The 72,089-nt window shown below is 41.9% G+C and overlaps 2 protein-coding genes across 2 annotated transcripts; one reads left to right on the top strand and one right to left on the bottom strand.

Annotated features, from left to right (window-relative positions):
• Positions 1-16,062: 16,062 nt before the first annotated feature.
• On the bottom strand, positions 16,063-44,331 carry LOC146389920 (uncharacterized). Its single transcript, XM_084913462.1, has 12 exons — positions 44,266-44,331; positions 41,085-41,120; positions 40,914-40,958; positions 21,994-22,029; positions 21,822-21,869; positions 19,679-19,726; positions 19,324-19,371; positions 18,444-18,491; positions 18,160-18,337; positions 17,972-18,070; positions 17,809-17,886; positions 16,063-17,633 (listed from the first exon to the last, which is right to left on the bottom strand). The coding sequence occupies exons 1-12, from the start codon at positions 44,310-44,312 to the stop codon at positions 17,445-17,447; spliced, it is 900 nt and encodes a 299-aa protein (XP_084769588.1). The 5' UTR covers positions 44,313-44,331; the 3' UTR covers positions 16,063-17,444.
• A 120-nt stretch (positions 44,332-44,451) lies between these two features.
• On the top strand, positions 44,452-55,778 carry LOC146389919 (heat shock 70 kDa protein 12A-like). The gene is made up of 4 exons (XM_084912675.1): positions 44,452-44,733; positions 52,319-52,543; positions 52,622-52,793; positions 53,415-55,778. Exons 1-4 carry the CDS (start codon positions 44,452-44,454, stop codon positions 54,470-54,472), a joined length of 1,737 nt encoding a protein of 578 aa, XP_084768801.1. The 3' UTR covers positions 54,473-55,778.
• Positions 55,779-72,089: the final 16,311 nt, after the last annotated feature.

Below are 72,089 nucleotides of genomic sequence, written 5' to 3'. Positions count from 1 at the left end.
GCATTAAAGTCTTCCAGTAGGACAACACAGTCCCCAGGCGGAGCACCCTCCACTACCCCACCCAGGGACTCCAAGAAGGCTGGGTACTCTGACCCGCAAAGACGACAGTCAGGACCCGTTCCCCGACCAGAAGGTGCACGAAAAAAACCCTCTTATCCACTGGGAGAAACCCCAACATACAGACAGCAAGCCGAGGGGATACCAAGATACTCACCCAGGCCCACCAGCTTTCACCAGGGGCAACTTCAGACTGAGACAGAGTCCAGCCCCTCTCCAGGAGATTGGTTCCAGAGCGCTGAGGTGAGCCCGACTATATCCTCTCAACCTCACGCACTAACTTAGGCTGCTTCCCAACCAGAGAAGTGACATTCAATGTCCCAATCGCAGGTCTTGGTACCTGGGGATCGGCCCACCAGGACCTCTGCTCCTGGTAGCCGCCCGACTCACAATATGCCCGACCTCTACTGTGCCTCCTGTGGGTGGTGGGCCTGCAGGAAGATGGGCCCATGTCCCTTTTTTGGGTTGTGCCCGGCTGGGCTCCATGGACCAAGTCTTGGCCACCAGACGCTCACCCTCGGGAACCCTCACCAGGCCTGGCTCTAGGGCGGGGCAACGGTAACCCTATCCCGGGCAGGGTGAACTGTTCCCTTGATGGTTTTTTCAGTTCAATTCAATTTTATTTATATAGCGCCAAATCACAACAAAAGACGCTTCAAGGCGCATCATAGATACAGAGAAAAACCCAACAATCATATGACCCCCAAGCACATTGGCGACAGTCGGAAGGAAAAACTCCCTTTTAACAGAAAGAAACCTCCGGCAGAACCAGGCTCAGGGAGGGGCGGCCATCTGCTTCGACCGGTTGGGGTGAGAGAAGGAAGACAGGATAAAGAAATGCTGTGAAAGAGAGATGAAAAACTCAATGCATCATTTGAATCCCCTGCAGCATAACTAAGGGAGGATTCAGGGTCACCTGGTCCAGCCCTAACTATATGCTTTAGCAAAAAGGAAAGTTTTAAGCCTAAACTTGAAAGTAGAGATAGTGTCTGTCTCCCGATTCCAAACTGGAAGCTGGTTCCACAGAAGAGGGGCCTGAAAACTGAAGGCTCTCCCTCCCATTCTACTTTTAAATACTCTAGGAACAGCAAGTAGGCCTGCAGTGCGAGAGCGAAGTTCTCTAATAAGGTGATATGGTACTACAAGGTCAATAAGATAAGATGGGACCTGATTATTTAAGACCTTGTATGTGAGGAGCAGGATTTTGAATTCAATTCTGGATTTAACAGGAAGCCAATGAAGGGAAGCCAAAACAGGAGAAATATGCTCTCTCTTTCTAGTCCCTGTCAGTACTCTTGCTGCAGCATTTTGGATCAGCTGAAGGCTTTTCAGCAAGTTTTTTGGACATCCTGATAATAATGAATTGCAGTAGTCCAGCCTTGAAGTAATAAATGCATGAACTAGTTTTCAGGGTCACTCTGGGACAGGATATTTCTAACTTTAGAGATGTTACGCAAATGGAAGAAAGCAGTCTTACATATTTGTTTAATATGTGCATTGAAGGTCATATCCTGGTCAAAAATGACTCCAAGGTTCCTCACAGTGTTACTGGAGGCCAAGGTAATGCCATCCAGAGTAAGAGTCTGGTTAGATACCATATTTCTAAGATTTTCAGGGCCGAGTACAATAACCTCAGTTTTATCTGAATTAAGAAGCAGAAAGTTAGCAGCCATCCAGGTCTTTATGTCTTTAAGACATTTCTGCAGTTTAACTAATTGGTGTGTGTTATCTGGCTTCATAGATAGATAGAGCTGGGTGTCATCTGCATAGCAGTGAAAATTTATGCAATGTCTTCTAATGATGCTGCCTAAGTGACATGTATAATGTAAACAGAATTGGTCCTAGCACTGAACCCTGTGGAACTCCATAATTAACCTCAGTGTGTCAAGAGGACTCTCCAACTAAGCTGTAGTGCCTCTTCACCTCACTGTGCAATTACCTTTTGTGCAATACTTTTTGTTAATAGTCAACGGTGCAATAGACTCCATACTTGAAATGTGCAATCCACTTGTATTTTTATTTTATTCCTATTTATTCTATTTATCCCCTTTGTATATTTTTATCTATATATGTCTTTGTATTTATATATGTGTGTGTATATATATATATATAATATTCTGTAACTCTATAACTTCTGTCGGTGCTGTGCTTATTTGGAACCGAATTTCCCAGAGGAACCCACCCGAGGGATTAATAAAGTTTTATCTTATCTTATCTTATCTTATTTACATGTACAAATTGGAGTCTATTAGATAGATATGATACAAACCACTGCAGCACAGTACCTGTAATACCTACAGCATGTTCTAATCGCTCTAATAGGATACTCTGATCAACAGTATTGAACGCTGCACTAAGGTCTAGCAGGACAAGCACAGAGATGAGTCCACTGTCAGAGGCCATAAGAAGATCATTTGTAACCTTCACTAAAGCTGCTTCTGTGCTGTGATGAGCTCTGAGACCTGACTGAAACTCTTCAAATAAACCATTCCTCTGCAGATGAGCTGTTAGCTGTTTGACAACTCCTCTTTCAAGATTTTTGATATGAAAGGAGGGTTGGAGATTGGCCTATAATTAGCTAAGACTGCTGGGTCTAGAGATGGCTTTTTGAGTAAAGGTTTAACTACAGCCACCTTGAAGGCCTGTGGTACATAGCCTATTATTAGAGATAGGTTGATCATATTTAAGATCGAAGAATTAATTAATGGCAGGACTTCTTTGAGCAGTTTTGTAGGAATGGGGTCTAAAAGACACGTTGATGGTTTGGAGGAAGTAATTATTTAAGTTAATTCAGAAAGATCAATTGGAGAAAAAGAGTCTAACTTAACATCAATGGTACTAAGAGTAGCTGTAGATAATATTACATCTGTGGGATGATTATTGGTAATTTTTTCTCTAATGATTGAAATTTTATTTGTGAAAAAGTTCATGAAGTCATTACTAGTTAACGTTAAAGGGATGGTTGGCTCAATAGAGCTCTGACTTTTTGTCAGCCTGGCTACAGTGCTGAAGAGAAACCTGGGGTTGTTCTCCAATTCAGAGTCTCCAACGCAGACATACTTGTGTGTGATAAGATCTACAGAGAGAGCCAAGAACATGCACAACATATATCTGTGAGCATTAAGAAAAAAATAACATAATAAAATGTTAAAATTAATACTCTGATTTTCCTCATAAGAAGAGCTCTTACCATGACACCAGCCAAAATCTGGATTCTACCGATTTTGGGACTCACACAATGGGATCATATACGTTTTTATATTTTATCATTTATTTTTTGCATTTATTTAGACACTTAGAAGGTTTACTCATTAAAATCTTTATTCAGATCCATTTAAATTTACTCAATATGTTGGAGTAACAATGTCAATATAAAATTGTACTTATTAGTCAGTATAAGCTTTTAATGATATAAGTTTGCATATGATAGAATACTGCATGATGACTTTTTTATGACGTAGACTGTTGTCCACTACAAGACTGTTTTATAAATTCTTTCTCACAGCGATAATAACTGAACAAGCTGTTATTATTTCACTCCTGCCAGGAAGAGGAGAGCTGGACACTTATCTGCGCTTCCTAACAAGAGGAGGGGCCGCGTCCTTCTGAATCTCATAACACGCACACATACACCTGAACCACTCTTATCTTCACTCCCTACACACTAACATTCCTCTGCCTATGAATAGACGTATTCACTGTTGTATTACTTTTGTATATAAATTAAGACAAGTGCAAGAACAGAGCGCACATCACAGGGCCCCCACTCTGGTGTGAACGTTCTGTGATCATGCCCTTGCAAGTAAATGCTGCAGCGTCTGTGTGTTTCTACCTTTAGATTCTTAGCTGAAGAAGTGTCTTTAGAATAAATCTCTTGACAAACAACTAAACATAACTGAAGACATTTTAAAGTGAAGTTGAACAGCTGCTTTGTGTAAGAGTGACACAGAAGCAGTTGCTTCTTCCTTTAGTGACATCATTTTTTACATATTTGTACAGCTTTAGAGACAGCAGTGTGCTTAAGTGATTACTCTGTGTGCCTTCATCTTCAGTTGTGTGTGAGAAACAAACTCACCCATAAGCCGTTGAACTTCATGCCAGTGAAATAAAGACATTATCACAGCCTGTCAGAGAGAAGAATGTTTCTGTGTTCATCTTTACATTTCATTTAAATACACACCCCCAGACTGACATTCCTCACATGTTTTCTTCTGTTAATCCATCTGAGAGACACACAGTGGAATTTGTCACTGGAAGTGTCATGATCCTGGGTCTTTATTTTGATGTTTGATTTGTGTCAGCTGTTTCCCCATGTGTTTCCACTTCTCCTAATCACCCTTGTGTGTATTTAGTCTGTATATTTCCTGCCGGTGCCCAGTGTACAGGTTTCCATACTAGTGGTGGCGGTAATGCACCAATCAGTTGTTTGCCAACCGCCAATAACATTTAAGAAGAAGAAGAAGAAGAAGTGTACAGGTTGAATCTTCTCAGCTCTGCTGTGATGCTGCTCTCCTTTGCCAGCTACTGGAATAAAAGTTGGCTTGTTCAGTCTCTCGCCTGTCTCTGTGTCCATGTCGCCGCAGCAGCAGACAACTCCTGCATTTTTCTCGTCGCAACCTGTGGCTGCTTTCAGCCCCACATTCACCTCAGCCATAGCGGCGCTAGCCTCCACAACCACGGCTTCCAGGAGGAGGCGCTGTCCGAGTCGTCACCGTGGCTCACGGCAGCATGAGGTGGGTGATTATATTCTGAATCCATGTGTTTTTGCTAAGGAGAATATTGAAACAGACACTGCCTTACCGGTTCATGGGCCTGTTTATGAAATGACTAAGACTGACAAATTATCAGCCAATTCTTCCACGGACCATCTTATACCTTTGCACAATTATCTAGCATCTCTATATATTGATCATGCCACAAACTATGCTTCTAAGAAGTCAAGTTATAAGACTGTTTGCACTGAAGATGCTAGCTGTGAGGCTCAGCTAAAGCCCCCGTGGGACTGAGACCCAGGCCAGGTTGGATCCAGAGGCTAGTTGGAGGACTCCGTTTGCTCTGAACCCCCCAAAGAGCCTGTTGCAGTATCCACATGAGTCAATGGGCAGAGTTGCAGCCTCTTCCAGTGTCTGCTGGGGGTTCAGATAACAACTCTGGCACTCCGCGGCTCCCATTCCACCATCAGTTTCCACTGAGTGCTCTGGAGAGCACGTTAAAAATGTTGATAAGCTTGTTTTTATTCATCCATTTATTTATTCACATATTTACTTTTTATTGATTGATTGACTGATGAATTTAATAAGTCACACTGGATTATAAGATGCATTAAGCAACACAAAACAGTAAAGTCAAACTTTACTCAGCTCATTCTTCTTGCTTCCTCCACTTCCATTACCATTGATTCATTAATGTTGAATTCTCTCGCAGCTGCTCTATTCCCATGTTGTTGCAGTATATTAATGACTAACCTCGTATTGTGGATGGATTATCTCAGTTGTTCTCCTGGCTGAAGTTTGGTCTGTTTACGGCATCCTGCCATTGGATTACATTTGTCCCTAACCTTCAGGACCTTTGTGATTGGCCAATGGTAACTAGTCCACACAAAGGTTTAAATAAACTTGGCCCCACTGGGCTGCACCTGGGACCCTCTCCGCTGCCAGAAGGTGGTGAACCACCCATCTATAACCCATAAAGTAAACAAACTTTGCCCACCTGAGAGCGCACCTGGGGGACTTTTTGCCCATCTCCGGTTGCCAAAACTGTGGAAAAACCCTTCTTTAATGGGTATAGCAGCCCCTGGCAACGAACCCGTTAAAGTTATCGGGAAGATTAATTGTTTTCTCTTTTCGTATGTTTGAGATTTGTAGTTTTCCGGACTCTTGGCCATAAAACTGTCAAAAAGAACCCAATTAAAACGATTGATATTGGGAACAGCGCTCGGAGAGTTATGGAGTAGTGGCAGAAAGTTATGTAACACAAGTGTCAAAGATTTAAGAAGTACAACTTGACAACTAATTGGGGAAAAAGCAGAATCTCTAGGCAGCAACATTAGAAGACATAGTGTTAGGATGCCTGGGTCATTGAACCAGGGTTTTGAGTCTATTATATTATTTATCATTTCTAGTCTTTGGTTTCTTTTTTAGAGTTCTATCTTATGGTTTATGTCTCTGTGTCTGCCCTGGTCCCACGTCTCTGTTCCCTCTGTTGCAGTGCCTGCCTGTGAGTCTGTGTCTTTAAGTTCAGTCTGTGTTATGTTTCCTGTTTTACTTTTGAGGTGCATGTCTTGTTAATGTATGTAGTTTCGTTAGGCCTGATTTGCCCCAGCTGTGTTTCCCTCCTTTCGCCCATTCCCTGATTGCTCCCTCTATGTATTTAAGCCCTGTGTTTCAGTTTGTCAGTGTTGTGATCTACCCTTATCTAACTGTGTGTTCTGTCTGTGTAAGTGTATTTTGTATTCCTGGTTTTATTACACTTTTGAGTTCAGCATTAAAGCTGTTTTGAGTTCACATCTGTCTCCGGAGTCTGCACTATGGGTCCTTTTCCTGCCTGCACACAGCTGTTCCATAACACATAGCATACATTTTCACTGCTATGCAGATGACACGCAGCTCTGTCTATCCATGAAGCCAGGTAACACACACCAATTAGTTAAACTGCAGGAATGTCTTGAAGACATAAAGACCTGGATGGCCGCTAACTTTCTGCTTCTTAATTCAGATAAAACTGAGGTTATATTACTCGGCCCTGAAAATCTTAGAAATATGGTATCTAACCAGACTCTTACTCTGGATGGCATTACCTTGGCCTCCAGTAACACTGTGAGGAACCTGAGAGAAAAGAATTTTTTTTTTTTTTCATTATCTCTTTTATTGGGACAGCAGTTGAACAAAACAATAGTATGCCTTTTTACACTTTCTTTGCTGTTACATTTTTAACGTATAATTAAAAAATAAAAAAGGGGGAAAAAAGAGAGAAAACAAAAGGGACTATGGTTGGTGGCAGCAGGGCAGGCAGGTTTACATAATACTCGGGGTTGTAACATCTTATACAAAATCACACCTCATATGCTTAACATAGTCTGTCCATTTAGACCATGAAGTTTAAGAGTAAATGACACTTTTTCCATCGTATAGATCGCTTGTACAGAATGTATCCAGTCTTCCATCGTTGGTGGTTCAGGCTTAAGCCATCTTCTCGCAAGAGGCTTTTTACTTGCAGCCAGTAGGATATACAGGAGTCTTCTGTCGTTGGAATTCAGTTTATCCACTGGTACATTGCACAACAATATGGTCTCAAAAGTCGAAGGAAAAACAAATGAAAAAACGTTTTGTAAATGATCATGGATTAGAGACCAATACTGACGAATAACTTTACAGTCCCAAAAGATGTGGAAATGGTTAGCTCCGTGTCCCCCACATCTCCAACATTTATCCCCAATTCCTCTATCTTTGTTGAGCAGGGGTAATGAAAAATCTCATAATGCTTTTCCAGCAAAATTCACGCCAAACATTAGACCCAGTGGTAGCCCATTGTATCTTGCATGCGTGAGCCCAACACTTCTCTGTAATTGACAAATTACCCTCCTTTTCCCACTTCGCTTTCTTCTTCATCCTGGCGTTGTTCCCGCTGGTGCAGCGTCCGCTCTTCGGCAAAGGTTTCTCCATTTGGTTCTGTCCAAGGCGTCCTCAGGTGATGCGTTGATGGTCTTAATGTCCTCCTTTATTTTAACCAGGCTGCATTTATTCGTGCTCGGAAATTGGAGGTTATATTTCCATCGTAGCTGATGACTGAGCCCAAGTAGTGGAAGTCATTGTCTTCTTCAAATCTTCGTTGTCAATTATGATGGTGCCATCAGTTTGGGGGGCCTCCTTCCAGGTATTCGGTCTTTTTCGTATTGAGCCGCATGCCATATTATTCGAGCCGGGTCTTCCAGAGTTGTGTCGTCGTTTGGGTCTCTTCTCTGTCTTTGCTGGCGAGGAATACGTCATTGGCAAAGAGGAGAGACCATGGATGAGGTAACTGGAGGTCGGCCGTGATGGTATCCATACATAGAATGAAGAGGAGGGGTGACAGAGCTGACCCTTGGTGGACCCCAACACTAACTGGGAAGGGAGGTGATAGTCCAGCGGCGCATCGGACTGAACTGGTGGCGTTGTCGTAGAGGAGCTGTATCCATTAATGTACGCCTCAGGGACACCATGCGATCTTAGGGAGTGCCATATGAGGTGATGGGTTACCCTGTCGAAAGCCTTTTCCAGGTCTAGGAAGGCCATATGTACCGTCTTGTTCTTTTCCCTGTGCTTCTCCAGCAGGAGTCGGGCGGCGTGTATGGCGTCAGTTGTTCCATATCCCTTTACGAAACCGCATTGGTTGGGGGTGACGTCGACAATTTCCCGAAGACGTGCATCGATGACTCTTTCGAATATTTTCGTCGTGTGACATAGTAGGTGGATAGGACGATAATTTGAGCATTTGGCTACATCCCCTTTGTTCTTCCATATGGGTATGGTAATGCTGGTCGTCCAGACCTTCGGGACTTCCCCTGTGCTGACAATGTTGTTAAACAGTTCTGTCAGGATGGCCGTTCCCGGTCGCCCGAGAAGCTTCCAGACTTCGGATGGGATATCGTCTGGTCTAGTTGTTTTTCCATTTTTCATCTTCTTGACGGCCGTTTCCACTTCAGCGGGTGTAATAGGCGGGACTGGTCCGGGTACTGGGTCAGCGCTTATAATTGGAGGGTGGGGGAATTCGTTGTTACTGATCTCTGAGAAGTAGTTGCTCCAATGCCTTAGTATGGTTGGCGGATCTCGGAGGACGTGGTGGTTATTGTCCTTGATGCATTTGACTTTACCAATATCTTGTGCTGAGCGGTGGCGCACCTTCGCGAGGTGGTAGATCTTGTTCACTCCTTCTGGTGTATTCAGGTCGGCGTATCGTTGGTCGTAGTGGGCTGATCTCGCTTTTGCTACTGCTCTCTTTGCTGCCGATTTGCTAGTTTTGTACTGCTGGTAATCAGTCTGCCAGTGTTTGACGCCATTTCTTAAAAGCGGCCTTCTTTTGCTTGACAATTTTCTGCACTTCTTCATCCCACCACCAGGTCTGTTTCTCAAAGCGTTTCCCTGGTTTGGTCTCTCCCAGCACGTCATTGGCAGTCCTTCGGATCTGTTCGGTGACACTATCCCATAGTGCACTTGCTGATTGGCCAGGGTCGGTGGTCAGCTGGTTGAGTCCCATCTTGAATTGGTCTTTGTTCTTAGGCAACTTCCACCATTTGTTTTTTTTTTTTTTTTTTTTTGTCCCGTTTGGATCTTTAGCCATCAGAATTGTTGTCTTAAGGCCAAGAAAGATGCCAAGCGGATTTATTTTACTAAGTGGATCATCATGGCCTTGCCATATTGGTCCATTTGATTGACCTTTATTATAATTATGTATTTATTTTATTTTATTTTCGGTTGCTACAAACGGGACAGACATGAATGGGGAACAGGACAGGGAGAAAGAATGAAAGAAAGAGAGGGAGAGAAAGAAAAACAGAGGGGAGAAGAGACGGTGAGAAAGGGGGGAAGAAAGAAAGAAAAACAAACAAAACACCTGTATGGAGAGAGAAAAAAAAGAAGAGAAAACAAACAAACAAAGAGCAACATAATAAATACAGCACCATCACAATAAACTAGCTAGCAGTAGATAACAGTAGATACTAAATATTAAACGCTATTGTGCAGCAGCAAGATAGACAGCGCACAATGTGCTTTGAGGCAGCAGCCACAAAGGTGTAGTCCACGTCTGTTAACACCCGTGTGTACACCTGTGTGGATCAGCATGCTTGTATTCCAAAGGTTTCTCCATGTAACGATCTGCTAGGGAGTGTGGGGAGCCATAGTCCCGTCCCCCAGGGCATGAAGCAGGTATGGAGGAGATCCAGGCCCCAGACATCCAGAGGCCCCAGAGTACGAGGACCCGGGGAGGACCACCAAAGGGGGGGAACCGTGCCACCCTCCTGGGAAGAGCTGAGTAGAGCCCCAAACGAGAGGTCACCCAGCAGCTACGGAGCAGAGGCCAGAGGGGGTTGCAGTGGCGTGCCCGCGGGCTCTGCCGGCAGCCAGCTGTGCCAGAGAGGACCGCGCTTCAGGCTCAGAGGCCTGAGGGCACCCCGCCCCCCTGAAGGGCCCAGCCGGGCCACGGGCGCCAGGCCCCGCCAATCGGCCACCAGGAGTGAGCCGGTACATACATGAGCGCCCAGCCCTAGTCGACAACAACCACCAACACACCAACGTCTGAGGGCATCAGCCACCGGCAGGGAGTGTGGTGAGGGGAGATAGGCCTCCGTACTTTGGAGGGCCTGAGATGTACCCAGAGAGGTTGAGTCTAAGACCCCACCTGACATATAGACACAGACGAACAGGCGCACGCGGACACAAACGTGCATTCCCACCCCCATATACACAACCAAATACTCGGCACTCACCCAACGTGTAGACAGACACAAGTAGACACTGCACAGACAGTCGCACTCCCCAAATATACTCTATATCCCAGGTCCAGGTACCCCCGCCCCCAGAGGGGCAAGCCGCACCTAGACCCAGGAGATGTAACCCTTCTCTCTGGGGTAGAGGCAAGCGGACCACCCCCTTATCTGCAGTAGCAGGGAGGCTCCGCATCCCAGACCCCAATCTGACGGCCAGCACCTCCTCCCAGCCCCCCAGCCCTGACGGCTAACAGAACCGGGGTGAGTGAAGACCCAGCTTCCACCATTTGATGCGGGCTGGTCCAGTTGTTGGAGGGCGCCAATGCTGTCCAATATCTAGGTGCATATCTAGCACTAGCAGCCGGTGTTGTGGGGCAACATTGTCAGATGGAATGACCTTTGCGTTTGAGATAAGGTTTATACTGCTTCGGCGAGTGAGCCAGTAATCAATCTGTGTGAACAGTCCTCCACTGGCGTAGGTTATCAGGTGAGACGGGCGCTTTTTGAAGTAAGTGTTCACTACAATGAGGTTGTGGGCTTCGGCAAAATCCAGGATTCTGCAGCCTTCTTCATTTCGCGTACTGTATCCTTGTCCACCATGGTGTTGTTCATAGCCATCTCTTCTGGCCCCCACATGACCATTCAGGTCGCCGCCTATGACCAAGCATCCTTCTGGCCGGACTGAGCGTAGATGGTCTTCAAGTTGTACCCAAAATTCATCTTTGGACTCATCTGAGCACCCCACTTGTGGGGCGTAGCAGCAGACAACGGGGAAAAAACCCAAAATGGTGTGGGTGTCGCGATCGCTGCAAAACTCAAAGACAGCATCGTGACCGTCAACCGATTGTGTGATCGTCTCATGTCAATTGAAATAGACTCCGGAAAGACAGTTCTGCGAGTTGTAGTAAAGCTTGTACCCTTCGCCAATTTCCTTGGCTTTTGCTCCGCTCCATTTTGTCTCTTGGACACAGGCGATGTCGATGCGGTGGGTTTTCAGGGCAGCAGCCAGTTCACGACTTCTTCCAGTCATGGTTCCGATATTGATTGTTCGAAAACTAAGATGGACTTGTCTCTTTATCCCACTCCGTCCAAGAGTGGGTAGCCCTCGCTGATTTCCCATGTCGTTCGGGCAGGAACGGCACGCGTCGCCTGTGGGGGACGCCCTAGTTTTCACGGTTTGTTCCATTGCCATTTGATGCGACGGTTTGAAGCTTCGATTGACTTGTTGCACTGCCTGACATCGAAGACCATTACCGTTAGTTGGTTATCCAGGAGGTGGTGATTGGATTTTGCCTCCCAAAATCACTTTAATATATTAATATGCTGTCGTTTTTACACCGTAGGATGCTGTTATATAATTTGGAAATAATTTTACTTTGCGCTCCAGATTTGGTTAGTAATAAGAATGTTTCTACAAATTGTAATTCGTTTAGGTTCACTTTTAAGTTTTGATTAAAATAATTTCTGATCTGTAGATATCTAAAAAAAATCATCTGGCCCCAAGTCATGTTTACTCCTTAAAGATTCAAAGCTTTGAAATGCTCCCTTATGGACAAATGAATAATAATTAGTTATACCCTTTGAAATCCAGTTTTTGAATCTAATGTCATATTGATTTGGAGTAAAATCTGAATCATATGCACACCATCTTAAAACTTTAGAGGCATTTTCCAAACAACCAATTTTTATTACTTCTTTCCAAGCAGATATCATTATTTGTAGTATAGGTTTATCTGCCATATATATTTTATTCTGCAACTTTATGTCCGATATTAACGCTGAAACTGGTATTCCTTTTACTATTGTTCCTTCAACATCTTTCCATCCGGCGGTGTAGTCTGGACAACAGAGACAAATCAGTGGTCTTAGCTGAGCTGCACAATAATATTCTCGTAGACAGGGAAGCCCACGACTTCCCTTTTCTTTCTTCAATTGGAGTGTTTTATATTTAACTCTAGCTTTTTTCCCATTCCAGATATATTTTGACAATATTCTATCCCATGCCTCAAACTGTTTTTGTGGTATGGCAATCGGTAAAGACTGAAACAAATATAGCAGTCGGGGGAGAATATTTAATCTGATTGATTCAATCCTGGAGTGTAGGTCCAGAATTGGAATAGTGTTCCTATCTTTGTATATCTGATTTTATAGATTAATTTAGAGGGGCATAGTTGGCATTGAACATTTTGGTGAAGTCACGATGTATTTCCACCCCTAAATACCTGATGCTATCTGCATTCCATTTCAATTTATAACAATTCTTAATTTCGACTGGTGTTAATACCTGCGTTTTATTTACATTGACCTTATATCCCGATAAAGAACCATACTGTGATAGTGCTTCCATGATTTGGGGGAGTACCTGTGAGGGATAGGTTAATGTTAAGAGTAACTCGTCAGCAAATAATACTAATTTCTGTTCCCCTCCTGGTGTTCTTACTCCTGTTATATCCTGTCTCTGCCTGATCCACTGACTTAATGGTTCTATAAATAAAGCAAAAAGCAGCGGTGAAATGCAGCAACCCTGTCTTGTCCCTCGCTCAAATATAAATGATTCGGTGAGGTCCCCATTGATTTTGGCTGTTGGTTTGTCATATAGCCCTGAAATAATATCAATTATAGATTTATTACAATTAAACTTCTCAAGCACTTTGTATAAAAAAGACCATCTCACTGAGTCGAACGCCTTCTTGGCGTCTAAACTTAACACTAAGGTCTCTAATTTTTGTTTATCAACTTGCCTCAATATGTGCAAAACGTTTCTGATGTTGTCCTGGGGCTGTCTCTGTTTAATGAAACCTGTTTGGTCATTATGTATTAACCTAGGTAAAGAACTTTTTCATACCAAAAATATTCAAGGCTCGCAAAATTTCTAAATCCCTGGTCGCCCTTTGGGCCGGCACTCTTCAGTTTTTGGTAGCCCAAAATAAATTTAAGTAGCCCGAATAAAAAAGAGAGCAATTTTTTTTTTATGTTTTGTTTCCGTTACAATTGGCTACAATCAGCTACATTTTCGAAAGAATGCAAAAGCACTGACATATATTTTCCTATGATAGCCCGACGGGCAGGGCTGAGACAGATTTTGGTAGCCCGACTGGAAAAATCGCTAGCCCCGGGATGTCGGGCTAGCGATTGTTCGAGCCCTGATATTGTTTAGAGTTAAGACCAAAATCATCGATTACGACTAGCAGATGCAGCGAACTGAGTGCGGAAATACAGAAGACCAGGACCTTGGAGACCAGGACTTGTCCTTCAACGCACATATTAAACAAAAATGTAAGACCGCTTTCTTCCATTTGCGCAACATCTCTAAAATGAGAAATATCCTGTCTCTTAGTGATGCTGAAAAACTAGTTCATGCATTCATTACTTCCAGGCTGGACTACTGTAATTCATTATTATCAGGATGTCCTAAAAACTCGCTGAAAAGACTTCAGCTGATCCAAAATGCTGCAGCAAGAGTACTGACAGGGATTAGAAAGAGAGAGCATATTTCTCCTGTTTTGGCTTCCCTTCATTGGCTTCCTGTTAAATCAGGAATTGAATTCAAAATCCTGCTCCTCACATACAAGGTCTGAAATAATCAGTCCCCATCTTATCTTAATGACGTTGTAGTACCATATTACCCTATTAGAGCACTGCAGGCCTACTTGTTGTTCCTAAATTATTTAAACGTAGAATGGGAGGGAGAGCCTTCAGTTTTCACCCCCTCTTCTGTGGAACCAGCTTCCAGTTTGGATTCGGGAGACAGACACTATCTCTACTTTCAAGATTAGGCTTAAAACTTTCCTTTTTGCTAAAACATATAGTTAGGGCTGGACCAGGTGACCCTGAATCCTCCCTTAGTTATGCTGCAATAGACATAGGCTGCCGGGGATTCCCATGATGCATTGAGTTTTTCCTTTCCAGTCACCTTTCCCACTCAGTATGTGTTAATAGACATCTCTGCATTGAATCATGTCTGTTATTAACCTCTCTCTCTCTTCCACAGCATGTCTTTCATCCTGTTTTCCTTCTCTCACCCCAACTGGTCGCAGCAGGTGGTTTTTTCTCTGTACCTATGAAGCGCCTTGAGGCGACTTTTGTTGTGATTTGGCGCTATATAAATAAAATTGAATTGAATAGTATTGACAAACAAACTACATCGATGATTGGGGCTAATGTTGACATTTGTAGAACTGGGAAAATACTTATTGTTTAAATCTAATGCAGTTCAGGGAAAAAGCAAGGAATGGAAAAATACCCAACAGCAGGAATCACTGACCCCATATAAAGAGTAGGGTCGACATGCGCCAGCATGCTGCTGCTGCTTTATTTCCTGTCTTTCATTTTGTGTGTCTGAGCTGTTTGCGCTTAAAGGCTCTTCACCCCGGGGGATCGCTTTGCTGCTATTATTTTTCTGTAAAATGTACGGTTTTGTTGTTCATATGACTTTGTGTATTAAACTCTGTACCAAGAATTCTACTCTTTTTCAGAGGATCTTTTTTGAGTGATTTGACTCTAATTGGATCTGAAAAGCTGGACCTCCACAACACTGGTGTAAGAAGGTTGTCATATTAGCTTCAAAATTTGCTACTACAACTCTCAAGGATATATTAAAAACAAATGGCTCACTTTACTTCACAAACTAAGTTAACTTCTCTTACTTCTACAAAGATCTTTCCTGAGATGCTTAGCCTAGTTCAAGTCTGGGCCCTGGATGGGCCAAGGACATTTAAGGACATCTACTGAGTGGTTCTGAGGCCCTTAAAGCCACTTCTTAGTTATTTTGACTGACCAGACCATGGACCATCGCTGCAGAGAGTTCAATTCAACTTTATTTATTAAATAGATAGTGATAGAATAGAGTGTTAATATTATATCACAGACATATCCTCTAGTTTAGTTACTTTGTTAATACTTTACTGTCATGTCAGAAACCTTTACTTGTCCAAAACCTTTAGACTGGAAATCACCTGAGTTTTACACTTTATGGACTCTGACACTTAATGGTTCTGCTACTTCTTGCATAATCACAATTTATAAATTAGAAGGCTTTTTGTCAGTTTTCCATCAATAAATGAATTTGAAGACTTCAGTAGAAGGAAGTAGTGATGTGTCGTTCGTGAACGAAACGGCTGTTAAAGCCGACTCTTTGAAGTGAACGACGTGAGCTGGCTCCTTATTGGGAGCTCTGTTTTTTTTTTTTTTTTTTTTCTTTCTCTCACCCTCTCTCTCGCCCTTTTTTCCGCTTCACTCCGCACCGGGCTTTGTGCTTTGTGCTGGGAAGAGGGGCGGTAGTTACACTCGCAGTAGCACAGGAACAGAGCCAGAGGGAAAGAGAGAGAAAGAGAGCCAGGGACAACAATGTCACATTAGAAAGGTATAGTAATAATCCACAACTATTATCAGTTGCGGATGATAAAGGATTCAGAAAGCTTATTTATGCAGGCCTATATGACAGAGAATATGCATGTTCTTTTTGTTTTCATATTTTAATTTATATTTAATTGTGTTGTGGTTTGCAGTGTTTTCTGTTGTTTCACTTTAAATTTGTTTAAAAGGAAAAAGCTGAAAATGTAAATAGTTAGTTTTTGTATTATATGATTTATTTATAACATTTTATGTGGAGTGAATAAATAAAGTATATTTATGATGGCCCCTAGAGACAAAGCACTGAAAACTCAAAACTCATACGCACGTACAAACCCCGAAGCACGTACAAACTCCAAAACACATAAAAACCCAGAAGCATATACAAACTCAGAAGCACCTACAAACTCCAAAACACGTAAAAACCCAGAAGCATGTACATACTCTGAAGCACATACAAAACACAACAGAAGTGCTCCAGAATGCTAGACGCACTGTGGAGCTTTTGTTACCTAGTGGCTACACAAGCCAGGAAGTATCAACGACCGGATTTGGTGTGTGGTAATAACAGGTAAATGAACTTTTTTTTTTTTTTAATTATTTGAACTCCAAACAACACACATATGGTTTCAATTGTGTAATTTAAGTGATCTAGGTAGCTCTGTTTTGGAAGTTCAGTTAACGCTAGAAATGTGTTTTGGAGTTTGTATATGCTTTGTCTCTAGGGGCCACAGCATATATTTATATATAAACATATATAAATAAAACCACTTTTTTTACATTAGTAATTCCTTTTGTGCATAATTTTATATTATTGTTAACAACAAATGAATTAAAGCAACAAAACAACCCGAAGAGCCGGTTCGGAGCCGAAAGAGCCGGATCTCTAAAAAGAGCCGGAAATCCCATCACTAGAAGGAAGCCACATTTTAATGGATTAATATATCAAGTCCCAACTCCCGGTATCCTATATAAAATCAAGGCTTTCTATTCTATGCTATTTCATTCTGCTGCCAAGGTGACACGTGACTCATTAGCCCAACCCTATCAGGTTTACAGGAATTAATTTTCCACAAAGGGCAGGTAGGTTTGCATAACTGTTTCCACTGCACAACTGCATTTTGTATTTACTCTAGTTATGTCTGTCCAATATTAAAATAGATATTCAAAAGAAAAAAAAAGCCCTCTTTTGCCCTTCCTATTCTTGATAAAATCTTGCTTAGGTTAGTTTTATCTGGCTTTGTTGTACTACATTAAATCTATAAAATCTAGTCTACCTTTATGTATGTACTTAATTTGATTTGATTTAAAAACAGAAATCAGAATCACCTTAAACATTTGCAGTTTTTATTTCAAACTGAAAAAAAGAAAGTATTACTTTGATTTGCGTCAGTAACCAAGCATAAAAACATTCCCAGCAACACCACTTATACACAAATCAGTAAAAATGAAATACAAATATTCCAAAGTGTTGTTATAAAGGAGTTTGTGATTTTACATTTAAGCATCTCTAGCATTTTCTACAGAAATTAAATGTTCTTTTTCTTTTCTATTACTGCTGAATTTGTTTTCTCTACATGGCAGAAAACGCTCTGATGTCTTGCGGGAAGAGGTTCCAAGTATCATGGCCTGGATTATGATTTATCCAGTCAGGCTGAAGAGGGGGATCGTTCAAAGCCAATAAGCCGCTCAGCCAGTTGCATTTCATGAGGAGATTGTTAAAGTCATAATCAAGAGCTTCACGTTCCTTTCCATGGAACCCCTGCCATTGAGAAATTATTTAAGTTTACATGACTACAAACAACATTCAATCCAAAAAAACAGCTGTTGTGTTTAAACACACAGTTTAACATCTTGTGATTGGTTGTCTGTCCTACAAATGTACAGTGTAGTGTATTTACAATGTGTGTAATGTTGTGTCTGTAATTCCAACAAACCTGAGCAGCAGTGTCTTTGAAACTGTAGTAAAAGGCAAGCTGCAAGTTCTGAATGGTTAACTTTGTGTATTCACGAACCTGAAAGAAATAATGAAATCTGTCATTGATCTTTACCACAGAAGCTTCAGTGATCATGTTTAACACATCCAAAACACATCAGTACCTTCTGAGATGCTCGAGTGTTGTCCGCATTTAGTTTAAATACTAACTCTATCTGTTTCTTCCTCTTCTCCATTTCCCCTGCCCCATGTTGAAAGCTGTCCTATAATCATCAGAGGGAATAATATTTTTTTTATAAGCATAAAGTTCATACTACACTCTAATCTCGCCTCTTTAGACTGTATACTGTACCTTAATGAAAGCTTTGATTTTCTCTAGGTCATTGTTATTTTTCTGCACAAAAGGTTTGATTTTGGCCCAGTGCCTTATCAGATCTTTATACATCTCTTTCAGTCTGGTTTCATTCACTGGGTTGTTCATGTTTTCAGAGTTGCCCGTCTTTAGTGAAAGATCAATCTCTCCTGCCACTCTGGAAACCAAAGATAATATTTCAATGAAGTGTAAAAAAAAACAAACATGGCAATGTCTGGAGCAACATACCACAGCAGTGTTCAATCAATGTTTCTGTACATTACCGGTCTTTGAATGATTTCAATTCTTCTTCAGTTTCTTTATGTGCAGATCTGTGGAACAGTATTTGGTACAAATATGTGATTAGTTTCTGTGCTCCACATTTCATGTGATTATAGATTAGTTATTTTTGGTTTCCTGGGAGGTTCTGATTTCCTTTTCATCTGAAAAATTATGACTTAATAATTTGTTATTATGAAACTAAAAAATGGAATAAATCCACCAAACTAACTGTTTGAAATATCAGAGTTCACAAGCATACAACCACACCAACAGAGGAGTTCCTTAAAGATGAAAACTGGGGAAAATCAAATTTAAAGGCAGCAAACAGTCATATATGTGAGAGATTTTAATAACAAGTTATGAATTACCTTGATATAAATATAATCGCTATGTCTGACATGTTGTTGTGGTCAGACGTTAAGGTATAAAATACTTCTATTATTTCTGCAAAATGTAAACAGATAGTACCTAAAGAAAGTCTGTAATTTGCACTTTAACACATGTGCATTGTTTAATTATATATATATATATATATATATATATATATATATATATATATTTTTTTTTTTTTTTTTTTAATCTTGAGTACGAGTTAGAAAAAGGGAAAAAAAATTGTCTCTTTCCCAAATATTATGAAGATGTGATTGAGAAAACACATGCTTCTATTAATAAAACCCAAACATGGCATCTTGTACTTTAGAAAAATAAACAAGAGCATCGTTGGTGGATCAATTAGGTTACATCATATAACCTGTGAAAATTCATCTGAGAAAACCTCAGATTGTTACAACCACACCAACAGGTGTCAGGAAGGTAACTGTTAAAAAGTCTGGATGTGGATTCAAAACATTTTAGGTCTTTTATGTATTTAAATGTGTTTACCTTTCCTGTTGGAGTTTCTCTTTATAAAACTCTTCCATCCCAGCCAAACTGTTAAAACAAAATGTTAAAAAAAAGTTATTCCTGTACAGGTCCAATTTCAATTTTCATCCCCTTTTTTATTTTATTTTTTTAAAGCAGATATATTAGTAAAATAGCAGGGTGTGAAAATGACTTGTGCCTTTTTGGAACAAATTCAACAATTCATTCAACAAAGTTTATGGATAATAATTCAAGTGTAAAATAAACTAATATTAGGAACTCAATCGTGAAAATAATCATGGATGTGTATGTTGAGCGACAGTGGATATAAATACTATTTCATGGGTGTTTATAAATGTTGCAGAAATATATTTACCCTGCTTTTTGGAGGCTCACTTTGCAAAATGCTTCCATCTCACCCAAACTATTTAAAAACATCAACAGATTAATGTATTAAAACACAAGAGAATGAAAACTCATTAAATAAATCATTAAACACAGATTTTATGTAAAATATCAGATCAATATTTTAAACATAATACCAAAAATATAGGAACCAACACTGTTTAAATTCTACGTTTGTCTTTTTTACCAAGATACATTTGTTTTGTTTGATTTTGTAGACCACTGTTATTAAGCAATATTGTGAAGTAAGTGATCAATCATACCACTCTGCAAAAGACTGAAAAATGTCACTGTTTAAAATAATACTAACATCGATCCATCCATCCATTTTCTTCCGCTTTGGGCTGGGTCGCGGGGGCAGCGACGGTCTCTTCCGCCACTTGGCTACGCCTAGACATTCTGTACATAAAAATTATGAACAGAATCGGTGACAAAGGGCAGCCCTGGCAGAGCCCATCACCCACCAGGAACAAGCCTGAGAAGTCTATGCGAACCAAGCTCTTACAACAGTTGTATAAGGACTGAATGGCCTGGAGCAAAGGGCCATATTCCCAGAGCAACCCCCACAGGACCCCCCGAGGGACATGGTCAAATATCTTCTCCAAGTCCACAAAACACATGTAGACTGGTTGGGCAAACTCCCATGCACCCTCAAGTATCCTTGAGATGATGAAGAGCTGATCCAATGTTCCATGACCAGGACAAAAACCGCATTGTTCCTCCTGTATCTGAGGTTCGACTAATGGACTCTCCTCTCCAGCACCCTGGCATAGACTTTTCTAGGGAGGCTGAGGAGTGTAATTCCCCTGTAGTTGGAACACACCCTCCGGTCCCCTTTCTTAAAGATAGGAACCACTACCCCGGTCTGCCAATCCAGGGGTACTGCCTAGGATCTCCATGCAACATTGTAGAGGTGTGTCAACCAAGACAGCCATACAATATCCAGAACCTTCAGGAACTCGGGGCGGAGCTCATCCACCCCAGGGGCTCCACCACCAAGGAGTTGTTTAACTGCCTTAGAGATTGGCGGGTCATCCCCTTCATCCCCAGACTCTGCTTCCTCCACAGAAGATGTGCCAGTGGGATTAAGGGGGTCGTCTAAGTATTACTTCCGCTGCATGGAAATTTTCTCAGTCGATGTCAGGAGCACTCCACCCGCACTATACACAGTGCAGGTAGAACACCGCTTTCCCCTCATGAGTCGCCTGACGGTTTGCCAGAATCTCTTTGAGGCAGTCCAAAAGTCTTTTTCCATGGCCTCTCCGAACTCCTCCCACACCTGAGTTTTTGCTTCAGCCACTGCCACATTCAATTCAATTCTATATAAATAAAATTGAATTGAATTGAATTGCCACTGCGTTCCGCTTGGCCTGTTGGTACTTATCAGTTGCCTCCCGAGTCCCACAGGCTAACCAAGCCTGATAGGACTCCTTCAGTTAGTGGCTCCCCTCACCTGTGGTGTCCACCATTTGGTTCAGGGACTACCACCACGACAGGCACCAACTACCTTGCGGCCACAGCTCAGTGCAGCGGCTTAGGCAATGGAGATGCTGAATATGGTCCATTTGGACTCAATCTCCCCAGTCTCCATTGGAATGCTGTTGAAGCTCTGCCAGAGGTGTGAGTTGAAGATCTCGTGGACAGGGGCCTCTGATAGGTGTTCCCTCATTGTACGTTTAGGCGCCCCAGGTCTGCCCAGCATCCTCCCCCGCCACCTGCTCCAACTCACCACCAGGTGGTGATCAGCTGACAACTCAGCCCCTCTCTTTACCTGAGTGTCCAAAACATATGTCCTTAGATCTGGTGATACGATTACAAAATCGATCATCGACCTGCGGCCTAGAGTGTCCTGGTGCTACGTGCACTTATGGACACTCTTATGTTTGAACATGGTGTTCGTTATGGCTAAACTGTGGTTTCCACAGAAGTCCAATAACAAAACGCCGCTATGGTTCAGATCCGGGAGGCAGTTCCTCCCAATCATGCCCCTCCAGGTCTCGTCGTCATTGCCCACGTGAGCAAGTCTCCCAGTAGGACCACAGATACTTCACTAATGTAATAATGTGATTCTGGACAGCAGAATTTGATGTTTCAACGGATTACCCCAACAATACCTCTCTTTGACTGGATTCAGTTCCTCCTCTAGATGTTTCACCACAGTCCTGTGAGAGAAATATACAGCATGTCAAACAAAAGTCTCATACTATCAGTGAACAGATTAAAAAAGAATCAAATACAAAGAAGAAATCGGAGGCACTTATGAAAGATGAGAAAAAAAATGATTACTTTGCCTCATGAAGTTTTGTTGCAATGTTAGCCAAACTGTTTAAAGAGAGATAGAGAGAGATTATTCACAATACACACTAATTCAGACAACTCATTGACCAGGACAAAAGATGTGGAAGAGTGCCAGAGATAATAACGACTAATATTTCAAGGGGACTATTAACATATTGTGAGCGAGAAAGGTGACTGAAGAAAAATTAAGGGTGGATTCAGGGTCACCTTATCCAGCCCTAACTATATGCTTTAGCAAAAAACAGAGTTTTAAGCCTATTCATAAAAGTAGGCTTAATGGTTCGAATGTGCAGTGCGAGAGCGAAGTGCACTAATAGGGTGATATGGTACTACAAGGTCATTAAGATAAGATGGTGCCTGATTATTTCAGACCTTGCATGTAAGTAGCAGGATTTTGAGTTCATTTCTGGATTTAACAGGGAGACAATGAAGGGAAGCCGATATAGGAGACATATGCTCTCTCTTTCTACTACCTGTCAGTACTCTTGCTGCAGCATTTTGGATTAACTGAAGGCTTTTCAGGGAGTTTTTAGGACATCCTGATAATAATGAATTACAGTAGTCCAGTCTAGAAGTAATAAATACATGAACTAGGTTTTCAGTGTCACTCTGAGACAGGATATTTCTAATGTTAGAATTATTGTGCAAAGGGAAAGAAGTAGTGATGGGATTTCTGGCTCACTATAAAGAGCCGGCTCTTCCGGCGCCCAACCGGCTCTTCAGGTTGTTTTGTTGCTTTAATTAATTTATTATTTACAACAATATGAAATTATGCACAAAAGGATTTACTAATGTAAAAAAAATGTGTTTATATATAAATATATACGGTGGCCCCTAGAGACAAAGAAAGTATAAACTCCAAAACACATTTCTAGCGTTAACTGAACTTCCAAAACAGCTACCTAGTGATGTGCGATACCACTGATTTCCTTTCCGATCCAATACCAAGTAAAATTCAGGGTGGTATCAGCGATACTGATCCGATACCGATACTTTGTACAAAAAGATTTTTCTTACCGTATCTTATATTGTATCTCAAATTATAGCTTCATAATGATTACTTGTTCTGATCACTTAATAATGCAGAATTATCATATAGAAATAAAAAACTGAAGTTGTGTGCCATTTGAGCATGTTCAGCACTAAAGGACTCTGCGACAGACATCTGTCTCGCCCTAGCAGCACCTGTCCCTCTCCTCCTCTTCAGTTCGCCTCAACATAAGCTCGTCATATTCTGTGATATGATTTATTCTGAGGTGTTTGACGAGGTCAGTGGAGCTGCCACAAAACCTCACTGTCTTGCCACATCGCAAACCGCGTCTTGGCTGTTTGTGGAGGTAAAATACGTCCACACATGACTCCATTTACGCTCAGCCATTATTGTGAGTGTGCACGCCAGGGGCTTGAAGTGAGCTACAGGCTTCAGTGGACACGTTGCTTTGCATTTTGTAACAACCAATCAGGAGCTGCAGATTCAGCGGAAACTCCAAGAAGCGGTTTCAAGAAGCGTGAGTCCTCAGGCTATATTGCGCAGTTATTATGCCTCCTGTGTTGATGGATAGAACATGAGCTACAAATTTGCTATAAAGGACAAGAAATTAATAGTGTTCAAATTTCAGACTGTGTAAAAACAAACAAACAAACAAACAAAAAGGACAATCTTTTGACAATCTGTTACCTATTGTTTGCAAGCTTTAAGAAGGCTGAAACTGAAGTTTTATTTGCTGTCATACGTAAGAATCTAAGCTAAGGTGCCTTTGTGTTAATTTTAATAATTCTCCACTTATTACAGCCATTCCATTCTTGTAATTACCTTAGATATCTTATCCTCTTCATAAGATACCCCCTTTAAAGTCTGAAAATGTCTAAAGATGGTCATAGTCACCCCTATATTATGTCAGAAGTACAAGATGCAGGGGATTTGGAAGAGGAAAAAAGTGTAGTGTCTGAGAAATCTGAGACGAAAACAAGAAAATCCTCTCGTGAAAGGCGATTAATGCCAAAAATGCAGGAACTGAAAGATCAAGAGTTAACTCAAAAGGAGAAGAGGTTAAAGCAACATATGAGAAATGGAAAAGCAACGTAAGAGACATTCGCACAAGGTTAAAGCAAGCATGCTCTGAAAGTGACATGTATAATATGATGGATGAGGCTGAGAAGCTAGAGACTGAATTAAAGGAACAGTATGACAGAATTCGATTCCAAACCTCACCAAGTCAAGAAATTCAAAGAAAGATTGATGCATGCTTATGCTGGGCTTACACTGTGCGATTTTTGGCCCATTTTGAGCCGATTTTTGAGTCGTGCGACCGTTTTGGTGCTCGGCCCGATTTTGGCCTTCATCGTGCGTCGTCCATCGTGTAGTATACGTGGGGTAACGAGAAGCGATTAACACCTCACGACCAGCTCCCGATCATCAATCGCTTGGTCGTGAGGATTTCAAACCTGTTTGAAATCCTCGCGACCGTCGTGAGGGTGTCACCGCAGTTTCTCACACTGCGCACGCGCAAACACAAATGTCAGCGAAAAAGACGGCGCAGCATGGCAGTGCAGCGTGTGATCTGGACACAAGTGATGGAGGCACTTGTAGAACTTTGGAAAGCTCATCCGAGCCTTTTCGATGTGGCCTCACAAAATTATCACGACCACAACAACCATGAAAATAGTTGGATAGACATTGCTGCTCAATCACAGCTGCCTGATCAATGTTTTTCATTAGCAATTTAGCAATGTTGATGGTGGTGGTGTGCGTGTCTGTGTGAGTGAAAGACAGAGGGAGAGCGAGTGACAGAATTTCTGTTATAACCTTCATTTTATGGACGCACAGTGTGAGCACTCGGGTCGCATCAGAGCATCGGGTCGTATAGTGTGAGACCCTGCATCGTGACCTACGAACTTCTAACCCCTGCGAGTCAATCGTACAGTTTGAGCAGGAGCTGAATCGTGCGACTGAAAAAATCGCACAGTGTAAGCCCGGCATTAGCCATGATGGCCGACTTGCTGCAGCTGATGAGAGTACGTCTGACTGAAGATGAAGGTGAGTTTGACACGATGGCAGAAAGATCAAGGTTACGCATATTACTTGATAATGAATATGCTAGGTCCATATATGTATCCACAGCCTCCAGAGACACTGCACCCATGTGTCACAATTCTAACCGTCTCTCAGAGTCACCTAGCATTTCAGCTATGAGGGCGGAAGCGGCTGCTCAGCTGGCTGCAAAGAGAGCCGAAATTGATATGGAAGCTGCCATCGAAGCTCAACGTCAGCAGTTGAGAAAACTTGAAAACCAGAGAGACATTGATGTAATTCAGGCAAAGCTAAATGTCTACAATGAAGAAGAGGGAAGGGATGGGACACGCAGTCCTCCATTCAGCAAAGTGAGTGATGCACACCCCTTCGCTCACCACATCCCAGATCAAGAACGGCAGGTTGTGCAAAACGAGACATCATTGGTCCAATCGCTACAAGAGTCATTAGCTCTCACTCGCTTGCCAACTCCAGAACCTTCTGTATTCTCAGGTGATCCTCTGAAGTTTACAGAATGGAGCATAAGCTTCAAAGCCCTCATAGAGAGACAATGCTCTGACCCTGCAGACAGGCTATTCTACCTGCAAAAGTACATAGCAGGTGAGGCAAAATCTTCTCTTGAAGGAGGCTTCTACAGAAAAGATGAAGAAGCCTATTAACAAGCATGGAATAGGTTAAATATTAGATATGGCCATTCCTTTGTAGTGCAGCAGGCTTTCAGAGAGAAGCTAAATGGGTGGCCAAAGATTGGTGGAAAGGAATATCTCAAGTTAAGAGAGTTCAGTGATTTCCTCCAAACATGTAGTAATGCCATGCCTCACGTAAAGGGCTTACAGGTTCTTAACGACTGTGAGGAGAATCAGAAAATACTAGTCAAGCTTCCTGATTAGGTGACATCCAGATGGAACCGCTATGTCACAGAGCAGCTAGATCGGGGCAACGACTATCCAAGGTTTCATGAGTTTGCTTCCTTTATCTCTAAGGAGTCACGCATAGCATGCAATCCAGTGTCATCCTTACATGCCTTAAGACAATCTGCAGAGGCACCACCAAGAGAGATGAAGCGTTCAAAAGCAAACACGTTTGCCACAAATGTGAAACCCTCAATTCCATCAAGCTCCACCGCCAAATCTGACCCTGGTCAAATCAAGTTGGGAGATGCAGAGAAACCAAAGAAATGGACCACACCAACACAAAATTCCAATAATGGCCAGTGTATTTGCTGTAGTTAAAACCATTCCATACATAAATGCAAGAGGCTTACGGACATGTCTGTAGAGGATAAGTGTCAGGGGTCGTGTGCAGAGGCGAGGAAGGGACGACCCACACGCAGGACTCTTGGTGCAGAATGAGGTTTATTGAATATGGAGACACAAGATGATCAGATGGCTGGCTGAACTTAACGGACTGGTAGAGTAACTGGCTGACTGAACTGAACTGAACTGAACTGAACACGCGACAGGAACAACATCAATGACACGACAAGGGCTGAAGGGAAGAGAGGGCTTAAATACATAGACTGATGAGGATGATAATGAGAGACCGGTGAGTACACAGCTGAACATAATCTGGCTAATGACACGTGACGAGCTGACAGAGGAAAGGCAGGAAGTGAGAACATGGAAGTGGCAAAATAAACTGAACATGAAGAAAACTGAAAACACTGGGTCACCGACCCAGGAACCCTGACAGTACCCCCCCGCTTCAATGGCCGGCACCCGACGGCCAAAAGAGAAAACTACCAGAACAGCGCGGGCGGAGGGGGCTCAGGACGGAGGGACGGAGTCCACACCGAGACAGTTCAGGTGGGCGTCCACGCGGCCCGTGGCCGAGACGAGACAGTTCAGGTGGGTGTCCACGCGGGCCGAGACGAGACAGTTCTGGTGGGCGGCCGCGGGGAAGCCGGCGGTGGCCACGGAGCAGGTCCGGTGGGCGGCCGCGAGGAAGGCGGCGGCGACCACTGAGCCGGTCCGGTGGGCGGCCGCGAGGACGACGGCGGCGGTCGAGATGAGACTGTTCTGGTGGGCGGCCGCGAGGAAGACGGCGGCAGCCATGCCGGCGATGACGTCCAGAACGTGGCTGGGGCGACGGCGCGGCAGCCGCAGGACCAGGCAACACAGAAGCTGAAGCTGAGGCTGAGGCTGGACCAGGCGAAGCTGAAGCAGAGGCTGAGGCTGGACCAGGCGAAGCAGAGGCTGAGTCTGAGGCTGGACCAGGCGAAGCAGAGGCTGAGTCTGAGGCTGGACCTGGCGAGGCAGAGGCTGAGGCTGGACCAGGAGAGGCAGAGGCTGAGGCTGGACCAGGCGAAGCAGAGGCTGAGTCTGAGGCTGGACCAGGCGAGGCAGCGGCTGAGTCTGATGCTGGACCAGGCGAGGCAGCGGCTGAGTCTGATGCTGGACCAGACGAGGCAGCGGCTGCCGGGGGTGACGGAGCCACAGCTGTAGGGCCAGCAGGCGCGGACGCCTCTGGCTGGAGACAGGCAGGGCCAGTAGGCGTGGAAGCCTCTGGCTGGAGACAGGCAGGGCCAGTAGGCGTGGAAGCCTCTGGCTGGAGACAGGCAGGGCCAGCGGGCGCGGAAACCCCTGGCTGAGGAGCGGCCGGGCCAGCGGATGCGGAAACCCCTGGCTGAGGAGCGGCCGGGCCAGCGGGCGCGGAAACCCCTGGCTGAGGAGCGGCCGGGCCAGCGGGAGCGGAAACCCCTGGCTGAGGAGCGGCCGGGCCAGCGGGTGCGGAAACCCCTGGCTGTGGAGCAGGAGAGCTCACAGCTGGCTCTGGGTGCTGTGGCTGCAGGTCCGGGAACTGAACAGGATGGTGGACGGGTGACTGGGAGACATGAGGTGACTGGACTGCAGACCGGACAGGAGCAGACTGGACTACCGACTGGACAGGAGCAGACTGGACTGAGGCAGACTGGACTGACTGGACAGGGGCCTGGAGGACAGAAGACTGAACTGGAGGGGACCAGAGGACAGGAGGAGACTGGACTACAGGGGACTGGAGGGCAGGAGACTGGACTACAGGGGACCGGAGGGCAGGAGACTGGACTACAGGGGACTGGAGGGCAGGCTGAACAGCAGGTGAGTGAACTGACTGGAGTGAAGGCTGAACAGCAGGTGAGGGAACTGGCTGGAGTGAAAGTTGAACAGCAGTTGAGGGAACTGGCTGGAGTGGAGATGCTAAGGGAGGAACAGAGGTAGGCGAGGCTGACGACGGAGCTGAGGTTGGTGTGGCTGATGGCTGAGCTACAGACTGAGCTAGACAGGGAGATAAGGCTACAGCCTGGGCTAGTAAAGCTGGTGCCTGAGCAGGGGACACTTCAGCTAGCCTAACCAGGGATAAAGCCAGGGCGTGAAAGGCTGGATCAGGTGGTGGATGAAGTGGTGGACTGATTAGCTCTTCCAAGCCGCTAGGGGGGTCAGGCTGGGTTCTGGCTGCCCTCAGCCTGGGCGCTGGGAAAGGCACGGGAGGTGGCTGGACACCAGTCACCCCCACCCGAGAAACAGAAGCAGGTGTGGCGGTAGACTGGGTCGCAGCTGTCCTCCTCCTGGGAGCTGGCACTGGTGTGGGTGTAGCCTGACTGACGGGAGTGGAGATAACGACTTGGTGTGTGATACTAGCAGGTTTCTCTGGGATTATTCTGGTCCTCCTGCCACCACTATTTACAGTCTTTGACTGAACAGTTTTTGGGGGAGCAGAGCAGAAAAATTCGTCCCAGTCTACGTCGTCCTCTAGGAGGGAAACTCCCCACGAATCAGAGATGAGTCCGTTATTTGTTTTGAGTGAGGAAACAGTTGAGGAGTGCGAAAAACAGTCACTGGAACTCACCACCGGGAGTTGTTGAAAATGGTCCATATTATGGCGGCGTGTGCGCCGCTTTCTCCGGGAAGAGGAAGCGGCCGGGGTAAACAGCAGAGCCCCTGGCGCGGTAGCCTCCGTTGAGCCGAGGTGGGAGGCGTAGCCGCTGTGCCGTGGCGATAGTGGAGGTCCGACGAATGAGGCGGCGGGTGTGTGAGCGAGGAGCGGAGCGGCGAGAGAGGGAGCGGCCGAAGCGCGGCGTGAAACGTCCACTCTCCGCGGCAAATGCTCCGGTGCAGATGAGGCAGCAGGTGGGGGAACGCGGCGTCTCCGAGGCCCGCCCAGAGATAGGCGAGTCCCCTCGAAGACGTGCTCTTGCTCCGCGAAGAGCCGCTGTTTCTCCTTAAGCTTCTCCGCCCAAATGGAGAGCGCTGCCTCCTGCCGTTCGAACAGATCTGAGTCCGCTGGGCCGAAAACGTGTCTTCGTGGCACGGGTCGTGTCATTCTGTCAGGGGTCGTGTGCGGAGGCGAGGAAGGGACGACCCACACGCAGGACTCTTGGTGCAGAATGAGGTTTATTGAATATGGAGACACAAGATGATCGGATGGCTGGCTGAACTTAACGGACTGGTAGAGTAACTGGCTGACTGAACTGAACTGAACTGAACTGAACACGCGACAGGAACAACATCAATGACACGACAAGGGCTGAAGGGAAGAGAGGGCTTAAATACATAGACTGGTGAGGATGATAATGAGAGACCGGTGAGTACACAGCTGAACATAATCTGGCTAATGACACGAGACGAGCTGACACAGGAAAGGCAGGAAGTGAGAACATGGAAGTGGCAAAATAAACTGAACATGAAGAAAACTGAAAACACTGGGTCACCGACCCAGGAACCCTGACAATAAGAAAAAATGCATACTTGAAAATAAGCTGTTTTGCATGTCTAAGAAAGGGTCACAATTCTAAACACTGTAGAAACAGGTCCATGTGTGGCATATGCAAAAAGAGTCACCCAACGCCATTGCATGAAGATCGTTCTACAGCAGGAGTACCATCAACACAAGGCGCAGTTGAAGAAAGTATGTTGTCATTATCTTGTTGTGTGAGTGGAGGTGAAGGTGGGAGTACGTCGATGATAGTCCCAGTATGGATCTCAACACTTAATGCTCCGGACACTGAAACCCTAGTGTATGCACTATTGGACACTCAAAGCAGTCACACATTTGTTGATCAGGAGGTGTGCGAAAAGCTACAAGCAACAATGGAACCACTGAAACTTAAACTTTCCACCATGATGGGGAGAGACTCAGTCGTGAAGAGTCAAAGAGTATGCAAGCTCAAAGTTAGAGGATTTTCCTCTAACGTTTCCATCAGTTTGCCTCCAGCCTACACAAGGGACTTCATTCCTCTTGACCGCGCACATATTCCCACTTGTCAGACAGCCAACAAATGGAAACACCTTGTAAGCATGGCCCAGGAGATACCCCCATTGATGGACTGTGGTGTTGGATTGTTGATTGGCTATGACTGCTCCAGAGCGTTAATTCCAAGAAGGGTCATCACTGGGGGCGACTATGAGCCTTATGCTATTGAGACAGACCTTGGTTGGAGCATTGTGGGAAGCGCACCACAGCTTGTGCAGGCTAAAGATGTGACTGGTTTTTGCCATCGAGTGTCTGTCAGAGAGGTGCCACCCATAGCACCATTTAGTGTCATCAAGGCCCTCAAGGTTTTGCAGACACAAAACCTGGTGACAGAAGCATATCTCAAGAAGATATTTGCTTCCTGCAGATCTTGAAAGACAGAATCCAACAAAATAAGGATGGTCACCGGGAGATGCCTTTCAAAGCACGTCCGCATCTCCTAGACAACAAAAGGCTGGCGTTAGTACGGCTGAAGCATCTAAAGAGGAAACTGGACAGAGACCCCAAATTCAAAATAGACTACGTGAGATTTATGGAAGGTGTCTTCAAGGATGGAGATGCAGAGAAGGTGGAAAACCAAGCAGAGCTGGGTATATCCAGAGTCTGGTATATCCCACATCAAGGAGTTTACCACCCCAGAAAACCAGGCAAAATCAGAGTGATTTTCGACTGCTCTGCAAGGTATGAAGGTACCTCCTTAAACGAGCATCTGCTAACAGGACCTGACCTCACAAATAGCCTAACAGCCGTGCTGTGCCGCTTCCGTAAATATCCCAATCGCAGTCATGTGTGATGTGGAGAAAATGTTCCACAGGTTTCATGTGAGCGAGGATGATAGAGACTACCTGCGGTTTCTCTGGTGGGAAAATGGAAACACAAACTCTGAACCCAGAGAGTACCGCATGAAGGTTCACCTGTTTGGAGCATCATCCTCCTCTGGCTGCGCCAATTATGGCATGAAACACCTTGCCAACCAATGTGAGTACCCCTTCGCAGCTAGCTTCATCCAGAAACATTTCTATGTCGACGATGGTCTCATAAGTATAGAGTCGGTGGGTAAGGCAATTGAACTGATCAAAGAAGCTCCTTATCGTGAGCCTTTTTTTTTTTTTCTTTCTCTCACCCTCTCCCTCTCGCACTTTTTTTCTGATTCACTCAGCATGCGAGCCTTGTGCTTTACGCTGGGCAGAGGGGGGAGGGGCGGTAGTTACACTCAGTAGCACAGGAACAGAGCAGGAGGGAGAGAGAGAAAGAGAGCCAGGGACAACAATGTCACATTAGAAAGGTATAGTAATCATCCACAACTATTTTCAGTTGCAGATGATAAAGAATTCAGAAAGTTTATTCATGCAGGTCCATATGACAGAGAATATGCATGTTCTTTTTGTTTTCATATTATAATTTATATTTAATTGTGTTGTGGTTTCAATTCAATTCAATTCAATTTTATTTATATAGCGCCAAATCACAACAAAAGTCGCCTCAAGGCGCTTCATAGATACAGAGAAATACCCAACAATCATATGACCCCCTATGAGCAAGCACTTTGGCGACAGTGGGAAGGAAAAACTCCCTTTTAACAGGAAGAAACCTCCGGCAGAACCAGGCTCAGGGAGGGGCGGCCATCTGCTGCGACCGGTTGGGGTGAGAGAAGGAAGACAGGATAAAAGACATGCTGTGGAAGAGAGACAGAGGTTAATAACAGATATGATTCAATGCAGAGAGGTCTGTTAATACATAGTGAGTGAGAAAGGTGACTGGAAAGGAAAAACTCAATGCATCATGGGAATCCCCCGGCAGCCTACGTCTATTGCAGCATAACTAAGGGAGGATTCAGGGTCACCTGGTCCAGCCCTAACTATATGCTTTAGCAAAAAGGAAAGTTTTAAGCCTAATCTTAAAAGTAGAGATAGTTTCTGTCTCCCGAATCCAAACTGGAAGCTGGTTCCACAGAAGAGGGGCCTGGAAACTGAAGGCTCTGCCTCCCATTCTACTTTTAAATACTCTAGGAACAACAAGTAGGCCTGCAGAGCGAGAGCAAAGTGCTCCAATAGGGTGATATGGTACTACAAGGTCATTAAGATAAGATGGGGCCTGATTATTTAAGACCTTGTATGTGAGGAGCAGGATTTTGAATTCAATTCTGGACTTAACAGGAAGCCAATGAAGGGAAGCCAAAACAGGAGAAATATGCTCTCTCCTTCTAGTCCCTTGCAGTGTTTTGTGTTGTTTTACTCAGAAGCACATAAAAACTCAAAACACGTACAAAAGACAACAGAAGTGCTCCAGGATGCTAGGGGCAGTGTTGAACTTTTGTTACCTAGTGGTTACACAAGCCAGCAAGTACCAACGACCGGATTTGGTGTGTGGTAATAACAGGTAAATGAACTTTTTTTTTTTTTTTTTTGACTATATATGAATGCTTGTGTATAAATACACAAACAATACACATATGCCCTCATGCTTTCAATTGTGTAATTTAAGTGATCTAGGTAGCTCTGTTTTGGAAGTTCAGTTCATGCTAGAAACGTGTTTTGGAGTTTGTACGTGTTTTGTCTCTAGGGGCCACCGTATATATTTATATATAAACATATATAAATAAAACCACTTTTTTTTTTACATTAGTAATGCCTTTTTTATATTGTTGTTAATAATAAATTAATTAAAGCAACAAAACAACCTGAAGAGCCGGTTCGGAGCCGAAAGAGCCGGATCTTTTTAGTGAGCCGAACCGGAAGAGCCAGTTCTCTAAAAAGAGCCAGAAATCCCATCACTACAAGAGATGTTTCAGAGAGGCACAGGGTGGGATGAGCCACTACCCAAAGGCTTGAAGTTAAGGTGGGAGACTTGGATGAAGGATTTGGAGAACCTGAAAAGAATTGAAATTCAAAGATGCTTCATACCTGACAGCCTTGGTGAGATTCAGAGAGCCGAGCTTCATCATTTCTCTGATGCAAGCAGTCAAGGGTATGGCCAGTGCTCTTACATCAGAGTGGTAAGCAGAGAAAGGGTATGCTGCTCCTTGGTCATGGGCAAGGCGAGGGTTGCACCAACCAAAATAGTTACCATACCGAGACTTGAGTTAACTGCAGCAGTAACCTCGGCATCTGTGAGCAGCATGCTAAGGGAGGAGCTAGAGCTCAAGATTGATAACGAATATTTTTGGACAGACTCAAAGGTCGTGCTTGGTTACATCAATAATGAAGCAAGAAGGTTCCATGTGTTCGTGGCAAACCGCGTTCAGAGAATTCGAGAAACCACTGATGCACGGAAATGGTATTATGTTGACACAGGAGAAAACCCTGCTGATCATGCCTCGAGAGGCCTCAACGTAGCTGACCTCATGAAGTCAAATTGGTTCTCTGGTCCCAGCTTTCAATGGGAAAGAGAGATAGCCACAAAACAAGCTACTTCAGATTTGCTGGTGGGAGACCCAGAGGTGAGGACTACTCAGGTGTTGAAGGTTGATGTAGCAAGGCAGTTTGACGCCCAGAAGCATCTGCTGTGGTTCTCAAGATGGACTACAGCTGTCAACGTCATTGCTCATATCCAGTGGCTGGCAAAGAGGATCAGGACCGCTGAGCCTTTAAACGTGTAAGAGAGAAAACAAGCTGCACAGACTCTTGTCAAGCTTGCACAACAAGATGCCTTTCAAGAGGAGTTAAACACACTCAGCCAGAAACTAGGAAGGCTGCCTTGCAACCACCAACTCTTTCAGCTTGACCCATTCCTCCAAGATGGCATAATGAGAGTAGGAGGAAGACTGAGGAAGGCATCTGTGCCTCTCGAGTTAAGACACCCAGTGATCCTTCCTAAAGATGGTGCTGTTACAAATCTCATCATTGCACACCATCATACCAAGATACAACACCAAGGCAGAGGACAAACCCTCAATGCACTGAGAGCCAATGGTTACTGGATCGCTGGTAAAAGTAAGGCTGTAGCCCAATACATCAGGCAGTGCGTACAGTGCAGGAGAGCCGGCGCGCCACCAGAGGAGCAACGAATGGCAGATCTACCTAGTGACCGTGTTGATCCCACACCACCATTCACTTATTGTGGTATGAACTGCTTTGGTCCTTTTCACACCAAACAAGGTCGCAAAGATCAAAAATGGTACGGCCTCCTCTTTACATGTTTTTGCTCAAGGGCAGTGCATATAGAGATGTTGGAGGATTTGACGACTGACGCGTTCATCAATGCTTTGCGCTGCTTCATTGCCCTTCGTGGAGCTGTTAGGCACATTAGGTCTGATCAGGGAACTAACTTTATGGGGGCAAGAAATGAGATGGCAAAGGCTCTGAAAGAACTTGATAAGGAAAGAGTGACTGCATACCTAGCAGAAAATCAGTGACTTCCAGATGAATACGCCCCACTCTAGTCATGCTGGAGGTGCATGGGAGTGTCAAATCCGGACAGTGAGAAGCGTACTGAGAACGGTCCTTGCCTGCAGTGTGGAAAGGTTGCATGATGCCTCATTAAGGACATTCCTTTATGAAGCTATGTGCATCGTGAATAACTGCCCACTCACTGTTGACAACATCAACAACCCCAAAAGCTTAGAGCCATCACACCGAACCACTTGATCACCATGAAATCCTCAATCCCACTTCCACCTCCAGGTAAATTTGTCAAGGAGGACCTGTATGCTAAGAAACGGTGGAAAAGGGTCCAGTATCTGACTTAGCAATTTTGGCACAGATGGAGGAAGGAATACCTCGCCAATATTGCTCTGAGACAGCGATGGCATATGCCAAGACGTAATGTGGACGCAATGAATGGAAACTTGCTAGGGTTGTGGAAGCACATGAGGATGATGATGGACTTGTACGGAAGGTGACAATCCGGACTGGTGATCGGAAGTTAGGAAAGGGAGGCGAACGCCTCGTCCAACCCTCCATCATTCAAAGACCCATTCAGAAATTAGTGGTCCTGGTAAAAAACAGCTAAAATTGGGAAAAATGTCATTCATTGATTAGATTTCCCTTCTAAAATAGAAGTTGTCATTATGCTGTACTTCATGCACATGTTATGGAGATGTAAATTCTGTTCATATTGTTGAATTCATTTGTTGAGAAAAGAATATTGTTTATGGCAAACAACAACATGGTGCTTGGGAATTACCATTGATTTAATGAACAATGCAAGTGTATTTACATTCACAATTGTAATAATCAAAGGTAATTGGTGGGAGTGTAGCTGACGCTGAAATGTTTGTGTGGGTTGCCATGACAACACCAGAAGCGCATCTGAGACAGTTATATTGTTTTCTATTTGTTTTCTTTATTTGGTACTCATGTTTGTGTACATTTGTAATAGGAAAAGATAATCTATGTATCCAGTGATACATCTTTCTTATAAGAAATGTTTCTGTTAAAAAATTATTGTGAAGTAGTCACTTCCTGTGAGTCGTGGGAACCGGAAGTTGCGCGCGGGAGAGACAAGACAGAACGGTAACACGGCAGACTTTTTGGAATGTACATCTTTTCTACTGCTGGTTTTACAAGGCGTACACGGTAAAAAACATTATGATGTTATTTGTTTAACACTTGTGCACTTTGTGAAAAGAAATATGTGGCTGAGATGAATATCATATGTGCTATTGATATTATTTTTACTTGTTTCTAGTTTTCACGGTGCTCCATGATTGTAAGAAGAATAAAAGAATTGTGGACATCAGTACGAAGTGTGGATTCTTTCGACCAGAGTAGATACCGGCTCTAAGAACAATTTCGTTCGCGAACGACACATCACTAGAAGAAAGAAGTGCTATATGTTTTGTTTTTAGTTGTGCACATGGTGGACATATCCTGGTCAAAAATGACTCCAAGATTCCTTACAGTGTTACTGGAGTCCAAGGTATTTCCATCCAAAACAAAAACATTTTGAAGGCTTGTCAAACAAGGAGAATAAGAATTTAATCTATCAACACTGTTTTACATGAAAGAAGCGATAACAAACACACAGTACACTGATGGCTACAGAGCAATAAGAACATAAAACACATTTTCATGCTTGCTCAGCTGTTTAGATCCAAATCCACTGAGGGCACTGAATGAGAACAATTTTGTTTTGAAAAGCAGCCAGACAGCAAAGGTTCTATGAAATTTTACCTGTGCTAAAAACACTTATCTAAAGGTCTTTATCATTGCTGGCAAATTCATGCAAAATCACCATGAACAACAGATTCAAACTTAAAGTTGTAGACAAATCATTGTATGATATTTCCACCCTTTCCTCAGGATGATTGTTAGAATATGTTACAAAAACATCTATTTGAATTAATCAAATGGAAATATATGTGACCCAGAAATAATGTCCTCATTAGTACCTGCCATGTTACATGGTTCCCATGAAGCAGACAATCCTGGAAAAGTCTAAAAAGACATTAGAATAATGTGTAGCATAATGTCCAAAGTAAAAGTAACTAAGATTCAAGACTTCAAGAAGCTGCCCACAATAAGCAAGTGTCTATTATCGTTTAGGATACTAACGTTCTCCAAGTCATGTTGTCAATTCAGAAGTCAGGTAAGTTATAAGTCAAGGTATAAGTCAGGACAACACAGCAGGGTGGTGGTTAGCACTCGTGCCTAGTGATAGTAAATTTGATTCTTTTTACTGAATCAAGTTTTAATCACCAAGTGTTGGTTTCTATCGAGTCACTCACCAAAGTGAATCGGATTTTTTGAGTCATTTGATTCACTAAGTCAGTTGACTAGAGAGTGCAAAAAATGTACATTTTCACATAAACTTAATTTGTTTCTCTTTTAATGTATATCCTACTGCTTAGATGAGCGATTCTAAAAGAAAACAACTATTTTATAGAGCAAAAAAGAGCAAAAAAAATTCTAAAGGGAACATTTATTTTGTTTATTTTTATTTTATTAGTATTTTCCGTAAATGTGTCAAATATATATTTTCTCATCTAAATGTCCACTGAGCTGTTAGCCAGGGGGCAGTAATGCGCCTTAACCCTTTAAAACTGGTCGGAGCGGGCACGCTCCGTTTTGCATAACTATTTTAAAATCCCGGTAGCACTGCAACCACGTAAGCTAGCGCAATAAATTTTTTTGCATATGAAACCAGAGGAGTTGTACTTACATCTTATGCCATCAGCTTTTCCTAGGTCACAGTTTCCTTCCACATATAGCTTTGAAAAAACGGCATAAAAAGCACTTGCAGCAACAACAAGATAATATTCCAGAAACACGCTTTACCGATCCGATCAGCTGTTTGTTACACTTCCTACATCCATCAGTGCGAACTGTCGCATGTCCGCCATGACCTGCCCGAAACCGGAAGTGACGTCATTTTCGCGGAAATGTAGTTTTTTAACCATCAGGGCCTTATTAGCCTACACTGGTGTTTTTAAAAGTTATGTTTGACTTTATGACACTCTTATGACTATCGTTTCTGGGATGATTAGGACTCATATTGCACTGCTGGAAATAATTAATTTTGATGCATATGCTGTATTTTTTGCAAATTTGCTTTATAATATTTATTTTCGTTTTTCCTGCAGTATATAAAAATTGGTGCATTTCAAAAATAAAACTAAGAAGACACTTAAAATAAATTTCCTGTGGTGGAAAACTATTTTGTGCAACTTTTTTGTATTTACAGTTTTGAGGGATAAGCCTCTTAAATTTCTCTAACTAGAAATATATGTTAAACAAACAAAAACTATTTTTTTTGTAGTTTATTGCACTTTTTTGCAATTTATGTAATTACTATGCACTTCATGCATACATATTATTAAAATTTGGGCTATAATGGTTGTATTGATGGATAGCAACTTGAAATGCTCCCAAAAATGGCACTACAGCATGTAAAAATATAATATAAGCTCTGGCGGACTTGGTTCTATAGTAGGTCTTAAAGAGTTAACATTGGTTGCCAACCAAGAAGAAGAAGAAGCTGTGAGCAAGGAGGGAGGGGGTTAGTGAGTCCTAAGTGATTCACTTATGCTACGATTCAGCACAGGAGGGAGGGGGTTAGTGAGTCCTGAGTGATTTGCTTACGCTACGATTCAGCACAGGAAGGGAGGGGGTGAGTAGCTCAAATGTGCTGTTAGCATGTTAGCAGAGTGATGCTACTGTGAACCAAGGAGCTACTGTCTTGATGTGAGCTTCTACTCAGGGTTTTTTCTTCCAGTTCAGAGCAGAAATGTTTTATTTACTGGATGTTGTGTTTTTCGCCACAGTTTTAATTATAAGCTAGATATATTTCTACTAATGAAATTAGTTTGCTAACAGCAACAGGGATGAGTCAGTGAGTCAGTTGGGCTTGTGAATCATGATTCATGAGTCAGTAAAGTGATTCTACTACTACTCGTGCCTCACAATTAGAAGGCCTTGGGTTTGAACCTACCATCTGGCTGAAAGCTTTCATTGTGGAGTTTGTGTGTTCTCCACTTGTCTGTGTGGAGAAATTTCCCCTTGTGGGACTAATAAATGTATCTTACATCTTACCCTTTTGTTAAGTCTCTTTGGTTGATGCTCTTATGTTTTGCTTATTCAATGCTTCAGAACTGAATTACGAACTTTTTCCACATTACTTTGGGACAGGATGTTCCCAATGTTAGAGATATTGTGGAAATGCAAGTAAGCAGTCCTTCATAATATATACTGGAATATATACTGGTCTATAATCATTTCAGTCTTACTGGAGACTAGTATCAAGTTAGATACTATATTTCTCGGAATTTTAAACACGAAGCAAAACAAGCTTGGTTTTATCTGAATTTAGAAGCAGAAAATTAGAGCTCATCCGGGTCTTTATGTCTTTAAGACATTCCTCCATTTTAACTAATTGGTGTTCGTTATCTGGATAAAGTTAGGTGTCATTTGCATAGCAGTGAAAATGCACAATATGATCCCATCCAAACGTACACCTATGTGGAACAACCCTGACATACTACAGAACAATAATATGATTAACTTCCCAGATTGGAGTTGTAAAGGATGTAAATACTTCGAACAGATAGTAGAAGGAACTGAACTTTGACAGACTAGTTATACAATATTGGATTAACATGAAAAGATTTCTTGAATATCGGCAAATTAAATCTATTAAAAAAAAAGAATTTAAACCTAATCAAGTTGAATTACAGAGTTGTTCAGAGGTTTTGGCACTGGATATGTGAACACTTATTGAAGTGTCTGAAATGTAACATTCCAGCCTCCTCTCTAGTATTAGATCAATCCCCCTGGGCTCTATCACCTAGTGGGGATGGGGGGTTGTGGTTTTGTCCTGCCTTTGCTATTGTGGTTGGTGTGGGGGTAGGTGTGGGCTTGGGGAGTCTGGGGATTTCCTTTGGACGTTTTTCCTGGGGGGGTTAACCCAGGGGATGTGGTCATAACCTGGTGGGAGCTCTGTTGGTTCTTGGGTGGTGTTTTCCTGCTGGCTGTGTGCAGCAGGATTAGGGGAGGGTCTGTGCTGCCAAGCATGGGTTACTGGCCTGGTAGCCTGGCTGCCCCAACGTGGGTCCAGTGTGGGCTTGGAGTTCTGTGGGTGCTCCGCCTTCAGGCAGCTCTAGCTGGGGCTTGGGTCCTAGTTGGTGTGTTGCCAGGAGTGGGCATGAGTGCATGCATAGGGGCCCAGCGCTGGTAAGGGGGGCCTTTGGAGCATCAATGGAACTCAGGGACCCAGCTGGCGGTGAGGTTGTTACATCGTTGTAGGAGGTCTCTGCTCTCCAGGAGTTCAGTTTACAGTTGGGGGAGAGATCTAGCAGAGGTGGAGGATGAACTCAATCTGAGAATCTATTGTCTTATGTTCTGGGATATGATTGAATGATGGGGTGGGTGTAGTTTCCTCTGTGGTGGGTCAGGTGGGCTGCCCCGGGCTCTTTGGGGCTTGGCGGTGCTGCTACTGTGGGCCCCGGTCTGGATGGGCCTGGGCCCCCTGGCCTTGATGGACTCAAGGGAACGGTTGTGCCTAAAGGAGTAAGCTGGCCCCAGGGAGGGGGTACTTTCTGGCAGAAAGCACCATGCCCCTCCCATGTTTTAAATGCATTTTAGAACAGCACGCAGCAACACCACCTATGAGAATGCCTTTATTTGTCTGTTGCAGTTGCCCACCACTGAGATGACAGACCTTGCCGACTGTACATACAATACACAAACATCAGATGGGGAATAGCCAATTCTCTGCAGATGATCTATTAGCTGTTTGACAACTACTCCTTCAAGATTTTAGCTTGCCATCACCAGTGTGTGAATGTGTGTGTGAATGGGTGGATGACTGGATGTGTAAAGCGCTTTGGGCTCCTTAGAGACTAGTAAAGTGCTATACAAATACAGGCCATTTACCATATTTTTAGGAAGGTTGGAGATTGGCCTATAATTAGCTAAGACAGCTGGGTCAAGAGATGGCGTATCAGATCAATAATTTTAAACATAATACAAACATGTAGAAACCAACACTAACTGTTTAAATTCTCAGTTTGTCTTCGTTAGCAAAGTACATTTGTTTTTTTTGATTTTGTAGACCACTGTTATTAAGCAATATTGCAAAGTTAGTGATCAACCATACCGCTATGCAAAAGACTGAAAAATGTCACTGTTAAAATAGTACTTTAACAATGTAAGTGTATTATGTGATTCTGGACAGCAGAATTTAATGTTTCACGAGATTATGCCAACAGTACCTCTCTTTGACTGGTTGCAGTTCCTCTAGATATTTCACCACAGGACTGTGAGAGAAATATACAGAATGTCAAACAAAAGCCTCATACTCTCAGTGAACAGATTAAAAAAAAACAATCAAGTACAAAGAAGAAATCAGAGGCACTTATGAAAGATGAGGAAAAAGTGTTTACTTTGCCTCGTGAAGTTTTGTTGGCATCTTAGTCAAACTGTTTAAAGAGAGAGAGAGAGATTATTCACAATACACAAAATATTAATTCAGCTCCATGATTAGAAATAAATCTGTATCTACAATTATGTGTATAATAACCTCTTCAGTCTGAAAAACTGAGTCCACCGCCTGATTCAGCAGCTTGTAGAACATCCTTTAGCAGCAATAACTTGCAGTGATGGCTTCCTGTTTTACTTTATCAGCTGGAAGTCTTGTGCTTTGTTCACCCCCCCCCCCCCCCCCCAGCTTTGCAAACCTAAGCCCTTTAGCTGTGTTGTTCTTTAAGAGAGAAGAACAACACAACCTTTCCAAATAGCCATGCTTGTTCAGTCTTTTTCTAATTGTGATGTCATTAATGATGCTGCTGCTAAACCTGCTGACCGAGGCCTACAGAGTTCCTGGGTCTGTTGCACAAACTTGTGATGTGCACAAACTTGTGATGAATTTACTGCAACACACACTCCCAGGAAGATTGTGGTGTTCTCTAGCATATTGAGATTATCTCTCTATATGTACTGATCCCCCATCTCGTGGTTATGGCATCTGAGTATTTCGTGAAGACACTTCGGCTAACTCGGCCACGCCCAAAAGCGTATGTAAGTAATGTAAAACAGCTGTGCAGATGTGAAACCAGTGATCGTTCACCATTTGATTGCACGTTGTTCTTTGTGTGTTACAATATGTCGTGGCAGTGTGTGTCCTTTTACCTCGTGTGGGAGCTTGTTTTGGCAGCCTCCCAGGATTCTTTTACCACCCGGGATGGAGGTGGTGAACCTACCTCCATCACCGGGGGTGATCAGGGGATTCAGTTAGTTTGCGTCGGATGCTCAGCATTTGGCAAGGCAGATTCCAATTTAATCTCACGGCTCTTGAAGGGCACTCAGCAACTTTGCATGCCAGGGCCCCTGGTTCCCCCTTGAGACCTGGACCTGTTCCTTTGCGCCCTTCAGCATCCTTCTTTTTTGGGCTGCTGGAGGGTGCTAATTTAGAAACCAACACTAACTAAACTGAAATGGCTGTCCCTGAATACAGCCTTTTTGCTGACTAACATCTGGCAGAAGGATTAGTGAACTCCATGTTCTGTTGGTTTACAGGGAAAAGGGTGGTCGTGTGGCCCAATTCTGTCATCATGCCGAAGGTCTTGTCCAAATTTCATCTGTTCCAGTACATTGATCTACAGACAGCTTCCACTAAGAGCCTGTACCAGGAGGCGGCTAAGTGCCATGCTGCCCTGTGCCCAGGTCCATTAAGGCAGTGGGTGTGGTTTAGAGAAACCTCAATTTCAAGATCAAGATCATCCTAAAACCTCTTTTATTAAGGTTATAGAGTTGTTCACACTTGCTGATAATTGATCATTCAAGAATTATTGAAGTGCATTTGATGAGCAGCACCTGAGTTCCACTCACTCACTTAATTTTTATGAAAGCAGGAAGACTTGACTTTTTTTTTTTTTTTCATAAGACAGCATAGAGTTCAATGAAAGCTGTCTTTTCCATACAACTGTAAGAGCCTTCGGAATAAAATGTTACATAGCTAGGGGAAATAGACAGGCTGAGGAAACCTGCAGCATAGAAAATATCTACTAAAACTACGTCTTAACTGCCAACAGTCACTCTATTCTTTTTTTCTCACGTTTTAACAGTGTCTCATAGAAATCTTTCCCTTTGCTATTTCTCCTGGAAACTCCAGTAAGTTGGGCGACCTTCAAATTTTATTATAAATAATTCTAACACATGGACCTTTAGGCAATGTGTGTATGCCAAATCATCTGCAAAGCATGGTGTACACAGTACTTTCACTCGATTCAATTCAACCAATCTGTCACCACAACCTGGTAAGCCACAGCCTGATTCAAACGATTCCCTGTGCAGAGCTATTGTTGATACTTAACCACCCAAGTTCTTTTTTTGTGAAAATTCATTAAGCATAAGCCTGGACAGACCAGATATAATGAGTGATGTTCTACAAAATACTTCAGTGAAAATAAACTACCAAAACATAGTATGTGATTATCAGTGTTGGCCAAGTTACTAGTTACTTTTTTCAAAAAGGCATTTCTTTTATAACCATTTCAAACTATTTACAGAACAATCAAATGTTCTGCATCAAATAAGATTCCATACAAATTATTTGTGCCACTTTAAAAAATAGTTTCTGTCCACTATAACACAAAGGAGAACACTACACCCACCTGGAAACAGCGTTTACACTGTAATCTGCTTTTGGTGGTTTTTTGGCAGCACCTGTGACATTCAACAGTCGCCTCATTGTTCTGACACATAAAACAAAACCATCGACTACACCACACACTAATTACACACTCCATACAGGCTACACGTCACCAATCTCTCACATACCAAACTCTGTCTCTCATTTTCTCTCCTTCTTCCCAAAACACCCAAATGCCATGTTGCCATATAATTTTTTGATTGGTCAACATGGTACATTTTGCCACCAATAGGAAAGGGGTGTTTTTGTTCTTCTTTTCTTTTTTTGGTGGCAAGCAGAGAGCGCTTACTAGCACTGTCCTTGGAGAGTAAACGTGACAATATTTTTGTATCCTAACACTGGTTTGACCTGGCCTATAATTTAGAAACTGGTTTATAGTTTGAAGTCTCCACTTTTAACACACAAATGGACACTCAGGCTTGTCTTGGGTTGATATAGCATCTTGTTGCTATGTCACCTTAAAATGCTCATGTGATTAGTTTGCCATGACTACTTTATTGTTCCTCAGACAATCAGCAGCACTTGTGTGATTGTTTAAGATAGTCTGGACCACATTTTTTTTGTTAGTAATGGTAATGACATTGTAACGATAGAAAAAGTAATTAGTTGCGTTAGTAAAGTGAATCCTTAGCTCAGCTCCTGTGGAGCTACTGCTTGATTACGATCTATAATTTGAAGGTAAAAAGGAAGCACTGATATCACAGACATTTAGGCAGATGATAAATGTCCAGAGAGGAACCATATTAAACCTAAGCTGTGCACTACATGCTCTGTCATATCATTTCGAACTAAAGAAACTGAAAAAGAAAACTGAATTACGTTCAGACATTTTCCTATTTAAATAGTTTTAACTAGTATAAACATTTAAATCTTACAGTTTATGCAGATGCTGCAGGCTGACATACTGTATTTACCTGCTGTTCTTTTGAGTAGTCATAATGGTGTGTCTTCTCTTGTTCATTGAATGTCTTTTTCCAGTCTGACACAAGTATGACTGTTACACTGAACTCCACAGACCAGGAGGTGGAGTTTAGTGAGGTCCACCCCCTGTTTTATTCATAAATACTTTGTAACTGCTGCGCTTCAGCACTGTTTCCACAATGGATAACTCATACATCATAGCAATAGACTTTGGCACTGCTTACAGTGGATATGCTTTCAGTCTGACAAAAAGAGAAGCAGAAATTGAACCTCGTTTAAAATACTGGGGTCAACAGGTTGCACTAAGGACCCCAAAGACTCCGACCTGCATCCTCTTTGATGAGTATGAAAAATTTCTCAGCTTTGGTTATGAAGCCCAGTCAGCTTATTTTAAAACACGCGGTGATGAAGCCAAAAAGAAATTCTTCTTTGAATACTTCAAGATGTCCCTCTATGGCAAAGTAAGTGTAACGATCTGATGATATCAATATTCTAATATTATGTGTTAACACTTTCTCCTTTGTGTTGAATATGGTTCTTAAAACTAAATAAATAAATGAATATAGCTCTAACATTTTACTGATCTACCTTATTAATTGTAATACCACTTCAGATGATAGTCACAATTAAACATAAGTATCATCTTTTGGTCAAGTCATATTTTTAGGTAAATAGTGCCATATAACTTTGTTGTTTGCAAAACTTGTGCATAATTTTAAGAAATGTACAATTTCTATTTGCATTTCAAGTTATGAAAATGATTCGTTAAACATGTTTGTGGGTTTCACAGTAAATAGTATAACTTTTTTTCCACTCGGATTTTGAATTTTTTGTCTGAATTTAGATCAACTGTGCTAATATAGTATACCAAAATAAAAAAAATAACTCAAATTTCAGATATTTGAGGTTGTGCTGAAAATAATGATACCAATGATACCATTTATGGGTTGTACGGAAGCCCCAAACACAATTTCATTGTTCTCTGACAATGACAATAAATACTTAAATAAAAAAAAAACAAGGCAAAAAAACCCCACATTTTAAAGGTGAAATATCGAGGTAAAATCAAAAGTAGTCAAAAACGGCCACGGAGGGTTAAAATAAAAAACAACCCAAACCTAACTGACAGAATAAATCCCTCACTAAAACAACAACCCCAAAAATCTTAATCACAGAAAAGTGACAATATGTTATGGGAATTAGAACTAGAATTAGAACTTCTGGGGCCATAAAAGTTTTGCCCTATTCCTGCTTAACTGATTCTTACATGGTCTGAAATCAGACTTAAAAATCACTTCCTCTGTTCATTTTCCCCACATCATATTTTAGTGGTTGCCCTCAGGTGCTTCAGCGTCCTGGACAAGTCTGAGGTCAACCGACATAGTTTCACCTGCTAAATACACATAAAATCTTGTTAAAACCCGCACAGTTTGCCCAACACTAATATTGCCCATTAAACACTTTCTAACAATGCATCATCACTAAATTATAAATTTCTTCTCCAGATCGGCATTACTGCACTTAGTCACAGACTTTATTTAATTATCCTGTGGCTACTATCATATATTTTACCAAGCAATTCTTCTCACACAGTCACAGACATGTTTCTTTCAGTGCAAGCTTCACTCATAAAGTCAGACAGGAAACTTGAGTTGTTTTCCTTCTTTCTTTTTCTGATTTGCATATTTAGTCATATCTCAACAAGTTGCCCCGACAAGAGAAATGCATATTCAAAACATTGCCGCATAATTCAATTATTTTTATCTTTATTTTTACAGTAATCATTGCTTTTGGTTGGTCATCCCAGTTTCTTTTTCCTCTTCATAAAAGTCTTCATAAAAGACAACTCCAGCAAGACAAGACAAAGACAAGTGTGTTAGATCTACACCATTTAGCATTTATGTCATGTATTCACATTCATGAGTGTAAGCGGGTCTTCATTGCATATACGTGTTTTCCTAGTCAGATTAATTCATGCATCTTTGCGCTGAGCTGTGGATTCAAACTGGCTCGCCTCTGATTCTCTCCAAAAATAATTTCACATGTGCCCATTTCCACATGTGTTTTTTTTCTATTTTTCTATTGGTTTATGTATTATTAGTTTATTTATTTCTTTATCTCTTTCTGTTTTTTTTTTTCTTTTTTTCACCTTTCTGTTTAGATGCTCTGGACATTTCTAAACCCCACAAATTCAGCCTCAATTTTCAACCCAATTTTCCTATACTCTCATTTTAACACATCCAGCCTTCACCTCTCACCGGTCCTCGTCCCTCTTCTCACAGTTGCCTGTGTGGCCTTCAAATCCCCAGTGAACACAGGCCCACATCAGCTGTTTCTTCTTCTCTGTTCATTCTCTCTTCATCTTTTCAGACTTTTCTTGGCGGTTAACTCCCAGCATGGCAAATATGAACTCAGACAGTCCAATCCAGTGCTTTCACACAGTCGTGTCACTGGTACACTTTCCACCTTGTAAATCATGTTGTAAATCATGTATGTTGTTCCATCAACATACATTCTTCTAGACCCTTCAGTGTTTTAGGTCAGTTGTACTGTCTTTTGTCTGCTGTTAATTCTTCAAATCCACAGTGTGTTTCTGTCTGTCTTCTGTCTTTGCCACTGTACTTATCCACCAGGTTGAGCCAAGTCCATGGGCACCTGTATTAACACACTAAGACATTTATTTAATATAATTTTCATTACTATTTCTTAACAAATTCATTCTCTAATTCCTCTGTTTTCATTTTGAAACGTCTCTCACAAGCTCTATTCAGACTTCCTGCTTCACTTCCTGCCAGACACACCCACACACACCCACACACACACACTCTTCACTTTACTGGATTTTCATCCATTTCTACAGCCTAATCGAGCTCTTGTTTTATGTTCACACTCCATATACCCTCTATAACTCTACTAATTTTAATATAAAAAGAATGCACCCTCAGCACACACACACACAAATATACTAAGCTCCTTGCATTTGCAAACATTCACATCAAAATCCTCAGGGTGGTTAGCAGAGCTCTTTTGGCACAAATATTCAGCACAATTAACAGTTTTTCCAAACCTACACTTAACCAGCGTCTCAGTATCCTACTGGCGCCTGAAGCTTTACCTGTCACCCATGTTGAAATGGTCACACACAAGCCCTGCTTTATCGCTCAATCGGTGCAACAAAAGTGGTGCTTGACCACTGATTATTAACGACCGTCCTCAGTGGTCGCAGGGTCTCCTGTCGCCGCAGGTTTCTACCACGCGTCCGCGGTAAAGTGGGGGAACCAACCCCGAACCTTTTGCACCCATAGGGATTGCCCTTCCCATCCTAAATAATTTAAATAAATTTAGAAGCACCACTGTGGACTCTAATCGCCAGTTTATTTATCTGATGCTCGGGTCCCACCCTCTAATCAATTGGGAGTTAAATCCCTTTGCCGAATGTCCTAATCTAATCTCTTTCCTTGGCTGATATAAAACAATTGACACACATAACACATCAACTTTAAGCCCACGTCACATCAACTTTAAAATTCACCCCAGCATTAACAGCAATAAGCTTTCCTCAAATATTCCCCAGACTTTACTTTTTATTTATCACATATTACCCACAATCACCATGGACACATCACCAGAAATCTACTGAACAGATTTTATAATTCAGTTTAATTTCACCACTACTGAGCCAATTTAACGGTGAAGATCATCAACTCGGCGAACATATAAAAAATGGTAAATGGCCTGTATTTATATAGCGCTTTTACTAGTCCCTAAGTACCCCAAAGCACTTTACATATCCAGTCATTCACCCATTCACACACGCACATTCACACACTGGTGATGACAAGCTACGTTGTAGCCACAGCCACCCTGGGGCGCACTGACAGAGGCGAGGCTGCCGGACACTGGCGCCACCAGGCCCTCTGACTAGCACCAGTAGGCAACGGGTGAAGTGTCTTGCCCAAGGACACAACGACCGAAACTGTCCAAGCCGGGGCTCGAACGGGCAACCTTCCGATCAGATCCCAAAGCTCAAAAAATGATCTTTATTGTACATTTCCGGAAACAGAGAACTGCAGACATGAGCACATACCACCAGTTCTGAAAACATCGCAAGCTACTATTGAACCCCGATTCTTTTGTCCCCATGACAAAACAGAGAAAACCAACTCATAGTGTGTTAAAACATTTATATTTCTTTTTATTCAATCATCTTCCGGAAGAGAGAGAGACCCCTGCACAGCTCAAACGCCAGTTGCAGGATCTCTAACATTAGAATCAATCAATCAATCAATCAATCAATCAATCAATCAAAGCTTTATTCGCCACATGCAGGTTGCCCTGCAGTGAAATGGGACCCCCCCCCAATCTTACAGACACAACACAGACATCACATGGGGATACAAGTCGGAGATCAGTAGCGTTACAGAAAAAACACTGAAATATACACAACAATGGGAAAGTACAAGAGGAAAAAAAGAGACCTCTACTCATGCTGTGCTTCCATGGTAGGACAGCATGAGATCAGGAAACAAAAAAACTCCTCTGCACAAAATGCACATAAATGTCCACAGCACAACTTTGTGAAAGACATGACAAGCCACAGGATTGGGTGGGGGGTGAGGAGTAATACGAAGCGAACACAGCAGCCGCCCTGCACAGCGCTACCATTCCAGCGCGGCACACAGACCTGCCGTGTTCCCCCGCAGGAAACAAGCATCGAAGTCGTTTGGAAAGGGAGGGGGATGAGTGCGTGCTTATCAGTGTAAGTGTATGTGTGTGCGTGTCCAGAGTTCAGCTGAGACAGTGTCCTCCGCCCTATCAGGCTAAGTAAACAGTCTGCCAGCCAACCCAGGTGGCCTTGCATGGAATGGGAAGAATAGTCAACACACAGTCGTTATCTGGGAGTTTTTGTTCGGCTCCAGCCTTGGGCCCGCAGCTGGCGCCGAGGTATCCGCATGTTGATGTTGTTGATTTTTCTTTTATGCGAGCAGCTCAGGAGAATTTCAAAGCTGTTCTTTAACACTCCGACACTGGTCTCTCAATCTCCCGTTGGAGAACCGCGAGCCTCCCCATATCAAACTTCCCTTCCGTGGTGTTGTCATTCTTTTGATTCTGAGACCCCACAACTGCAGTGAGCCGTTCTGCGATGTGATCCAACTTTCGCTCAAGGGTGTCATTTTGAGCAGGCCTCTCCTTGATGTAACCCAATATACGCTCAGAGGTGTTATTCTGAGTCTTCACGGCAGCTGTAAGCGTCTCCAAGGTGTTAACCATGCTGCTTTCGTTGTGAGAAGTCGCATCGTTTCAATCCCAGCGGGCAGCCTTGGGGGGGGGGGGGGGGGTTTGAACAGCCAGTTCCGCTCTCTTAATTCTCCGATAAGCCAGGGCCAAGCCAGCTCCAATCAGCAAGAACCCTGTTATCATGGTTCCGAATAGATAGATATCTTCAGCGTCCTCGACAGTCCCGCCAGGTACATGATCCTCCATTTCTGCCACCGTGTCCATCGTGTATCCCTCAGGGAAAGTCCCTCCAGGGCACTCGGGCTCTCCCGAGCCCAGACTTCTCGTTGAGAAAAGGGTGTCAATAGCATTCAGAGACCAGTTGATCAAATCCATAATTCTCTTTTAGGTTTTAGAGAACAACAGTGAGAGACTGTTCGAGGGAAAGTAATACACACGAGGACAAGGACACAAGAGGCTAAGCAGGGAAGATAAGGGCAAGGAGGAGAGGAGAAAAGTGCGACCGCCTTCGCCCAGAGCCAAACGAGAATCATAAACTGTGTCTCATATAGGTATTATTTTGGTACTTTACACGTCACACAGTTTCGATACCAACATTCCTTATATGACAAAGTTCCTCTTTTCTGTCTGGCTTCCTGTAGTTATTAATATGCAGCTCAGTCTGGCTGAGCACTTAGCTTGTGAGTCAAAAGGGCCTTGCGCCACAAGCCTTCATTATTAAAGTACATAAAGCAATATAATAAAAAAATAAGGATACTAAGGATATTGATGTCCTGACACTACAATACATATATATATATATAGTTCTGCAATACTCACACACAGTGTTCTGGCTCCTTAAGAGTCACCCCTCACGTTATGTAGTGTTATATAAGTTCATGCAATCTTTATTCGTTTCTGGCACACTGTTCATTTTATTTTGACATCCTACCGGAAGTGCTACTTCTCATTACTTCCTGTCTAACGGGAGAAGGACAGTTTGCTACTCCTGTGCCTGCCTATGCTGCCTCTTAAGCCAGCACAGTCTGTAAGTTGGCAGTAATGTTGTGTTTTACCAGTGAATGTTTAGTACTAACTGCCGTGAGTTCTTTGTGATATTTTGAGAAAGTAAATTCACTCAATGATGTGCTTTATTAGTCGTTAGCCTAGATGCTAATTAGCGCTAGCTAACCACTAACGTTAGCTTGTTTCGTTCTGCTTTGCTTTGCATAGTAACAGGTCAAAGCATCTTCTACTTGTAAGAATGTTTGCTCATGTCAGCTCACACGGGATATTTTGTGTTTGTTTACAGTTTTACCATTCATCCATTGATGTATTTTCAACAAAGCCATGCTATGCGTCCAATCAAATAAATCCACCAGAAAGGAACAACGGTGTGGTTTTTCTACATGGGATGATGGTGGTCTTTCTGCCTAGTTAAGTGCGACGGCAGAATACACAGACACACAGTTTCGATCAAAACAACTCCTTCTGGTCTGACTCGAGTGTGTGTGTGTTACTTAGTTCCGCTTTTTCTGTCTGGTTTCCTGTATTTTATTAATATGCCTCTGCAATAAACTTCCTGTTCCTTAACTTTCCCTTACCAAAGCCTCTGCTAGGCGACCTGTCACCCTCTGACCTAGTTTGTCACATATGGCCTTGGTTTATAAAGACCTTTATTATTCAAGTACATAAAACTATATAATCAGAAAATAAGCACTAACAATTATTTATTTCGTAACGCATACAAATAAGGGATATAAAACGCAGAGAAATTAGGGAATAACAAGACAAGGTCACAGCTGTGCTGGCAGACCGTGGGGATGTGGAGAAAACAGCAGAAAAATGAAGGACTCTGATGAAAGCAGTGCATTTTTTAACAGTTAAATCAGATAATCCACCCAACAATAAATCCCCAGTGCATTCCCAACTCCTGTGACGTATCCTCTTCCCAAAGTTAGTGCTCCGTGTCTCCACTCCTCAGTGTCTGAACACTCCGTGCTTGCTGCCCTCTCGTCTCCACACTTCCCCTGGGGAATAACAAAGAGACAGCCGTCAGAAACACCACAATTGCGGCAGGCTAACCTTCACTAACTAGCAGAGAGACTAATGTGAAGTCACGCAATGATCCAGCGTCGGCGAGAGCTCCCTCCACCACACTACTAAGTGGCTCCCCCAATGAGTCTTGATCAGCTGCAGGTGTGTGTGATGATTTCCCTCAGGTGTGACCAGCCACCTGGCAGGGCACACCCACCAGGCCTGAAGACGCTGTTAACTGGTGCTCCAAGACACACCCACATCCAAACACAATGTCACAACCCGGCTCATAGGAAATGACAATCAAGAGGGAGACCACACACAGGCTTTTAAAGGCTGTAAGACATATTTAATGAAAATAAGGTAAAGCAACTTAAAGACAATTTAAAGGACATAACAGCCATAACTGAAACTTCCAAATGAACATGATGGGTGCCAGACAGAGAGAGCCAGAGCCCAAAGCCAGCACCCTGCTGGTTCAGTCAAGGTGTCTTTATATACACTGGGACTGGCCTCTCAGGTGTGCTGCATCAATAATTGGGTCAGCTCCACCTACCTGCAAGAAACAGGTAAAAGAAAAAGCAAAACACAAGGCCAGCCCACTGGCCGTCACACACACACACACACACACTTGCAAGCAGGGAAAATGAGGGGCAGCCACATCAAATGTACATATGTCCAAGAACCCAGGTCCCTGACAGACAAAGCACTTCTGTCGTGTTAACTGTTTTATTTAGACTCTCATGTAGGAAGTTACAAACATATTAACTAATAATCAGTCTACCCTCATAGAAACTTAACGGTGATGTGAAAATTGAAGCTGCAAATGGAAGATCAATAAAGGCACTAAAGGTGTTCACAGAAGCTCTGAGATACCTGAAGGATGACGCTCTGGAGTATATCTCAGAACAGTCTTGTGGGAAGGAGTTCATAGCCTCTGACTTCACCTGGGTGGTGACTGTTCCTGCCATCTGGGATCCTTCAGCAAAACAGTTCATGAGAGAAGCTGCAACGCAGGTAACAAAAACAATAAACGGTTGTACTGTACAGCTTTTTTAAACCCCAAAAAAGGACTTATTTACCTTTGACTTATAGGCAGGTATTGTGACCCCAGGAAAGGATGACAGACTGGTTATTGCACTGGAACCAGAAGCAGCCTCAGTCTGGTGTAAGAAGCTGCCAGCTGATGGTTTTAAAACAGAACATAACAGTGGAGTCACATTCGAACAGGCTTCAGGAACACAATACATTGTGGTGGACTGTGGAGGTACTCTGTTTTCAAACTGCAATTTTTCTAACTTTTACATTCTACTCACACTATGATGTTTACAGGAGTTCAGGGGATTTAAATTTATCAATGTATTATTAATAAAGTGAAGACTATTTAGAAAGAACACCTCTGCCACATAATTTAGTGTTACAAATAATTATTTATGTTAGCCTGGGAGGATGGAAATAAAACTGTGCAGGACTCAAATTGAAAACATTAAATCAACCAGTGTTGGTCAGAATTGATACCAGTTAACTGAATTTATATTGCTCCCACAATTTAGAGAATCAAGTACAGGAAAGTCGAACTAAGAAAACATGAGGCTACATTCAGGTAGAAATGAGCTATAAAACCTTTAAAAATCTTATAGTTATATTGCTGTCTCACTGTTTCATGGGTTTCTAGACTGACATACAATGAGTAAACAAAGAGCTCTGGGTTTAAAGATTAGAGTAATTTGTTACCACTGTTATAATGTGGCAAAGGGCAAAAGGAAAAGAGCACACCTTGTAAGTAAATGAGCCACACTAGGAGATCAAATGGAATTCACTGACAGGCAAAAACCAGGATAATCGCTTGCCACTTTAATTATTTCTAATTACTTCTTGTGTGTTGCAGGTGGAACCATTGACATCACAGTTCATGAGGTCCTGGAGGGAGGAGCCCTGAAAGAGCTACACAAGGCCTCAGGAAATGATTTGGGGGGACAAACTGTGGATAACAAATTCAAAGAGTTCCTCAGAGAAATCTTCAGTGATAGTTTGTGGGATACATATAAAAAAGAGCATCCAGGAGAGCTGCAGAAGATGATGTATGATATCTCGGTTTTAAAAGAGAATGATGATGATGTGGAGATCAGCTGCCAATATAACCTGTGTGAAATGGCAAGGGAAAAGCAGAAAATAGAAAAGTTTTTTGAATCCCTGAGAGGTGCTTCCTGGAATCAAGGAGCCATCAAAATCTCAAAAGAGAAAGTACGATCTTTCTTTGCTGAGAGTCTGAATGGCATCACCAAGAGTCTCAGAGAAATCCTGAAGAAAGATTTCAGGATTGAGTACATTCTTTTAGTCGGGGGCTACGCTCAAAGCCTGATTCTGCGTCAGCATATTACCAATCAGTTTAGTGATCAGTGTAAAGTTCTGTGTCCTTCTCATCCTCAAGAAGCAATCATGAAAGGAGCTGTGATGTTTGGAAGAAACCCAGCATTGGTGGCATCTCGAATAAGTGCCTTTACTTACGGCGTTTGTGTGTTTAGTAGCTTTGATGAGTCCAAGCATAGGGAAGACAAAAAATATACAAACAAAGAGGGCGATTGGTGTAATGATATTTTCTGTGTACTGGTGGAGGAAAATGAGGAAGTGGGCTGGGATAAAACCAAGGAGCACAGCTTCACTCCAGTAGAAAGAGATCATACAACGATCACCTTTGCATTTTATCGCACAGAGAGAAACATCCAATGTCTGACATATGTGGATGAGTGGGGAGTAGAGAAAATTGGTTCAATTGATCTTAAGTCACCTGACACAGCACGTGGCATTAATCGTGAACTCAAACTAGAAATCAAGTTTGGTTCCACAGAAATGACGGCCACAGCCGTAGATGTAGATTCAGGTTCTACAGTTAAAACTAAGCTCGACTTCATGGCTAAATCAAAGAGATCATTCAGAAACGTGTAGCAGAAGTGATTTCATGAAACTTCAAAGACAAACAAATAAATGCATTGTTGTTAGAGCCACTGCATTAAAAAATGGAAATCTAATTTTGATTAATTTTCTCAAGTTTTATTATGTACTCGAACCGTTTGTTTTTTTTTTCTTAATCATAATCTCTTTGTATTATAAGCCAGAAGTAGTGAAAACATCTTTCTTCTTATGAAGTTTGTTGACGCATTTTTGTTTTTGTGTTTTATTTAAAATTGTAAATATTTTTATTGGTGAATGGTGTTCTGTATATATATTTTACAATTAACCCAGTGATTTTGAATTGATTTTTGAATGATAATGATATTCTTAAAATATTTAACCAAAATTATATAGAAGAAAGTCTTGATAACGCTATGGAGAAGTCATTTCAAAGTACTACTTTTATTAACTTTAATTTGAATGACTATTGGTATATACAAAACTGACTACTTCAAGTCTGAGAAAAAAAAATCCTAAATTTTTGATGCTTTTTCTTCTAAAATTAATGTTAAAGGGTTTCCCCGTTGGAAGGTACACAGTTACTACTATCATTGCTGTTAGAAAATTTTCCAGAGTTCAGTTTACTGAAGGCTATTTTTCTCCCTGATCATCTATAATGTTTTCACTAATGGGTAATAATAACTAGTCCTTGTATCCTAATGATCCTGTACAACATCTATTAATGCTTGTTTGGTAAATGGACTGATTCTTATATAGCGTTTTTCTACTCTCTCGGAGTACTCAAAGCGCTCTATACAACATGCCTCATTCACCCATTCACACCCACTCATACAAGCACTTCTAAACTCAAGTGCAAAATAAACTACATTCACACACATTCATACTCCGATGAACGCATCGGAGGGCAACTTGGTTAGTATCTTGCCCAAGGATATTTAGCATACAGACTGGGGAAGCCAAGGATTGAACCACCAGCCTTCCGACCAGTAGCTGATCTGCTCTACCACCTGAGCCACAGCCAGCCCGCTTTGTGTCAGCTGATTATTGACCAGAATAAAGTTGTTAAAGTCATAATATGTTGTTATAAAGTCATAATTCATTAAAATATTTTATTTGTTTAAGGTTTGAACCTAACCTTTTTCTTCCTGTAAGGAAATCAGTTGTCTGTGTAACCTGTGGACTCATCACATTATCTTGTATTGGAGGCGAAGGGTCACCTCAATTAACCATAAAAGTTATTTCGTCTTTAATTTTGTAAACATTAAAAATTCACAAAATTTTGTCATTTCATCTCTAAATGACCAATACATCACATTCTCTTTCATTTATCTAACGAATCCTTTACAGTTTAAATCAAACAACCACTTCAAAACTGTCATAATTATAGTTGACTATATTTTCCATAAAATTAGTATCAAAACATGCTTTAAACAGCCAAGTCAAGGTCAAGTTCAAATTTATTTATATAGCACATTTCCAGACAGATGATACTGCACAAAGTGCTTAACAATATAAAAAATGCCATTAAACAGAAACAATATAAAACAATAATAGCAATAAAAAAAAATAAAAAAAAAAGGGGCAATAACAGAATTAAGACTATAACTAAGACTATTAAATAATAAAAAAAAAAATGCTTGGGTCTTAGTATGTTAAAGCCAAGGCATATAAATATGTCTTTAGTAGTGATTTAAATTGATCAAGTGTTTGTGTTGATCGAATATTTAGGGGAAGACTATTCCAAAGTCTGGGACCTGCCACGGAGAAGGCTCTATCGCCATGAGATTTGAGATTAGTCAGTGGGATGGACAGAATTAATTTTGAGCTAGACCTCATGGTTATTCCTGGAGCATGAACAGAAAGAAGCTCAGATACAGTGGCTTGCAAAAGTATTCGGCCCCCTTGAACTTTTCCACATTTTTTCATATTACAGCCACAATCATGAATCAATATTTTATTGGAATTCCACGTGAAAGACCAATAGAAAGTGGTGTACACGTGAGAAGTGGAATGAAAATCATACATGATTCCAAACATTTTTCACAAATTAATAACTGCAAAGTGGGGTGTGTGTAATTATTCAGCCCCCCCGAGTCAATAATTTGTAGAACCATCTCTAGATGTGCAATTACAGCTGCTAGTCTTATAGGGTATGTCAGGCCTATGTATGTGTGCAAGTATGTCAGACAGCGTTTGTGAACAGCAGTTTTCAGATCTTGCTACAGATTCTCGATTGGATTTAGATCTGGACTTTGACTGGGTCATTCTAACACATGGATATGTTTTGTTTTAAACCATTCCATTGTTGCCCTGGCTTTACGTTTAGGGTCGTTGTCCTGCTGGAAGGTGAACCTCCGCCCAAGTCTCAAGTCTTTTGCAGACTCCAAGAGGTTTTCTTCTAAGATCGCCATGTATTTGGCTCCATCCATCTTCCCATCAACTCTGACCAGCTTCACTGTCCCTGCTGAAGAGAAGCACAGAGCATGATGCTGCCACCACCATATTTGACAGTGGGGATGTGCAGTGTTAGTTTTCTGCCATACATAGCGTTTTGCATTTTGGGCAAAAAGTTTAATTTTGGTCTCATCTGACCAGAGTACCTTCTTCCACATGTTTGCTGTGTCCCCCACATGGCTTGTGGCAAACTGCAAACAGGAGTTTTTATGGTTTTCTGTTAACAATGGCTTTCTTCTTGCCATTCTTCCATAAAGGCCAACTTTGTGCAGTGCACGACTAATGTCTGTGAAGGTTCTCAGTCATCCAGGTCATCGTAGTCAAAGGAGCTTGCAAAGAAAAGCGTCTGGACTTCTTTAAGTTTACTTGAAGACGTTTCACCTCTCATCCGAGAAGCTTCTTCAGTTCTAAGGTCAAATGGTGGAGAGTCCCAGATATAAACCTAGTGGGAGTATCCCCCCACAGAGGGACAAAAGGACCCCCTGATGATCTTCTAATCGCCTGAGCCAAGGTGTGAAACTGGGTGTGGGTCCCAATCAGCCAGAGTTTCGGGTGTGTTCATTGTGAAACCTGGCCCCACCTTATCATGCGAATTCCTGAGGTCAGATGGCCCAGGATGTGAGTGGGCGTTAAGGCGTCTGGGAAGGGATCTCAAAACTGGATTATAGATGGCAGAGAGTTGGTGTCGTAAACCCCCGCCTCTGTTCAAAGATGGTCGCTCACAGTGGACATAGATGGCTTCTTTCACTCCTCTTTCAAACCATCTGTCCTCTCTGTCCAAAATGTGAACATTGGCATCCTCGAAAGAGTGTCCTTTATCCTTATGATGCAGATGGACTGCTGAGTCTTGTCCTGTGGAGGTGGCTCTTCTGTGTTGTGCCATGCGCTTGTGAAGCGCATGGCACAAGCGCATGGCACAACACAGAAGAGCCACCTCCACAGGACAAGACTCAGCAGTCCATCTGCATCTTAAGGATAAAGGACACTCTTTCGAGGATGCCAATGTTCACATTTTGGACAGAGAGGACAGATGGTTTGAAAGAGGAGTGAAAGAAGCCATCTATGTCCACTGTGAGCGACCATCTTTGAACAGAGGCGGGGGTTTAGGACACCAACTCTCTGCCATCTATAATCCAGTTTTGAGATCCCTTCCCAGACGCCTTAACGCCCACTCACATCCTGGGCCATCTGACCTCAGGAATTCGCATGATAAGGTGGGGCCAGGTTTCACAATGAACACACCCGAAACTCTGGCTGATTGGGACCCACACCCAGTTTCACACCTTGGCTCAGGCGATTAGAAGATCATCAGGGGGTCCTTTTGTCCCTCTGTGGGGGGATACTCCCACTAGGTTTATATCTGGGACTCTCCACCATTTGACCTTAGAACTGAAGAAGCTTCTCGGATGAGAGGTGAAACGTCTTCAAGTAAACTTAAAGAAGTCCAGACGCTTTTCTTTGCAAGCTCCTTTGACTGCACGACTAATAGTTGTCCTATGGACAGATTCCCCCACCTGAGCTGTAGATCTCTGCAGCTTGTCCAGAGTCACCATGGGCCTCTTGGCTGCATTTCTGATCAGCGCTCTCCTTGTTCGGTCTGTAAGTTTAGGTGGACGGCTTGGGAAATCTTTTTGTAGCCTAAGCCTGCTTTAAATTTCTCAATAACTTTATCCCTGACCTGTCTAGAGTGTTCTTTGGACTTCATGGTGTTGCTGCTCCCAATATTCTCTTAGGCAACCTCTGAGGCCATCACAGAGCAGCTGTATTTGTACTGACATTAGATTACACACAGGTGCACTCTATTTAGTCATTAGCACTCATCAGGCAATGTCTATGGGGAGCTGACTGCACTCAGACAAAAGGGGGCTGAATAATTACGCACACCCCACTTTTCAGTTATTTATTTGTAAAAAATGTTTGGAATCATGTATGATTTTTTGTTCCATTTTTCCAATTCCAATGAAATTGATTCATGGTTGTAGCTGTAATGTGACAAAATGTGGAAACGTTCAAGGGGGCTGAATACTTTTGCAAGCCACAGTATGTTGTGTATGTGCTTGGCTCTCTCTGTAGATCTTATCACACACAAGTATGTCTGCGTTTTGTTTCTTTTCTGTAAAAATGGCCACAGTAAATTTCTGTATCTACAGAAAGTAATTAAATGAAACCTCCACAGCTCCCTATGAGCCTGTGACTGTAAGCAGATAACAAAATGGAAGACAGTTATAGTTTACAGTTCAGCTTCACCTCCTTTGCTTTTTATCAGTGTGACAGTGGATGTGTTCAACAAACAAAAGTAAAATAAAAATTTCTGCGGCGTAAAGCGATCACAGCGGACACACTCACATTTACGAGTGTTTCCACAGTAAATGCTTCAGTAGTCGTTTTTATTTAGGAGAAATGGGCAGAAAGCAATTGTTTTGTTTGTTAAACATTTTTTAATATAAAAAGACATTTATTTCAATTATCTTTTATGTGTTGTGCTTGTTGTTATTTGATGTCAGCACAATTAAGGATTAAAGATTTAAGTCTCTATCTTCATCATACAAGACTAAGAAAATTAATTAATTTTAATCATTATTTTAATAAGAATGGTTCAGATTTCAAGTGTGGAGGCATTTAAATGTTCTTATTTATTTTAGTGGATCACAGCCTCTGTAGGTGAACTGTTAATTCAGAGAGAGATCATTCACAGCACTCTGTCTGTCGGGTGGAAAGTTTCTAGCCTTTAGTCACTGATTTTATATCTTCCAATGAAAAAATCCACTGTGTATGTCTCAGATGGATTAACAGAAGCTTTGTTAATGCTGGAGAAAAAAAAGTTTAGTACAACAAGATGAAAACATGTGAGGACTGTCAGCCTGGGGGTTGTATTCACTAGAAATGTAAAGAGGAACGCGGAAACATTCATCTCTCTGACAGGCTGTGATAATGTCTTTGTTCTACTGACAGTTTGTTTCTCACATATTGCCTTTAAAAGCATTTCTTTTTGCATTCCAAGAGCAAATTAAACTGGTGCTTGATGTCAGATTGTTTGGAATTTGTGGACTAAAATGACTGGAGGAAAAAAAATATTTCCATCATTCAGGTTATTAGGTTCTGACTTGGGAATCTCAACAGACTGAAAATGTTTCCAATGTATCTGTTTCTCAGACACATGGTTCTGCTCACATTTGTCATTTCTGGTTTCTTTGCTGTGACTTTACAGTAAAAGTGGTGAAGCAACAATTCGGAGAGCAGTTAATTCATTTAGCCCTTAACGTGGCATGTTGCTCTAAATATTAGCTGCACACACTCTGCCTCAGGCTGAGTATTGCCTGGTCGTACTGGTATTTGAATTGAAATAAGTTAAAACTGAGACTAACTATAATGTCAAAGGTTGCAGGGAGAGAAAAGAAAAGGACATCCAAGTAATCAAATCTGATTTAAAAACTGCTTAAGGATGGTCATCTCAAGAGTAAACAAAGAAAAAGAAGAACACTCACCTACATGTTTACTGAGCTGTAACACAATTGGCTTGTATGTTTCCTGCTTCTGTTTGACTATTTTAAGAGGAGTGGGAAAATTGCCATTTTTGCTATTACTGAATTCTTGCACTTTTTTCAATTGAATTCTTTGAGAGCCGAGTTTCTTTCTGATAACAAATATCACCATGTGACAGATATCACGGTCACTGTCTGCTCTACACCTAGTTTAGCAGTGTTGAGAGGTCTTCTATGTATCTCAGAAGTTGCACTTTGATCTTTTAACCTCTCTGATTTGGTTACATACACTAAACAAAAATATAAATACAGCACTTTTGTTTTTGCTCCCATTTTTCGTGAGCTTAACTTAACAATCTCAAACATTTTCTACATACACCAAAGACCCATTACTCTCAAATATTGTTCAAAAATCTGTCTAAATCTGTGTTAGTGAGAACTTCTTCCTTTGCCGAGATAATCCATCCCACCTCACAGGTGTGGCATGTCAAGGTGCTGATTAGACAGCAAGAATATTGCACAGGTGTGCCTTAGACGGCCCACAATAAAAGGCCACTCTGAAATGTGCAGTTTCATGACAAAGCACAATGCTACAGATGTCACAACTTTTGAAGGAGTGTGCATTTGGCATGCCAACTGCAGAAAGGTCTAACAAATGTTCATTTTTCTACCATAAGCCATCTCCAAAGGCGTTCCAGAGAATTTGGCTGTACATCACCAGCCTCACAATCGCAGACCATTTGTAACCAACCACACCAGCCCAAGACCTCCACATCCAGCACCTCTAGGATCGCCTGAGACCAGCCACCCAGATAGCTACAGCAACAATCGGTTTACATAACCAAAGAATTTCTGCACAACCATCACGACCATCACCTCATGTTGCAGCATGTTAACGCATGGCCCCATATTGCTGGGGCCATGCACATACACAATTGTGTACAGAGCTGATCTGTACACAATTCCTGGAAGCTGAAATCATCCCAGTTCTTGGATGGCCAGCATACTAACCGTGTCACCCATTGAGCATGTTTGTCACACCAGATACTGACTGGTTTTGGGACATCTGCAATGTTCCCTCTAAGCTGCGCACGTGCGCAATTGCGCACTGCTGGCACGGTCTCTGCGCACAGAAAATCTGCGTTGCACACAAAAAAATCTAACCTGAATTGAAATTAAAATTAATACTTTAACAATTCTGTTTTGCAGTGTTAGTCAGTAAGTGACTGGCTGCTCCCGTATGGGATTAGAACGATGCCACTTTATCCCATAGTCCAGCCAATCACGCTATATACATTCGTATATACGCAGCTAATCAACGTTGTTGAAAGACTATGACAGCGTCCTTATGTGCCGACACCGGTGCTTTAGCTAGCAAAGTGGCTGATGTGGAGTGAAGCTATGTTAATGACAACGTGTACAACCATTGGAGATGTGAGCAGGACAGACGGAACAAATCACGGAAAAAGTGTGGACTTTATACCAGTTTTTAAATTGTGTTGATAGGCCACGTAAAACCAGACTTATGATAAACATATATGCAATGTTTGGTTTTCTTCCTGAATACTATCGTTGTTTATATTTACTGTGGGAAGAAACTGTAAAAACGGCGTTTTATAAGAAAAAGGCTAGAAAGCGCTCTCCGCCTGTGAGCAAAAACAAACCCCACCCCTCTCTCCCTTTCCTATTTATCCAAAAAGTACCATGTCGACCAATCAAAAAATGATATGGCAACGTGGCAACGTGGCATCTAGTTGTTAAGAAACGGGGGGGAAGCTTTAGGAGTGAGGGCAGTGTTTTGAGATGTGAGTGATTCCAGACGTTTAGCGCAAATCTTGTGTAGTTAGTGTGTAGTGTAGTCAATAGTTTTGTTGTGTGTGTCAGAACAATGAGGCGACTGCTCAATGTTACAGGTGTTACAGGAGTGATACATCTGCTGTTGTCAGGCCTGCAGGTATCAGGCTGTTGTTCTCCTTTATCTCATAGTGGACAGAAATTATTTTTTGGAGTGGCACACATGATTTGTGTGGCATCAGATTTGATGCAGAACAGCTGCTTGTTCTGTAAGTATTTTGAAATGCTTGTTTAAAAAAACGCCATGGCTGCATTTAAAAAAAAAAAAAATAGCTGCAAAAAACGTTGTTATTTGCATCACTCGGTTACTTTTTTGAAGAAGTAACTATATAATTAATTGCCCAGCATTCGTCATTATATACTATATTTTGCAGAGAGAGAGTTACAGGACTCTCTCCCAGACCACAGAAAGAAAAAGAAAAGAAAGTTTGTTTTTGAAATTGGAGTTCAAGTTATTTTTACTTCCAATAGTGTTAACATACTACACAGGTCAATAACTAGATTTTTTTTACATTTTCATTGTAAATGGGCTAAAGCAGTTAATTTGTTTGGTTAATTGGTAAATGTAAACGCTGTAATTAAAATAATTAACTAACTAACTAAACTATTTTAATAAACCATGTAACTTGGATGGATTAGATGCCGGCGTGACCACAGTGCACACCTCTGATGTTGCTCACAGTGGTCCAAGGGGACCGCTCAGGGAGTTTGTGTGTTCACTCAGACACGTGAAAAATTAGAGGGAACATTGGACATCTGTAGCATTGTGCTGTATGATGAAACTGCACATTTGAGAGTGGCCTTTTATTGTGGGCAGTCTAAGGCACATCTGTGCAATATTAATGCTGTCTAATCAGCACCTTGACATGCCACACCTGTGAGGTGGGATGGATTATCTCGGCAAAGGAGAAGTTCTCTCTAACACTGATTTAGACAGATTTGTGAACAATATTTGAGAGTCATGGGTCCTTTCTGTATGTAGAAAATGTTTGAGATTGTTAAGTTAAGCTCATGAAAAATGAGAGCAAAAACAAAAGTGCTGCATTTATATTTTTGTTCAGTGTAGATTCAGACCATAAAAAACATCACAGCAGACATGTCAAACACCTCCTTTGTAAATTAGTAAATTTAGAGTGGCGTGATGGCCGTTAACCGACACAACCAGCATCTATATCTAAATCTAAATATCCGAACACAATATTCTACCTGCCCTATTTCATTCATTTATGGATCATCAAGATTTTCTCTGCTGTAAAAGTGAACAGTAGTAGTTGATAGCTTTAAACTCTGCTGTTTTATTTCCTTTTTCAGACCCAAAACTCATAGCATATCCTGGAGGGAATCATATCAAGCTCCAAATAACAACGTTATATTTGTGAACTGGACCAGAGTTGACCGGGGAGAAAATGATGTCTTTTTGTACTGAGACGGGCACTTTGATTAATATCGTTTAAGATGGAATCTGGATTCAGGAGGATTCATAGAGAATGGAGTCAGTCGAAGGCATCACAGACTTGTTTTTTTTGTGTGTGTGTGTGTGTGTGTGATTTTGTTGCTCTTTACTTCTGGTGTGCTGCTTATTTTTGTGCCTATTCTGATGTATAAATAGAAAGCAAACATAGTCTGTTTCATGTATAACATAGGTGTCAAACTCTGGCCCGCGGTCCAAATTTGGCCCGCAGCCTAATTACATTTGGCCCGTGAAGCCATACCAAATTACTATCAGAGCTGGCCTACTGGTATTATACAGCTAATATATATATTATTTAGTATTAAGCTTTGCTTGTTCCATATTCAGTTTTTCAGCAAAACTTGTTTGAGTCCATAAGAAAAGATTCATTCTCATATCTAGAGGAAGATTTTTTTTTCAATAAATATTAATGTTAGCCCGCGACTTTGTTCCAGTTTTGAATTTTGGCCCACTGTGTATTTGAGTTTGACACCCCTGATGTATAATGTTCCCACATGGTTCTTGCAGTTACAAATAAAACTATGACTTGTCAACAATGTTCCCTCTAATTTTTCACGTGTCTGAGCGAACACACAAACTCCCTGAGCGATTCCTTGGACCACTGTGAGCAACATCAGACGTGTGCACTGTGGTCACGCCGGCATCTAATCCATCCAAGTTACATGGTTTATTAAAATAATCAAATTACAGCATTTACATTTATGTTAGACTACTTTTAATTAACTGTTTTAGCCCACTTACAATACAAATTAATAAATAAATCTTGTTCATGAGCTGTGTAGTATGTTAACACTACTGGAAGTAAAAATAACTTAAACTCCAATTTTGAAAACACAACTTAATTTTTTTTTTTTTTTTTTTTTTTTATAAAGCTCTGACTTGTATTATGAGTCTGTGGTCTGGGAGAGACTCCTCTAACTCTCTCTCTGCAAAATATAGTATATAATGACGAATGCTGGGCAATTAATTATATAGTTACTTCTTCAAAAAAGTTACTGAGTTTGTCAAACAACAAAGTTTTTTGCAGCTGTTAACCTAAAAACTATTAAAACTATTAAACTATAACTATTAAAACTTTTTAAATGGAGCCAAGGGATTTTTAAATAAACATTTCAAACTATTTACAGAACAATCAGCTGTTCTGCATCAACATTGATGCCACAAAAATCATTTGTGTCACTCCAAAAAATAATTTCTGTCCACTATGAGATAAAGGAGAACAACAGCCTGATACCTGCAGGCCTGACAACAGGAGATGTGTCACTCCTGTAACACCTGTAACATTCAGCAGTCGCCTCATTGTTCTGACACACACAACAAAACTATTGACTGCACTACACACTAACTACACAAGATTTGTGCTAAACATCTCAGATCTCTCACATCTCAAAACACAGCCGTCACTCCTAAAACTTCCCCCCGTTTCTTAACAACTAGATGCCACGTTGCCATATCATTTTTTGATTGGTCGACATGGTACTTTCTGTTCTGTTCTGACTTTTACTTCGGGTTTCTGACTTTCTTTTTTTGTTTTTCTTTATTTTGTTTTAAATGCTACGTTTGAGTGGCAGGAAGAATCTCTAAATGTAAAAACATTCATTACCTCTGACACATGAACACATGCTTTATTTTACTAGAATGCCGTTCAGCAGGTTTTGGGTGAGCTAGTTTCTCAGCACACCCTGAGCTGCAGTGACATGTTTTTTTGTTTTTCTTCACCTGATTAGCATCACTGTCATCATCCTGCTTACATCTAAAGATTTCTTCGTTGCATTGTTTCCCTCATTTCTCCGTACAAACTGTAGTAACTGTAAAGTTAAAGCCTCTTCATCTCACTCATACACAGATGTTGTTTGCGTGAAAAATTTTAATTTTAAATGCAGTAGATGCTAATAAAAACGGTAACAATGATGATAAATAAAAAAAAAAAAACATTTTCATCCTGTGCCCATGCATGCTTGCATGATACATTGAATCACCAGTTTCCTATTTGCACTATATTGCACAATACTGAATGAAACATGCACATTGACTGACTTCACTCTCATCAGCCGCAGGTTTGTGGTGGCTTGGATTACGTGTTAGGAAAAGTCAGACAGGACTGGGCACAGTACTCACAAAAAAGCCAACCTCATGGTGCCTTTGTGGAAATGGGACGTTAGGTGACTACCAGGAACAAGGCCCCACATACTTCTGCCGGTTTCAGACACTCACTAAAACCAGAATCAGACCTTAATATGGATCATCGGAAAGAAGGAGCTTATAGTAACTCCATAACACAGTTTCAGATTGTATTTTTTTACACAATCAGCTAAAGATTAACATTTCATGTCATGTTTATAACAGCAGACAATTTCTTATATTGTTAATGTTTGCCTGTTTGTTTCATACACATGACATAAACTGTTTATATAAATTGTTTAACAATAATTACAGTCTTGCTTACAGTAGTTTGCTATAACTGAGCTCATGAGTGAGTTAATTCTGTCAGTCAAAGCCAAATGATATAAATTATAAAAACTTCACTAATTTCAAACAATATTCTTATTTTATCTGAAAAGCTGTGATCCAGTGAAATAAACAATATGTAAATTCAACTGACTGAAATGCTACTTTTCCTCCACATTTAAAATGATCCAATTTGCATGTTTCATTCAGTATCGAATGAAATTGGGGCGATCGTGGCTCAAGAGTTGGCAGTTTGTCTTGTAATCAGAAGGTTGCCCGTTCGAGCCCCGGCTCAGACAGTCTCGGTCGTTGTGTCCTTGAGCAAGACACTTCACCCGTTGCCTACTGGTAGTGGTCAGAGAGCCCGGTGGCACCAGTGTCCAGCAGCTTCGCCTCTGTCAGTGCGCCCCAGGGCAGCTGTGGCTACAATGTAGCTTGCCATCACCAGTATGTGAATGGGTGGATGACTGAATGTGTAGAGCGCTTTGGGGTCCTTAGGGACTAGAAATGTGCTATACAAATACAGACCATTTACCATTTATTGTGCAAACACAATTAATTAAAGGGATTTGATTTGATTCATTTTGTTTTTAGAAATTATCTTTTGCTTGGAAAATGGGAAACAGGTGATTCAATGTATCATGCAAGCATGCATGGACACAGGATGAAAGGGAAAAACATCAACTAATACTGCATATCCATAATTATTATAATGGATATAATTAAATAATACTTACACTATAGCATTAATTAAAAGTTTAATGCAAAAAAAATGCCTATTTTTAATTTTACTCAAATACAAATACAGATACAAATTCCCCCCCCCTTCAACAAATACCAGCTGCTTTGCACATCTCTAGTGTAGATATGTCTGATATATAGACCAACATGCTACTTTGAGGTGAAATCAATTAACTGCTATTCAAATTGTTGCATCACCACTTTTACTGTAAAGTCACAGCACAGAAAACAGAAAAAAAAACAAAAACAAATGTGAGCAGCACCGTGTGTCTGAGAAATAGTTACATTGGAAACAGTTTCCGGTTCCGGGTCGCGGCTCATGCGGTCGACCAGACACTCAGTTGAGCAGTTTTGCGTTCTTTTTCTAACTTTTTCTAACTTTAATGATCTTTTTTGTTGCTGTTTTTTTCCGTCTACTCCGTACATTTTGTATTGTTTTCCCTTTCCTCATTTTTGTGATTTTCAGACTTGTTTCCCACGCTTTTTTTTGACATGACCCCAAGCCTCACCTACTCCAGAGACTCCCTCATCCAGCTGCGGCCGCAGCTGCAGCCCAGCCTCCGGCTTTTCTGCTCTGCCCCTACGGATTACTTTTCCGAGGAAATACTCCATGGACACAGAAACTGAAAACCTCACAAAAACAAGGTAACCAGGAGGGGACTAAAGAAGAGTGGGGTGAGAGCCAGACTCAAGAGGGAGACACAAACAACGAGCGCTCCCGTCCATTATCCTCGCGAATGTGCAGTCTCTCCGCGGCAAGCTGGATGACCTGCAAGCCTGTGTCAACCACCTGCATGACTACAGATCTGCATCCGTTCTGGCATTTACGAAATCGTCGTTAAACAACAGTGACAACGACCACACGCTGCACATTGATGACAACACGACACTGCACATTGATGACTTTTCACAACCCCTTCGTCTGGACAGAGACTGCGACCCCACCAGGAAAAAACATGGCGGCGGCGTGCGTCTGTATGTAAACAGCAGCTGGTGATCTACAGTCACTGTGAGGGAGAAGCTGTGCACTACAGACAGAGTTTCTGGCTGTTTCGCTGCGCCCCTACTACCTCCCCAGAGAATTCCAACAGCTTTCCATCATCTTGGTTTACATTCACCCCAGAGCTGATGCAGCCAAAGCCACTGAGTACTTCACAAACTGGAACAATTATCACCGGACTCTCCCAAGTTCATCCTGGGTGATTTCAATCACTGTTCCCCTGACAAGTTTCTTAACCCTTTAAGAACTACCATAGAACCAAGTCCGCCAGAGCTTACTTTATATTTTTACATGCTGTAGTGCCATTTTTGGGAGCATTTCAAGTTGCTATACATCAATACAACTGTTATAAGCGCGTATTTTAATAATATGTATGCATAAAGTCCATAGTAACTACATGTCAAGATATTTTTTTAGTTTTGTGATTATGTTTAAGTTGTAGCTTCATTTTAAATGTTTAAGTCTCTCTCTTTTTCTCTCTTACTCTCCTTTTAAGGAAATGTTTAAGTTTCTATACATACCAAGCTACCTCCTGTTTCAGCAGATAAGCGAACAGTTTTTCTCCTATTATGGAAATGTTTTTGTATTCTGAACATGACACTCCAACTTCCTTGTAAGCTTGCTTGGTATAAATAAAGAATACTCTGAAAGCCCTGGGCGGTTTTTCTGTCACATCTGTTGTGCGCACTTTGACAGCAGAGCAGATCGGACCGTGACCGCCCATGCGCATGTAAAAAATTAGATATCTGAGTGTGACTTCATTTGCCTTTCTAATAATTTTCTCTTCACATTTTCTTGGTCCTCCGAGCCGGAGAGGAAGCATCGGCCGCTGTGTCCTGCCGTCGTGGAAAGCTGCACTGAAATCTGTCCTCTAGGTAGGAGTGAAAAAGTCCAGGGACGCTAAAATTCGATTCCTGGCCAGTGTTTTATCAAGTGGTCCACAACGCTGGGATCCAGTGGCTGACTTTCAACATAGCCAGAGAGTCTTGGGAAGGTAAAGGAAGTCACTCACTTACACTCGCGTAAAACGAACTTAGGTCTCACCCGCCGAAAGGGTCTAATTAGTCTAATCCACTGCACGGATTTGTAAAAGTAGGAGTAATCCACCGAACGGATTTAATGAGTCTAATCCACTGCACGGATTTGTAAAATAAAAGTTTTTTTTATGACTAATCCGCCGAAAGGATTTTCAAAATAAAAGCTTTAGGACTGACCTGCCGAAAAGGTCTGCGCGACTGTGTAAAATGTCTGTTTAAATGTTTGTGTGTTGAGAGTGAATTGATTTAAACAGCACAAATACGCTGCTGAATCACTCTCATTGTTATTGTCATTTTATTTCCTGTCAGTAGCTGAAGTACTGGTGACAAAAGAGAACGGTTGAGTTCCGCCTCATAAAACTGACACCGCTCCACTAATTAGAGTGGAGTAGAAGGGCGTAGTCAGTAACCACTCTTTAAGTCTAATACCAGAGAAGGCTCTGCAGTTCTGTTTTAATGGGTAATCAGCCCACTAAGTTTACTGTTGACGAACAGTGGCTAAAAAAAAAAAATGTCCAGGCGCCGGACAAATTAGTGTGCAAAGATGGAGAAATCCTAAAAAGACTAAATGTCCCATCTGGGAAGGAAAATGTAGCCCATCTGCATTAATACAACTTAAAGAAGCATTACTGAAAGAACTAGGAGAGACAAAATAAATAAAGAAAGAAGGAAAACGCACACAAGAATTAGAATATTTCCAAGTGTGGAAGCGAGAGGTAGCAGACAGGGACAGAGGAGAGGAAATAGAGGCAGAGGAAGAGGAGGATTTAGAGGAAAGGACCAGAGATACGTAGGACAGACAGACTTACGCGGAAGAAGTGAAGAAAGAGATAATACGTGCTGGAATTGTGGCAAGGAAGGGCATTTCGCCAGAGATTGCAGACATAAAACAGACAAACGGCAATATTCAAAAGAATGATTAAATGAGAAAAAGCCAAATGAAAATGACAAAAGTGATGCAGAAGTATTTAATGTCTATCGATTAGTGTCTGAAGTAAAAGGCAAACTTACACTGACAGTATATGTTAATGGCAAACCAGTGCAGGTGTTATGTGATACAGGAGTATGTAAAACCGTTTTGAATAGAAAACCACAGGAAGTACAATTCTCAGAAGATACTCTAATAGTAAAATCAGCATCAGGTCACACTACAGTGCAGTGACTGATAAAATCCTTATTAAGTGAAAACTAGAGATCAAAATAGTTTAAAGTAGTTTAAAAAGGTTGAAAACAGACCCCACCGAATAGATATAAATATAAGAAGTACAAAAATAAAATAAACAAAGACAAAATTACATTAGAATTTATTTTTAATGTATTGAAACTAATAATAGGAAAGATAACAACCTGTAAGCTGATATTAACAATGAAACATAGTTGGCATGACGACCATGCCCAGAATGTATAAAATGAATAAAAGGAAATAATTCACACAAAAACCTTTTAAATAAAATAGAGAGATGCACAAGGTACATTAAGGCTGTGTCATTGTTCAGCCAAGGAAAGTGTGTGAAAAGGTAAATGTCTCCAGCTTGGGAAAGGGTGAAACTGCAGATCACCAGACGCCCTTGATGGATACAAAATAAAATATAAAATATATAATAATAAATTGCTTGGTTCGTCACGCAACAGAGAGAATGAATGTGACTGAAGGTTGGATCTGAGATGAGACAAACAGAAGACCAGTCTAAGAAGTAGGCACAAACCTGTTCAGAGAAAAGCAAATTTGTACAGATTGGATGAATTCTAAATTATCTGTTTGCTGAGTAAGATGATCCTAACTATTAAATTGGCTCAGTAGTAGTATAGTGGTATACACTAATAAAATACTGTAATATACTATTGTTATTATATAGAAAGAAAAAGATGATAATATTAATAATGACATAATATTAATAATAAGAAGCAACCTAGTCAGTTATGATGCGAGGTGGATGATTGTTATGAAGTAATCTGCATCAAGCTTAAGGTTTGCTCAAACTCAGTATAATGACATATGAGATGAAGAAAATAAAGAAACTATCTAAATTAATTAAGTGCATAGAGGCACTTGACCTGCTTGAAAAATCTGTCATTTATCTTAGATAAAATATTACTGAGATATAGAGCACACCTATAATAACAACTAATAAGCCAAACCCTGTAGACAACAGCTAAAGCTACAGGATTGAGAAGCTGAATTAAAAATGTGGACACCGCTAAGTTGATGAGCATGTTACACATTTTCTTTTATTTTTATTTGTTTGTTTTTAGATTTTTAAAAATATATATATACACAAAAAACCCTAACTTCAAAGTTTGAAATGTGTGAGATGGGTGAATTCTTTGAAAAACTAGAAATTATCTAAAAATGCATTAAGTGGAAATGTAATGTTGCATCTGTAGAGACGAAAGAAGAAGCATTCAGTTATTTAAAAATAGGCATTACAGACAGATACAGTTTTAGCACTGCCTGACTATGATAAGCCTTTCTACTTACGTGTAGATAGAGGAGCAGGTTATATGAAAGCTGTGATAACACAGGCATTTGGAGAAAAACAACGCCTGTTAACAATCCTGGTGAAATTTAGACTCGTGTAAATTAGACTCTGTAGCGTCAGGCCTGCCTGCATATGCAAGCCTATGCAGCCGCAGCAGAGGCAGTAAAAGAGTCAACTGCATATATGTAGTCATATGTGCATATGAACTGCACGCAGGCCAAAATATAAATATATACACTGACAGCCAGTTTGTTTTTTCAGCAGTGCACCACTTTGCAAAAATTTGGCATAACAGAGGTATGGTCACCTCTACGGATAACCCCGTGCAACACGGCAGCTTATTAAAAATCTTATTGGAAGTGATCAGCTTGCCAAAACAATTGGCACTTTGCAAATGTGCAGCACATCAAAGACAATTTTATTGTCACAAAAGGAAATAATTTTGCAGATCAAACAGCAAAGCAGGCTGCACAACAAACGATAACGCTTCTAACATCCGAACATTGTACACAAATACCACTTGACGTACTAAAAACCGAACAAAAAGCTGCAACAACCACTGAACAGAACAAGTGGCTGAAATGTGGAGCACAACTGAAAGATGACTTAATGGTCTGTGATGGAAAACCAATATTACCAGAGTCGTTACACAGGACAGTGGCTGTAGTGACACATGAAGTAAT

This window comes from Perissodus microlepis, chromosome 3 (genome assembly GCF_051167445.1).
Source record: "Perissodus microlepis isolate ML-2025 ecotype Zambia chromosome 3, ASM5116744v1, whole genome shotgun sequence".
Taxonomy (NCBI): Eukaryota; Metazoa; Chordata; class Actinopteri; order Cichliformes; family Cichlidae; genus Perissodus; species Perissodus microlepis.
This window is presented reverse-complemented; position numbering and strand designations above follow the sequence as displayed.

What these genes read in the sequence shown, in the direction of transcription:
- LOC146389920 (XM_084913462.1), bottom strand. Translation starts at nt 44,312, where the DNA reads ATGAACAAGAGAAGACACACCATTATGACTACTCAAAAGAACAGCAG. An exon ending in CTGCAACCAGTCAAAGAGAG is followed by an intron (nt 22,030 to 40,913) that starts GTACTGTTGGCA and finishes CTCTTTAAACAG; the next exon opens with TTTGGCTAACATTGCAACAA. An exon ending in GAGAAACTCCAACAGGAAAG is followed by an intron (nt 18,492 to 19,323) that starts GTAAACACATTT and finishes ACTGTTCCACAG; the next exon opens with ATCTGCACATAAAGAAACTG.
- LOC146389919 (XM_084912675.1), top strand. Translation starts at nt 44,452, where the DNA reads ATGGATAACTCATACATCATAGCAATAGACTTTGGCACTGCTTACAGT. An exon ending in AGATGTCCCTCTATGGCAAA is followed by an intron (nt 44,734 to 52,318) that starts GTAAGTGTAACG and finishes CTACCCTCATAG; the next exon opens with AAACTTAACGGTGATGTGAA. An exon ending in CATTGTGGTGGACTGTGGAG is followed by an intron (nt 52,794 to 53,414) that starts GTACTCTGTTTT and finishes TGTGTGTTGCAG; the next exon opens with GTGGAACCATTGACATCACA.